At 37.5% G+C, this 72,089-nt stretch overlaps 2 protein-coding genes and 1 non-coding gene across 3 annotated transcripts; 1 reads left to right on the forward strand and 2 right to left on the reverse strand.

Moving 5' to 3' along the window:
* Positions 1 to 2,416: 2,416 nt before the first annotated feature.
* Positions 2,417 to 16,951, forward strand: LOC115919301 (transmembrane protein 161B-like). The gene is made up of 11 exons (XM_030972753.1): positions 2,417 to 2,523; positions 4,119 to 4,166; positions 5,225 to 5,328; positions 7,159 to 7,248; positions 8,122 to 8,394; positions 8,908 to 9,059; positions 10,603 to 10,807; positions 11,895 to 12,020; positions 12,633 to 12,807; positions 13,301 to 13,397; positions 14,063 to 16,951. Exons 2-11 carry the CDS (start codon positions 4,164 to 4,166, stop codon positions 14,389 to 14,391), a joined length of 1,554 nt encoding a protein of 517 aa, XP_030828613.1. The 5' UTR covers positions 2,417 to 2,523; positions 4,119 to 4,163; the 3' UTR covers positions 14,392 to 16,951.
* A 2,696-nt stretch (positions 16,952 to 19,647) lies between these two features.
* On the reverse strand, positions 19,648 to 45,514 carry LOC115929904 (serine-aspartate repeat-containing protein F-like). The gene is made up of 9 exons (XM_031000024.1): positions 45,484 to 45,514; positions 44,240 to 44,569; positions 43,569 to 43,822; positions 42,487 to 42,564; positions 41,506 to 41,740; positions 24,371 to 24,414; positions 22,939 to 23,373; positions 21,679 to 22,450; positions 19,648 to 21,237 (listed from the first exon to the last, which is right to left on the reverse strand). The coding sequence occupies exons 1-9, from the start codon at positions 45,512 to 45,514 to the stop codon at positions 21,119 to 21,121; spliced, it is 2,298 nt and encodes a 765-aa protein (XP_030855884.1). The 3' UTR covers positions 19,648 to 21,118.
* A 6,063-nt stretch (positions 45,515 to 51,577) lies between these two features.
* TRNAG-GCC lies at positions 51,578 to 51,648 on the reverse strand. The gene has a single exon. It is a non-coding gene; the product is annotated as a tRNA-Gly (tRNA).
* Positions 51,649 to 72,089: the final 20,441 nt, after the last annotated feature.

Here is a 72,089-nt window from a genome sequence, read left to right on the forward strand (position 1 = left end):
CGGGCTGAGCATGCACAGATTTGCGAAAGAGCGTTCCATACTTACATCATGTAACACTGCACATATACCGTTAAGTGGCCCAGTGGGGGAAAATTAAATTCAGACAAGATTAAGAGTAGAGAACGGTACAACGAATCATCTTCTTTCTCTAATAATTTAATGTAACGGCAAAGCTTCAGCGCTTTGCGCGGGAGGGGGGGGGGGGAAACTAATTTCAGACTATAGGATTAAGAGTCGAGAAAGTACGACGAATCGTCTTAATCTTTCTCTAATTATAATGAAACGCGAAAATGATTTCAGACAAGGATTAAGAGTAATAATTAAATGAAACGACAAAGCTTCCGCGCTTCGCGTGGAAGGGGAGAAACTGAATTCAGACAAGAACACGATACAACGAATCGTCTTCTTTCTCTAATAATTCAATGAAACTTGAAAGCTTCCTCGTTTCGCGCGGGATGGGCAAAAATGAATTCAGACAAGGATTAATAGTAATAATTTATTGAAACGTCAAAGCTTCCGCGCTTTGCGCGAAAGGGGGGGGGGGACGGAATTCAGACAAGGATTAAGAGTCGAGAACGGTTCAACGGTTCAATGAATCGTCTTCTTTCTCTATAAATTTAATGAAATGTGACAGCTTCCGCGCTTCGCGCATGGTGGGCGAAAGTGAAATCAAACAAGGATTAAGAGTAATAATGTGTTGGAACGTCAAAGCTTCCGCGCTTAGCGCGGGAGGGGGGGGGGGGGAAACTGAATTCAGACAAGGATTAAGAGTCGGGACCGGTACAATGAATCGTCTTCTTTCTCTAATAATTAAATGAAACGTCATATAGCTTCCGCGCTTTGCGCGGGAGGGGCGAAACAAGCTTTAAGAGTCGAGAACAGTACAACGGATCGTTTTCTTTCTCTAATAATTTAATGAAGTGTCAAAGCTTCCGGACCGGACCACCGTCTTTGTGCATTGTGCGGCATCAAAGCATAATTTATACAACGTCTCACGACGTGACAGATCACTTTTCTCTAACTTCTAACCAATCAGAAGGCCTCTTTTTTCCATGAAGTGCCGGTGAATGCGCCAAATGTGGTTCTCAAATCACAAAAGATACCTACTCTTGGAAGGGGTAGGAGAAAGCAATATTTTACGTCATATTACTCCAGGAAGTGCCTGAAAATGCGTCTTATTTGGTTCTAAAATTGCAAATGCTTCTTACTCTGGGAGGGGGCCAGAACCCCCTCCTAGACCCACCCCCTGCTTGGTCGTTCCGGTCCCTCGCCGTTAAAGCCTCGTTCTGTCGCTTCATCGTTTTACATATATTTCACCCCATGCCATTTTGTGCCCCCCCCCCCCCCGGTAAGAAATTCCTGGATCCGCCACTGATGCCCATACCCCTTGAGCTTCGGGGGCTCCGCCCCTTGAACCCCGCCGGGGCTTTGCACCTAGACCCCAGTTTGAGAAACGTTCAGCGGGGCCTGCATGTTAGAGTAGGGTGATTCGGATTTTTTTTTTGTCAGCCCCCCCCCCCAAACGTTTTTGCTCATTACGCCACTGTTGGGACGTATAGGTTCTTTTTCTAACACCCATTTCTTCGAAAAAGGTGCGATGCGCCATCAGGGTCCAGTTTCAGAGGTTGATGGACACGGGTGAGTAGCACTTGTGTAAATGAGTGACCCCCCCCCCCGGAACTCCCCCTTCCCCCGGTAGTTCCCTTCCCCATTTATTACCCCACCTTGTTCAATCGCATTTCGATTTCACCCACTTCAGCTCCAACTTTAATGGATGAGGACCGGAGGGGTCCGCTCATTTCATATTTAGACCGCTCTCGACTGCCATGGACTGCTCACGTTTTGTTTGCTTTATTTGGGGGGGGGGGGGTTTTAATTAAAAAAAAAAAAATTGTTATATAATTTAATATAATTTAAATAATATCCGTTTGTGTTTTAATTTGGGAAAGAGGGTTATTATAAAGAAAAGACTTTTTTTTTCATTCAAACTAATTGAGTTGTGTATATCGTGTATATATGTTATGTAAAGTATTTTGAAATAATTTGTATTTTGTATGATGTACATGTACATGTATTTGGTTCCCCTGGGAACCAAATATTTTTGCAAGCATTGCTTCTTTTTGGTTCCCCAATATTTCACGTTATGTTAATTACAAACAAATTGTTGATTATGTAATATTTTATTGTAGTTTAGTCTTCAATTTATTCCTTTAATTGTATTTAGTTTTTTAATGTATTGTTTGTTAGACCCTACTTGTTCAAATTTATTCGTGAATTATGGAAATAAATTCAAATCAAATCAAATCAAATGTTTATGTAATGAATGACGACAATAAAAAATACTACAAAACAAAAAAAATTACGCTTTGTTCCGCTAAGACATAATAGAGGGCGCGCTCGCGCTACAGCATAAATTACGAAATAATTGAACGTTATTTCCGGTCATTTGTTGTGGCAAGTTTCAATCATTCGAGATATCCTACATTTTCAGGCCTCTTCCGGCTTCCCATGCTGATGCATGAGGTACGTTATCTTTCATTTCCTTAGAATAATAATTTTACTTGAAAATTGTAATTCGTAGATAGGTAGAACAAGGTGTATGATGCATGAAATAAGGATATTACAAAGTCTGAGTCTGAGTGACTCTTCGCCGGGTTCGCCGGCTGCTTGGCTTGCTTGGCTGTTTGTCGGAGGTGCCCGGTGGGGTCACTCCCCCGCAGAGGGTGACGCGTGTATGACCGTTACCACAAATGCAAATAACCCCTTTTGCGGTCAATTTCCACTCCAGCAAATCATAGAGAGTCAACACTAATGCTAGCAATCCACTACGTGTTAATTATATAGTCTAGGCAGCATTTGAATACAATAATAGTCAATACCAGAGTCAGAGACTGAGACTGAGAGATGCCAAGTTCAAGATGCAACCTCTTGCCCCTCTGCCTCCCTTGCATATAATGAGAATTATTATTAAAGAGTATGAGTAAAAGAAGATAGACCAAGAAGATAGACCTGGAAGCTCGACTGCTGTCTCAGCATTCTTCCAGTATTTGCGGTAAAGGTAAAGGTAAACTGCAATGCGTGACATTTGCATCATGAATCAGCGCGCGAGCGTGCAGGCGAGGGTATAACACACGTATAAGGTATAGACCTAGCGTTTTTTCAAAATCTAGCGCAAAAAAAATTGTATTTTACTGCTATTTAGGTGTCATCAATCGTCACTAAAGTAGGGTAGCAATTTTCTGCCTAGAATTCGGTCACACGATTTGTGAGTGGTATCTCCGTTGACAAGGAGCAAAGCGTATTTGCGCACTATTTTCACACAATTGCGCAACAAAGCACTGGATGTCAATTCGTTGACCGAATACTGGGAGAGCGATACCGATACCGTATCGGATAAATACCTCTTGCACATAGGCAAGATGTAATCTCAGCGGAACAACTGTCGATATCAGGGACGAAAGCTTTTGAGTTTTGCGCAACGCCGGCTGCAACGACTCTTGACTATTTGACTTTTGTGAAAAGTGAAATTTTCAGGCTCAGTGTTTTGCTGGTGTTTTGCTGGCAATCTTGCTTCTAGACTACTACTAAGCTAAGCCAAGGTGTTTGAACGGTTTTCAATGTTCCCTTTTGGATTGTTTTTCACCATTATGGTTGGATAATTGAAAAAAATCCACTACTAAGAAAAACACATTTCAAATTTCAATCAAGGCATTTCCATCCAAAGATACAGGCCCCCAAAATCTAGGCAATATATTCATCCAAAAGTCCAAATTTTTTTCCATTCTGACAAAAATTGGTACACGCCGAGTTATAATTTTTGCTCAACAGCTGCATAGCACGATATGCAAAGCGTGGAGGGGAGGGTATTTTCAAACTGTAACTGCTGTTTCCTGTTTTTCTTTATTTAGATCTAATTGTCTGATTCATAAATCAGTCATAAGAAAGTATAGATAGTTCTTTCTTATATAAATTGTCATTACGTATTTCAAATGGCGAAATTTTAGTATGAAAGTATGATGCACACATGTTACACTTGCAATTACAATGAAGGATAACAGACCAATGATAGTTGGTTAAAAACGATTAATATCTGATATTCTTTCATTTTCTTGTTGCAGAGATCCACCAACTTCTTCATTGTCGTGATCTAACAAAATCCCACCATGGTAAGAATGTGAACTGTACACTTGACATTTTATTTACTACTTGTAGAGTGCATTCATCAATTCATTGTGTGTGTAATTGGGTTTTTACAGTCGTGTATCAATCAGATGATTATTTATGTCTGGGTACTGACTTTTAACATCACCATCCAAAAGATGTGACTCAGTTTCAAGCCTTCGTCCTTGGCTGAATCAGTTTGTAACTTCCATTATTAGCTGGATTACAGGCCCACGCAACAACGCCCTGTCATTTTAATGAGTCTCCATGTATGTGTCTTGAGACACAAGCTGATACCCTTGTTCTATTTCCATTATTACAGATAAAGCTTTATCTATGCAATCTTTATGCAATGATGTTGCATTAATAATATTCAGATTGATATTCTGGGGGGCATTTCACAAAACTTGTCATCAGTAACAAATGACATTTTTTGTTATAAGCTACTGAAATCCTTGCTTCTGATTGGTTATCAGCAGATTTGTCACTGATTTTTGTCATTCGTCATTGAAAAAAGGCTTTGTAAAAAGGCCCTCCAGATCATTCAAAGCTAAGTTGAAATATTTAAAAAGGGGTCCAGCTGTGTATATCTAAATTGGAGAGGGGGTGGGGGGCAGAGTTTAAATTGGAGAGCTCATGTGTACAAAATAATAATTGTTTCTTGGTAACGCTCATGCCTGTCAGACTTCTACCTCCTGTTACTGCAGTTGTGAGAAGGGACAGGTACTAGTACTACTATAAAAATATACAGTCAAACCTGTTTATAACGACCGTGCAAGGGAAACACAAAAAATAGCATTTGTAGACAGGTGGTCTTTGTAGACAGGTTCCTTTGGTACATGATTCAAAGAGAAACCTTTTTCAAGGGAACAACAAATGTGGCCTCTGTAGACAGGTGGGCTTTGTAGACAGGTGGTCACTAAAGCAGGTTTGACTGTATTTAAGTTCAATATTGAATTGGATACTACCGGTAATCATGCAGTTCTTGAGGAAAATCAGGAAAATTGTATTCATGTGTATAATTTTGTTTGTTTGTTTTGTTTTGCTTTGTTTATTTTTTCAGCCTCTGCTAGGTCCTCAGCTGGTGTTTACCCTGGTCATGTCCAGTATCATGCAGAAGGTCATTGTACCCTATCACTCCTTTGCTCAATGGCTCCTTGCTAGAGGGTAAGTACTTAGCTAAGCTCCCCCCCCCCCCCCCCCCCCCCTCTTTCAAGAAAATAGGATAATTTGCATGATAATATAGAGATATCGACTGCTTTGAGAAACTGTCTGTTTATCTTCGCTTTTAAAAATGATTTAGGAATCGCAGACAAAAAGCACCGTATGGTGTCCGCGCTCGCACAAAGAAAATTTTAACACATAAACTAATGGGGATGTGTGCACAATTGATTTATGTGGCCTGTTACCCGGGGCAATGGATATCACTCATGAACTATTGGCCATTTGCTTGTCTCTTTAAGGGAATATCCAAAATCCCGACTGCAATTTCGACTAATCAGATGGCTAGATTTCTAAAGAGAGGGATATATAATCATCTGTATAGTGCCTTTTCCACTGGATTCTAGGTGCTTTTGGATCTCATCCCACAGTCCATACCATTATTAGAATAAATTGAGTGATAAATTCAGTGCACCTAATAAGTGGTGACTGCAGTGTAACCTGCATTTAGATATCCATGAAGTTACAATGAGCAGTTGTGGGAGGGGGAGGGATATGTTGATGGAGAGCCATTATCTATTAAAACTCTCAAGTGCAGCAGTTACAGATTTGTATGACTAATATAGAATATCTGATTGTCAATCAAACAGTATAAGCATTGAAAAGAATTCATGATGTTGATTAAAGATCCAAATAAATCAATTCAATTCAATTCAATTCAATGTAATCTTATTTTAGATTCAAGTACTAACCCAGTGATTGGTTCTTATTGGCAAGCTTTGCAAGAATTTGTTATCTTGACCTCCCTTAATTTGACTGTTAGGCCTTTAAAAAAAAAGATGTTGTATTGCCCTTTGCGACCGACCCAAATATCTTGAAATCTACGGTCAGCTTTTTAAAAAAGGTTGTTGTTTTTTTTGACAGTTTTTTAGAAGAATTTTTTTCAAGCATTCAAAACTGAAAGAGGGAGTAAACAACAACAACAAAATTTTTAAAAGAAAAGATTTCCGACCGACCAACCCATGTTTTGACACCTAAAGGGCAATACAACACCTTTTTTTAAAGGCCTTAAAGGCCCACTGCACTACTGGTAGCTACTTGCGCCCTCTATATAACAAACAATGCCTAATCGGTGACCATTGGTCCCCCATGATCCTCTTTTTTTTATGTTGAGTGAGAGCTGAGTTGATGAGATAACCACCTGTCCAGTGACCTTGTAGAGCGGTTTAATCCCTCCTGTAAACTACGGCAGATAAGCTTTAAAGGGACTGGGTAACATTGTTCAGATGAGAGATAGTGGTGCTAAGGTAGTGACTTCAATGCTAGATGTACAATTAAAGAGAATCTGAAAATTTGAGTGAAAACGGACCATTATTAATGGTACAATGGTACAAATTTGGAGCACTGATCTGATTGATTCCTTGATTCTCCCAACTATATTATTACAATTAATTACATTTTAGGCGAATGGAAATCGTCACAAAGCAATAAAATGGCTCTACATTCCATTTCAGACATTTAAGTGTTGACAGATTTTTTTTATAGCCTGTTTTATGTCTTTTTTTACATGGAAAAACGGTTGGGAAAATTCAAGAATGGTTGGGAGAATTTACTGTTAATCACTGTTAGAGGGTGTCGTACATCGACGCCTTCAAAGAAAACCATAGATATCTTCGTGGTTGGAGAATTTTTTCAGGATTTTTTTGCATGTTAGAGGGTTAGTACAGTAGAAGGAATATAGTAAGTAACATTTTATACAAAAGTTAAGCAATTTTTTTCATCAACCTTCAACAATGTTACCAAGTCACTTTAAGTTCATATGATCTTTCTACACAGAAATCTGAAGTACTTCAATTATCCATCCGACGATGACCTGAAGAAAGCTGCAGGGATTATCCAGAGTAGAGGAAGACATAAGAGAAACAGGTATTCCAAGAAATTTGGATAGATCATCCTCTAGCCATTTTGTGATAAAAATGCTTATTCCAATGTACGAATGTTTGATGTATCCATAGATATCCTACCTCTCCAATGTGATACAGTACAGGTTTGATCAAATATTCTGATCATCTGGGGGTTGTTTCACAAAGATCCTACGTTGCACTTACATGTACATTGTAACAATTATGGAAAGCTGTTAGCATCTTTGAAAATATTTTGTAAGATAGTTAAAAGGCATAAAATGTTGATTCAAATAATTCATATTTTCTATTTTCAAGGAGATTTCATGTTTTTGATGTGGAATTTATGAAAAGTCCAAAACTTGAATTTCTGCTTTTGAATATATTTCATTTTAAGGCTACAGATGGCTCTTCCTAATTTTTAAGTCCAACTTAGAGTTAAGTTCTACTTAGGATCTTTGTGAAACACCCCCAGGTTTGATCATGTTCTGACTGGGAAAAAAAAAAAGTTAAGTTGTTTGCAGATGACAGCCCACACATGTCAGATTTGCATGATTTCACTCTATGCATTTAAAAAAATACATATTGAAAGAATGCCTCAATATGATAATTTCTTTATAGAAACCCAAAAAATATTTTGTGATCACATCTAAGCAGTAAATGAAACAAGATATGTTAAAGGCCCACTGCACTACTGGTAGCTACTTGCGCCCTCTATATAACAAACAATGCATAATCGGTGACCATTGGTCCCCCATGATTCTCTTTTTCTTATATTAACTGAGAGCTGAGTTGATGAGATAACCACCTGTCCAGTGACCTTGCAGAGCAGTCTAATCCCTCCTGTAAAGTATGGCAGATTAGCTTTAAATATAATTCATCCTTTTAAAAACAACAGACCCGAAAACTTCAACAAGAGGAACGGTGCTGCCTTGGGCGACCAGACTTTCACCGTGCCCAAGAACATTGACATAGACCTCGGCAGTGAGACCCTCCAGCCGTCCCACCTACTCACCATCCGCTACTACGGAGAGTTCAAATGGCTTCTAGATTTCACTGTCATGGCGACGGTGGTGTACACGGTGACTGAAGCATATTATGCTCTGGTCGACACCAAGGGCGATCTTAATCTGAGTCTCATTTGGATGGTCATGGGTCTTCTCTTCACGTTGTATCCTTTTGAACATCTGTAGAAACTGGTTATTATTGTGACAGAATCAGTGGAACTAAAAAAATCAAGGATTGTCATATACATGTAAGCACTTTGGTTCTAGCATACATTTTGAAGCAAGAAGAACATTGGAATTAAAGTTGCTTTTCACAGAGATTCACGACTAACTTTGTGAGTCATGAATTCAATTGAGATTAAAATTTAAGTACATCTATGGCTATAGTTGGTTTATTATTATTTTGTAATACTTAAAGGTGACCTCATATTCATATCCTTCTAATTATTTCTGAAGGGAGGCAAGATTAATACCAGGACTAGCTTTCATTATTAGATATAAAACTTTTCACATCCTGAAAAAATATTGAAGTCCAATACGCCGTTTCAAATTTGTAAGCAAAAGTCTAAAGGGCGTACTTGTAAAGCAGTATTTCTACTGAATATACCTACCATGTATTTTAAATGAGACATTAATAATTGAATGTACATTACTTGTCCTTGACGAATGCCCATCAGACATGTGCTGTTCTCGCTGACTTCTCTCTACTTCAAGTCCGATGATGCCGGGGAGATGGTCCTGTGTGTTACCTTTGGTTTCTTATTCCTGATAGTAGCCATGGCGGTCATTGTGATTGATGAAAACTACCTGGAGTTTGGAGTGGACGATGGTAAGTATCGGTCAAGTCCAGGCGTTCTGTCCCATGCATGTAATAATAACAGCCAAAAAATACACGGGGGCGGAGGGCGGATTCGCCCCGAAAACACAATAAACAGCCCCCGAAATAGGCTCAAAATCCGATTTCGGGGGCGACATCAAAAAGTGAAATGATCTCAAATCGCCCCCGAAACGATTACGAGCGGCCGTGCGCTCTCTTCTAGCTTCGTATTCATTGAGTGCATTTCTTGGTCCGCGCGCTGAATCTCTGTGTAAAATTGTATACACAAAAATTAATCGTAAAAAAACTCGAACAATACTCCATACAGTTACCTGGCTTACCATGTCGCACAGAAGTATGCCAAAACACGTACATTTTCCCAGTTGCGAGATCAAGACGGAGCGTAGGGCTCGAGTTTTTGATGGTCGATTTTGTTGTGGTAGATCATATTAGCTAAATCTAGACCTACACATCGCGAAACTGCAATCAATTTCCGTCACGAATTCACGATAGCCGCAATTTTATAAAGTTTCCATAAATAGAGGTATGAAATTAAAGCCTATTTTGTGATTATTCTTGCCATGTTATGTAATTTTGATAATCATTTCTTCAAAGTAAAGAAAATCAGACAAAATCACTGTGACTGACACGCATACAATACAGTGCATTGCCGCTGTGCGGTGTGTGTGAGTTGAGCTGAGCTGAGCTAGCCAAACTCGAGTCAAAGAGATTTGACACTTTGAAATTGTTATCTGTTGGTTTGCATCATTATTGCCGCGATTTCAATATAGTTTTGTGAATAAATGTACGAAACTTGAGCTTAGAATTAGTAAAAGTATTACTAATGTCTACGTTTTTAAACAACTGTCTGATTTTCTTGTGAAAATTTTACTTTGAAAAAAGATTATCGAAATTCATGGCCAGAAATAATCACAATCTAGGGTCTATTATGTTACACTTCTTGCATCAAATCAATGCATGAAAACTTAGTTATTGAACTAGAAAAAGGGGTTTCTTTTTTAATAGGCAATTATGAAGCAGGAGGCCCGAAACCTTAGCCTACTCAACAAATCTCAACAAACTGTAGGCTTATCCTTTTATGAATTAATGAAAAAGTAGCCCCAGAAAAAAGAGCCCCCGAAATGGAAAAAAAGAGTCCCCGAAAGTTGAAAAAGTAGCCCCCGAAAATTTCCGACAAATTTGAAATGGAGCCCCCGAAATGAAAAACTTAATTTTTTGCCTGAATAATAATGATATTCCGCTTTTATATAGCGCATAGCACGTAAACCATCTACGATGACTCTAAGCGCTTTACAGATTACCCCGGCCATGCATCTTAGATTTGTAAAACTAGAAACATTGTTAAACGATGCCTTTAAGCCATTAAAGTTGTTAACTTGAGAACAGTTGCTGATTGTTTTTAATCATTTATAGATTATAGCATGCAGTGTAAGCTTTATTTGATTATTACTTTGCCATACAGTACTTTAAGATTAACTTAAAGCATTGTTAACTTGAGAACATTACCTGATGTTGAATCTCCTCTCCTCTCTAGCCTATGATGATTTCCTTCAAGGAGCCCATGAGCACCTAGCCTACAGTGAGCTTGAATCCCAGGGTCCCATGTCACGTACCACCTTTGAGTTCCTCCTGGCCTTCGTAGCAGCCCTGCTCGGAGCGTTCATGACATTCCCTGGTCTACGACTGGCGAAGATGCATATTGATGCTCTCAAGTATAATGCTCACCTACCACATATGCAGTGAGTATTCTGTTCTATTTTATACTGTTTTCACACTGGCAAAATTTTGCCTAACCCCTGACTATAGGTTTCACTATGAACATGACTGACAAAGCAAGCGGACAAAATATACAGCTCCTCAGGTAGACAAAAGAAGATCCCTTCACTGCTATTATGTAAAAATGTGTAGAACAGGTGTCACATGCATATTCACCTTTTTACATAATGGCAGTGAAGGGATGTTCCTTTGTCTACCTGACGAACTGTATATTTTGTCCGCTTTCTTTGTCTGTCATTTTCATAGTGTTTGGTTAAAGGGGGGTCTTAGCCCCACCTATAGTCCGGGTTTAGCTTATTCCACTTTCTGTTCAGACACAAATTTACCAAAGTGGGCTAGCCCCACCTATAGTACAGGGTTAGCTGGCCCTGCAAATAAGTAGGGTTAACGCGCAATTGCGGTGCCAAGCAATTGAATAAGAACAGAAACAACAAATAGTCTGGTACTGCGCAATGGAGCAAATTTATGAATATTCATGCTATACAGCTAGTATGGGGCTAACAAATTGCAGTGAGAACACCATGAATTTTCTTATTCCGGGATAGGTGCTTAGTACAGGACTAAAAAAGCATGTGTGAAAAGCCAATAAAGTTTGTCTGGGGTAAAGGATAGTATGGAGCTAACCAAAGTACAGGGTTAAGCAAAACAAGTGTAAAAAGAGTACGATAGAGTGTGAATAAATGTTGGTTTGGTCATCAGTCATTTGTATCTCTCATTGATTTGCAAGCATTACATTGTCAGAATTCTGAGACACCAAGCTCATGATTCCATGCATAAGCTTGAAAATCACCTGCGATAATGAATGAAAGGAGATTTGAAAAGTGTTTTATGTTTAATGAAAAGAATGTGTATGTATATAAGTATTAGTGTAAATTTGTTGACACCCCATGCATGTATTGCTATTAACATGCATTTCAATGGGATGTCGATGAACTTTTAGTCTACTTATGAAACGATGCCCAGGTGTGCAAATACTCTTATTCTGTATATAGAAGATTATAAGGAGAATCATAATCGATCTTTATTTTGTGTCCATCCTTTGTATTTCAGGATTCTTCTGCATACCAGTTTCCTGTTCCCTCTACTTATTGCCCTACTGTGGGTGAAGCCAATAGCAAGAGATTATGTTAGGAGTCCTACACTCGGCAAGAAAGTCAATATGACTGGGGATGCATTGTAAGTAAAACAACGAACTCAATTTATTTTCTCATTTTGACTGAATTGTTTAGGTCTCTGTATGGTGTGTCTCATTGATCAGGCTGCGTTTTTTTATGATCTACTATAATCCTTGTGTATTTCATTGCCCCCTGTTTAGTTGTTATTTTTGTTAAAACTGAAATATGATGCCTTTTCCCTCCCAATTCGACTCAAACAAGCATTTGTTGTGTATGACTTTCTGCTGTCCCCAAAATTTTGTCGCATTACACCTTTTCATCTGCAATATTATTCCACTAAGTCTGTAAAATTCAGTTAGAAAACGAATCAATGAAAAACATATTACTTACATATCAGTACTAATAAGTAGTTCTTCTTGCTCTATAATTAACTGATATTTATACTACCTGAATATGTATCTGGCTTATAATAGCTATTGTGCATCTCTTTCTCTCTCTCTCTCTCTCTCTCTCTCTTTTTGTTTTTGTCTTTGTCTTTTTCTTTTTCTCTCTCTCTCTATTTCTTTTTCTCTTTCTCTCTCTCTCTCTTTTTCTCTTTCTCTCTCTCTCTTTCTCTCTCTCTCTCTCTCTCTCTCTCTCTCTTTCTGTTTCTCCCTCTCTCCCTCTCATTCAGAATGAGTGATGACACGTTTGACATTGTTCGGATCAGCTTCATCCCCCTGTTTGCCCTGATCCGCCTAGCTCTGATGACGCAGTACCTACAAGCGTATCTCAATATGGCTCACGAGAGAATAGAACAAATGAGGAAAGAGGCTGGAAGGATCAACAGTCTTGATCTGCAGAAAAAGGTGAGAGGGAGAGGAAGAGGTTGGGAGAGATGTCTGTATGCGGTTGATTGTAGGGCTGGCAATCGTCTTGAATCAGAGCTAGAAAATATGTACATGCGAGAAGAGTTAGATAAAAGAAAAAAGAGGAAGACGCGAGTGTTTAGGGAAACAGAAATGTAAAAAATAGATATATTTTTGCTTTTGGAATGAGAGACGACTTGAAATTGCTTGGAAGATACAAATAAACAAGTTGATGGTAGAATGGAATAATATTTTATTTATTTATAGTTTTAAAAATTCCATTGTGCTATGATTTGATTTATATTTCATTTTGGATTTGACTATAGTTTCCAAGTATAACCTCTTTGTATTTCAGTATTCAGGTATACAAGCAATGGTATTTCATAGCAATGCTTTAAATATTCTTATTGCAAAAGTGTTGATATATTTTGCTTGTGTGCTTCTTTGTAATCTTAACTCAGTGAAATCAATCTTTATTATTCAATTTTTATAGGTAATCCGAGTCTTCTATTATCTGTGTGTTGTGGCACTCCAGTACATCGCACCAGTTATTCTTCTCTTCTGCTTCAGTTGCCTATTAAAAACATCAGGTAAGAATCTTAGAGCTTATCTTTTGCTCAGTATGTCTTTTGGGGGTTAGCCTACACCTCAATTAATGATATAGCCATTTCTAACCACTACATTATAAATAATGATTTTTGTGAATTTAGATAAGGTTTGTAAACCTGCATTAGTCGATCATCTTACAGAGAGAGAGAGAGAGGGGGGGGGGGGATTGGTCATACTCTTTTCACTTAAAGGTCAATCCAATGCTTGTAATAAGTTCATTTGTATGAATGCAGAAACAGAAGATAAACGAATGGCAAAAGTTTGAAATAAATCGGACCAATAATAAGAAAGTTATGAATGTTTGAAATATGAGATCAACACAGTTTTACAAATCTCAAATTAGCAGTTTGGTCAGTGGATTGTGACGTTGTCGCGGATAACTCTCCCATTTGTTGTGTGAAAAACTAAAAATAGGAAGAATTTATTGAATCCAGTTGTTGGGGAGTAATAGATTTCGAATTTTATATGTGATACTGAGAATTGACGGTTATAATAAGTCCAAGACACCATAGGGCCTGTATTGTAAGATTTAAAATGTAAGTGTAGTCCATGGATGGTGCCAAGTCTAAAATGAATAAAATTTCCAAGTGGTGTTCACTGTAATGCCTCATTCCTTTAAGAATTGAATGATTTCTTTCTCCTTCAGCTGGGTACTCGTATGGAGTCTTTGACCACTTCCAATCAAACGCTACAAATGCAAGTGCAACAGCAGTGCCACACCCTTCACCATCACCCTCATCATCCTCATCATCCTCATCATCGTCAACGATCGCAGACGACGTAGCAGCGTTCGTGAACCCTGTGCGTGAAGCCAAAGCCCAGCTCGCGTTCGCTTTATCAGTCCTTAAACACGTCTTCTCTCCCGTCTTCTTCAAAGGCATCTTTTCCTTCTTGATTTGGTGGGTTTGTGTGACCTGGTTCATCACCAGTTCCTTTGGTCTGGCCTTCCACTCCTATGTCTCTACTAACAGCTAGTTATCATAAACCTCAAGTCTAGTCCATTTATTTATTCATGTTTTTTGTGCCAAGCCAAATTTTCAGGCGGGTTTCAGATCGTTGATATGTTATGATTCATCATTCATGTATTGTTATGTTATGTCTTCTACTGTTATTATGATCAGTAACAAAACATTAAATGATAGCTCATCAACCTGTAAACCACTTAAAAAAATAAAACAAGGCTGTGGCAAAATAAAACATTCATTGTGTTAAAAAATGGCAAGTAAGGGTAACTGAATGTAGATTCAGGTAAGATCAGGATTATGATGTAGTAAAAAGTAAACTTCTTTTCTAGACTTAACCCAATAAGTCTGTGTTATGGAAGGCAGTGGAGATTATACATTTGATTAAGTGTATACATACAAACTATACTGAAATATATTTTGCTTGCCCAAGGCATATAAGATATTTAAAAGTCATTGTAAGATGTATTTTTTTCATTGGAGCTGAGCCTTTCTTTCTTTGACGGTTCTGGGGGGTGTTTCACAAAGACTAAGACTGACTTTAAGTTTGACTTAAATATGGCAGGCCATTCATGCCACTGGTTGCTCTCATCATTGGTCTCTCAACTATGATCTTTAGATATTATTTTTTTCCTTCAATCATGAGCTAACAAATCAGGTACATTCTGTAGATTCGTGACCACGATTTGTATGTCCCTTGAGAAACCAATGCCAGGAATAGTTAGAGGAACTAGTGGCATGAAAGGCCTGCCATAGTTAAGTTCAACTTAAAGTTGATCTTAGTATTTGTGAAACACTCCCCTGGTTTTTCTGAGTGGGACAGTTTGAATAGTTGGAGGAAAAGACTGCCATCCCCTCTACATGGTATGGTGTTGTGACAATGATGTGTTCTGTGCACTGTCCCTAGAAGGTATATGGTATCTGTCAAACAGTTAAACGGATTCCAGACCGACCGATTCTTTTTCATTTAGGGTAATGTCATTTCTTTTTGGGTCTGTTGTCAAGCTGGTCTCCGTCTTGTTTGTGTGACATGGGTATTAACTCAATCACTGTTCTCGTGTTTTGGGAATGTACGAATCCGATAAACCGGTTTACTAACATATTCAAATTCTATGCATACTTTTTAAACAAAGGTTGTTCTTGACAACCTGAAAGCTTGCCCAAGGCTTTCTGACATAGCAACATATATTGTATGCAGAATGGATTTTCAGTGATGTAGTTCATTCATTAATAACGGTTTAATGGAATAGCTCGTCACTAGGTCCCCAGGAAAGATATATCCGTATATTTGAATATGTTAGTAGAAAAGTAAACCTTTCTATTGAAATTTATATCAGAGATGAGTGTACTTTTTCTAAACCTGATTTATTATTCTTGTACCTCATTTTACTTTGTGAGATCATGTATTCACAGTTGTGCAAGAAATTGTTTTTTTGTACAACTTTGTAATTATCGGTGAAGGTTAGATGACATAACTTCTTGTGGTATTTTCTTGATACTTGTTGAAGCTAGATTGAAGTGTATAGCAAACAGTTAGTTAAATGATCTGCAGTGAATTTAGCAGTGTAGATTTTGTCGGTGTGCAATATATATTTAGCTCAAAAACAGTAAATTGGTCACTTCTTTACCACATAGCATTATACTTGCCCAGTTGCAGGTGGGTTTTTTTGCCAAAATATTATTTGGATATACACTGACTGGACATATTGATTTTCTAAGCCCTTTTGCTACGAACTTTGTGAATCATCACTACGAACGCATTTAGAGGTTGGAATGTAATTTTGACAATCGTATCCAAAGTATTTGAAATCAATTTGAAGATATTTGCATGGTGCTTTTTTTTCTGTTGATATAGACTGCTAATATCATGCAATGAATTTGCACATATTATAGCTTTCTGTTGAAAGTAGACTACCTCCATGTTCTACTGTCTTTATGACTTACATTTTGACTGGTCAAAGCCAAACGAAATGGCCGAAGAATGTAAGTGAGGTCTAGAAAAAGTTTTGAAATTATGTATAAAAGCATAACAAGTTCAACAAATGATAAAAACAATAAAAAAGAAATCTTGGTGCACAGAGACACTTGCTACGGTACAGGATACCAGTATGTACCTTTTGTATTTAAAATTATAGGAATGAAAATTGTTACTCATCATTATAGACCAGGGATCCGTTTCACAAAGCCTTTTTTCGATGACAAATGACAAAAATCAGTGACAAATCTGCTGATAACCAATCAGGAGCAAGGATTTCACTAGCTTATAACAAAAATTGTCATTTGTCACTTATGACAAGTTTTGTGAAATTGGGGCCCAGGACTGTGTGCACTTTTGAACAGCAGGGTATTTTCATCATAGATCAAATACCATAGCTTCAATGTATAGATATGAATTAGAATATTCAAAGCTATGCAAAATTCTCAAATGGAAACTTTCACTTGTAATGTGAAAGGAAAGCTATCAGTCTTAGTATTTAACATCATGAAATTCCTTGTCAGGGAATGTGAGATGTACTTAATTGGAACGATTGGTTTGTTATCTGTTTTCAATAAATCTTGAGTGAAAAACTTGATTCTAGTACTGTGTGGTGCATTTATGTGAATAATTTAAGAGTCTTGCATACAATTTTGTATTTACACTATGAACATGACCGACAAAGAAAGCGGACAAAATATACAGTTCCTCAGGTAGACAAAGGAACATCCCTTCACTGCTATTATGTAAAAATGTTTAGAACAGGTGTCACATGCATATTCACCTGTTCTACACATTTGTACATAATAGCAGTGAAGGGATGTTCCTTTGTCTACCTGAGGAACTGTATATTTTGTCCGCTTTCTTTGTCGGTCATGTATGTGAGGTACAGTATTGCTTGGAATAAAGTTGACAGTCTCAACCTGTGTCACACGTGACCGCATGCATTTTCCCATAGACCTTGGTGTGACTTGGTGGTAATGTGTCTACTTTATTTCAAGCACTACTGTATAGTAAGTTTAGAGGACTCTTTGACAATATTGAGCAAATGAGAATTGTTGGATTGTATATGTATTTGTTGTGCTATAAAATCAATGGGGTGGTGCTAAAAGTAGGTCTCCGGTCTGTTTTAGGGCAAATCACAGGCTTAATCACGTACCCGGAAAAATCCCCCCCCCCCAGGACTATTACCGCCGGGAACATTACCCCCTAAGGACCATAACCCCTACAAATTATCCCCCCCCCCCCCCGTTCATTAAAGGGGAAGTAATAATTTGGTTTTAATAAAAGCATATTTTTTCCGGGTGGGGGGGGGGGGGGGGGGGGTGGGGTGATTCTCTAAGGGTGTAGTTTTCAGGGGGGGGGGGGGGTTAATTGTCATGGGGTAATTGTCCTGCTGGTAATTGGTTGGGGGTGATTGCCCAGGGGGTAATTGTCCTAGAATCGCTTAATCACAATGAATGTACACTTTTCACTTCAGATTCATGGAACGAAAATGCATGGTTACCTTCAATCTTGAATTTTCAGTAACAATCTCAATTGTTCACTTTGACTGTGCTGTCGAATGATGATATTACCCCTAATGTATAGACATAGAATTGGCCAACTCAAACACACCATGGAAGTAAACCCGACACTGGGTCTGATAAGTTTAACAAGGATAATTTAGATCCTTGACGATCTTCAGTTCTTAAGCCCGTCTGCACTAGTTTGGCCAGGAGGGATTAGAGCACCCAGCGAGGTCACTGACAGGTGGCTATCTCATCAACTCAGCTCTCAAATAACATAAGAAATAGAGGGTCATGGGGGACCAACGGGTACCGCTTAGGCATTGTGTGCTATATAGAGGGCGCAAGTAGCTACAAGTAGTGCAGTCCCGCTTTCAACAAAAGGCAAAACCCACAATCTGGTTTAAATTTTGATAGAATATGGACTCGTTTATTTTTAGGGCACATCATCCCTGGTAGCAAGCTGCTTCGAATAGAAGCAGGAAAATATGGAAACTGGTGAAAATTTAAACGAAGTCGGACAACTGAAAAAAGTTATGAATGTTTGAAACTTTAAGATACGTTCATATATTTGAATCTCAGGTATTAAATGGTAATGTCATTGTGATGTAATGACTGGCAACTCTCCTATTTGTTTATGTAAGAGGACATAATATAACAGCACAATATAATACAGCCTTGAAAGATAAGGACAGCCTCGAATGAAAAGTTTTGATGTCTTGTACAGCTTAATAACACTCGAGTAATCGTATTACCAATGTCCTAATTTTAATTATTACCAATGTCCTAATGTCCTAATAAGATTTTCATGTTTTCAGGATCTCTAATTTCAAACATTCATAAACTTAGCAATCTGTTTTACGATTTTGCTTTCATAACGAGCAAGTTATTCAAAGTTATATTGCCCTTGTCAACTTTAAGACAAACTACACGTCAACTCGTTCAATTGTACAATTCCAGTCATTTAATTTCTTATATTTTTTTTCAAACACATCAAACAAATTTGATAATTGATAGAGAATAATAATGAATATATTGCACTGCCACTTAATTGAAATAAGATACAAAGCAATGTTTTCTTTTTACATGTTTAAATTCCAATTTCGATGGATTAATCTTTCATTTTATCCTTAGCGAATCCAAATGAGGAATTTGTGACTTATTACGATTTATAATGCAAATAATTAAACCTCTTCGTTATCTTTCAATTTAGAGAAAGGATTTAGGGGAAAACAGATGCAAAGGAGATGGAAATTAAGCAGTAGGATACAACCCGCCAAGATAATTTAATAAATAAATATTCATGACACAGCCTCTTAATGACTGAAAAATGGATATCAAAGTTTTCAAAACCTCATCTATTTCATGTACAAATGTATCAAAACCTTCACTACAAAAATCCATTGTAAAAACCATGCTCTTCAAACTCACATAAAAAATAACGTTCTTTCCTCACTTCTAGATTCGCTATTGTCAATCTCTCTTCATTTTCTTATAAACTATTTTATTTAGATGCAATAGATGATGCTACTAGTTGAAATTCACAGGTATTAACTTAAGCTCTACAAATATGTTGTCCTTAAGATGTTCAGACTAATGACCCGTGAGATGGCGAGAAGACTGTAAAGCTTTCGGTATTTTTCCAGACGATAATAATTTGTAAAAGACTGAATTGATCTCTACTCTTCTTCCGCCTTATACGTGAAACTTCCATCAGTTATGACAAATGACAATAAATGTGTGTAGATAATGGGAAAACTAAATTTTAAGGTTTTATAAAATTGTATTTCAAGTCTTGAAGGAGATTAAACCGAATCTCTTGTAACAATGGGTGCATCATAAACAATTATTTGATAATTGATATTGATTTGGAGTAGGCACAGTACATTATTATACAATTCATTTAGCGTCATTCAATCAAATTCCGATAACCTGCCCATCAACAAATAAATGCAAACTACTCTATTTCTAAAATATCTACTTTCAAGTTGAAATTTCGTTCCTTTTTAGAGGAAATTCAGAAAAGCAACAACTCGATCAAGATGGAATTTTCGAACGGGAAATACCGTTGAATCCGAAGCAAATAGCTGAATCAAAATGTATACTACTTTAAAATAGTGGTGGACAAAAGAAAGTTATATCATTACTAATTACAAAGATACAAATATACAAAAACAACGTGAAAATAGATTGTAGTAATATTTACAACATTTCACAATTGTTTCAATGACTTCGTAAGTCCTTCAAATCAGTTGAATATGATATGAGTCTTGCTAGAGAACACACTATATGGTATAACATATCCAATCAATTTTACTTGGCGAGCAGATTCATATATTATTAAAAATACAATAGTGTAACATATAAACTATATGTACTATATGTGTAATTTTCTGTTTCATCACTCGGCACTTCAAACTGAAATAATGATTAATGGATCAGAAGGAAAATGTATGTCTAAATGTGGAAAGTTCGAGCATTTATACTTTTATCAAGTTGGCCTATTTTGCATCTTTAACAATGCTACGGTGTAAATGCAAAATTGCATAAGACGGTCATGATCAAAGATACAAAACTTGGCAAGTCTAATTCCATGAAATGCTATACGAATTACCTACTCCGTCATACTGATGCGATCATCAGATTGTCATTTTTCTGTGTGTGCAAATGGTCTTTATCGAAGTTCATCAGTAAAAACTCATTATCGATATGTACGTTTATAGACAGACCTTGCCATCTGAAAGACACTACTCGGGTTCGAACTGTAGTCCGTCACAGTCGGTTTGTAAGCGAAGCCAGATAGCTGACCACTCGACCAACTTTGGTCTTCATTTTTGCTTATAGATCCACATACATTTGCATGGGCCATTTTCATCCATGTTTTGTTATGTTCTACTTTTTAATCTGATTTTAAGGAATTTTACATCTTTGGGACCGATCCAGGTTTATTTTCCAAGGCAGGTATGTGCCCGGAATCCTTGACAATGTCTTACAAACTATGAACAGCCCAAAAGAGAAGAAAAATATTCCAAGATATAAACGGGGGCAGGAGAGAAGGGGTGGGGAGGGGGTGAGGCGGGGAGGTGGGCATGTGGCAAATTCTGTTAGAGACACGACCCCTACCCCGTTGTGCTCCTCTTACTCTGACCGCCTTTCTCTCTTAAGGAAAACTTTATAAAACTGGACAATTGTTTAACTTTTGACGGAGTAGGTAACTAAAGCGAAACGCTGAAATATCTAACAGTTTTACGCCTTCCTCATTTGCGTTTTAATTTCTTGAGTTGCTTGGCGATCCTTGCTAGTTCTTGCGTAACGTCATCTGTATCTCCTCGTTGTGTGGATCCCGATTGCTTGGTCTTTTTACTTGAAGATTTGCCTGGTGGGAAAAGGAAAAGAGTCATTAAAGGGATATCGAATATTTTTAAGAAGTTGAACATGGACTGTGCTAAAACAGGAAATCTAAGAAACACGTCGATGAAAGTGTGGAGGGAATCAAAACGAATTGTTTAAAAGATATAATTGCTTGAATGGTTAAATAACTAAATGTACCGTTTAAAACGTATGGAAGTTTCTTTTAGAGAAAAAGACTATTAGGCATCGTTTTCACGGAGATATCATTCTATGCTTCCAAATGCCTCTTACAATATTCATCCTTTAAAAGTATAACATCTCAAATATAAAATGTCAAAAGAATTCTTCCAAACGGAATGAGCATCATATTAACTACATGAAAATGTATGTGTGCCGATAAACTTTAAACAAGAGAATGATAAATCTTCATAAACAATGCACTCGCATTAAAAGTTAACGGCCTTACCGGATTTTTGCTTGTACTTTTTAAGTTGTGACATGAGTTCGTTGACTATGCTTTCCACCGTGTCGTCATCGTCATCAGAATCGCTGTCGCTATCACTATCATCAGTATCTTTGTCATCGTCGCTATCAGAATCGCTATCTTCATCTGTGTCGTCAGTGTCTGTGTCGCTCTCGGTATCACTGTCGGTGTCACTGTCGGTATCAGTGTCATCGTCGGAATCATCGTCATCCTCCTCATCAGATGTATCATCACTGTCTGTGTCACTGTCATCGTCGTCGTCATCGGATGTATCATCGCTATCACTATCGCTCTCGGACTCTGCTGTCTTGGAGGACGATTTCTTCTTCATTTTACTGACCTTCGATTTCGCTTTAACCTTATCATCATCGCTATCAGAATCACTATCATCATCCGTATCATCAGAGTCTGTATCACTCTCGGTATCACTGTCGGTATCACTGTCCGAATCGCTGCCGGAGTCCGAATCATCATCGTCGTCGTCGTCGCTATCATCGCTATCGCTATCCGAATCGCTATCAGAGTCGGTGTCATCTTCAACTACTTTCTTGCCAGAAGATTTTTCTGTTTTCAATTTGGGCTTTTTCGATTGTTTCAGATCACTTTTTACTTTGCTCGGAGGCTCGTCATCGCTATCGCTATCACTGTCACTGTCGGTGTCACTGTCTTCATCGTCGTCATCATCATGATTTTGGTCTTTCGTGTAGTAGGTCCTAGATTTGAACTTGGAAGGTTTGGGTATAATAGACTGAACCTGTGTCAAGCAAATCAAAGAGAAAAATTAAACTTATAAACGTGGATAATCGCACATGACTTGAACGAGAACAGGTAAGAAAAAATATTTTTTTAAATATTACAAGTTCCCTTTAAACACAGCACTTTAAAGATTTACATAGTTAATGTGAATTGACGTAGGTTTCTTTGAATAAAATGAAACCTACATTTCGGTGAATATACATGTACATGGAACATAAGAGCAAGATAATTTTCCAATCAATATACAATATCCCTTAAATCAACCTGTAATTGAAAATACTTTTCCTTTTTGTCCTAATCTACCCCCCGCTACGGGTAATGCAGTGAAACAAAAGCCGCCTATTTCCTGAAAGGGATCCATTTAGAAATTCATTCTCTTCTCTGAATAAAATGACATTTTTCATTTTAAGCTTGCATAAATTGTTATTTAAATGTATGATCCATTGCAATCAGAGATATTATTATAGGCCTATGTGTAAATCCTACCATGTTAAAAAGCTTATTAATGAGCGTCTCTTGGTCATCATCGCCGTCTTCATCGTCGGAAGAATCATCGGAATCGGAATCAGAATCAGAATCAGAATCAGAATCTGTATCCTTTTTACCGTCGCCATCAGAATCTGAATCACTATCAGTATCATCGCTGTCGTCATCAGAATCGCTATCCTCTTCGATCTGCTTCTTCTTTTCCTCTTCCTCCGCCTTCTGTTTCTTCAATGCCGCTTTCGACTTTGTCTTTTTCTTGCTCTTCGTGACTACGCTGTCGTCGTCATCGTCGTCGTCGACGGGCGCCTTGTACTTGGACGATGCTTTTTGAAGCTTCTTTGCTGCTTCATCTTTAACGCCTTTTTTCGTTGATTTGCTTTTAAGGGAAGCGAGATCGTTGAGATCCTGAACAAGTGGGTCTTCATCGATTGCATCCTGAGAAAATGGAGAAAGCAAAGAAATAATTGTTAGCATTGGTTCTAATGTCAGCGTATACGAGAACAAACAAAAAGTGAGGATTGTATAAAGCAATCTTGTCAATCTTATTTTAAACTTCGCTCAGTTTATTATCTATAGAAACTATATTAGAGAATGTTTTGGAAGTAAAAAGCACAGGATACATGCTGTATTATTTGATAAAAGAATTAAAGAAGGACATTCGCACCTATCTCAATATGAAATGTAATCAAAAGAAATTCGATACAAACGAAGTTACAAAAGTTACAAAAATGTTTTCATTATTTTAGTTAGTGATTATGTCACATTAGTTTCATGTTCTGTACTATGTATGATATGTTACAACTGCATGAATTTTGTATTTAAACACTGTTGTAAATAGCTGTTATTTTATGATATGAACAAATAAAGTCCCTCGAAAGAGGATAAATAGAAAAAAAATAAAGCACATCGTTTTTAAGTTTGTTTTTAATGTCATGTACATAAGTTCTAAAATCATGCGTAATGATATTCTTTCTTATGTAATGTTATAAAAGATTATGCATTTTTAGCAGTTTTATTGATTTAGTTCTTTAATTGTAAACAATTCATAAATTGAAGCCATTCAGTCTGTTGAACCTCTGCTGCACTTTACATATTAGAATAGAGAAAATACCATGCTTAGAAATGATTAGAATTGATTCTATACCGTCTGCGTATATAGGTAAAAATAGACATGTTTTTATAGTATTCTCTCATCTGTAATGTTATAAATAATAATATATTCTGAGCAGTTTTATCTATTTGTTTGGTGTTTTTTGTAGACAACTTATAGATCAAAACCAGTAATTTTGTTAAACCAATGCTTACAGGTTACTTATTAGAATACAAGGAACACCATAGGCAATCTATGATATATTTTTTTTAAAGTCAATCCCTGAATTTTTCAGTAATTTTGAAATCAGACATGCCTAATTAAAAAAAATAAGCATCTCACCTTCTTGACTGCCTTGGTTTTGCCAGCCTTGCCAAGGACGACATCTGTAAAATACAAAGATTGATAAAAGAATGATCAGTCAAGACGAAATTAGTTTTAAATTACGTCATTATAAAACGTTGTATCTTCAACAAGAATGGAATACATGTATACATTAGTAATACACCAATTGCATGATATTGTGCACATTACTTTCCTAAGTATGTTCCTAAATGGCATGATGTGGATTACGATGCGATGTGGACATTGGTAATCATGTCTGATAAGGAGTGTGAAAAAATGATGGTGATGTGTGTTCGTTTTTAAAGCTTCACTCAAAGTTCATAACATATTTGAATAAATATTAAAAATCTGGAAGTATTGGTGGGGGGTCTTTCGAGACTGTATGTGCTGAAATCGGCCCTTCCTTTTCTCTCTATCTCTCTCTCTGTCTCTCTCTCTGTCTCTCTGTCTCTCTCTCTCTCGCATTCCCCCAATGTCACCTCTTTTCTTCTTTTTCTTCTTCCTCCTCTCCTCTTTCCTTTTTTCTTTTTCTTCTTCTCCTTCTGCTCCCCCTCTTTCCACCCCTTTCTATCTCTTCTTCTTCTATCTATTTTTCTTTAAAATGAATTATTGCAATGTCCGTCTATTACTTATTCCCATATAATTAAAAACGGTCTCATTTTTGTCACCATAAAAACAAACGGCAATCTTTAGGATGTTATCTTTAGATGGTATGAAAAAGTGCTTCATGCAGAGGATATCATTCTCGGAAAAATGCAGGCGATGGAAAGGGAAAAGTAAAGAATTCATGCAAACGTCATGCCCATTGTCTTGAGTGATTGTCCTGAACTGAACTAACATGCAATGGAGATGGGAAGAAAGTAAGATGATAAGTTGAAAGATACTGGAATTGATCAACAATATAAACCCTGGGGACTGTACGTGAGGGGAGAATAACTTCTATAGGTGAACGAAATCTAGGTGACTGGGAAATACAGAAGTGATTTTCTTTTTGTTTGTTATCGCAGTTCTTATAATTTACAAATCTATAGCAATAAATCGCAATCAAACTCATTCGCAACACAACAATGTAAGCGGGTCAAGATTAATTGCAATTATCACACGAAGATCTTACAGCGATATCATTTAGTTATCTACATCCACTGTAATGTTAGAGTGTGTTCTGTATTTCGCATTGATTTGAACATTGAAGCCACGTTTAACAAATTCATTTTATTCTCCGAACGAACTATTTGCCCAATAGCTTTGTTGAAAGGTTGACATTTATAATGAAGACAAACCTTCATCATTCGCTGAATTTACCCCTGATAGTATAAATGTTTTGTTGTCTCAAATAAGTTGAAGTGTAATTGTTATTCATCCCAGCTCTCTCGACTGTCAGGGAGTAATTCAAATGAATATATTCATGAAATGTCAGACCGATATCGTATTGTAACTCTATTTCGTGGAAAACATAAATATTCCACATCGGTTAGGTGACCACTTAGCGTTTAATTCAGGTCTCATACTTGTTATAATTTTCCGGTTACAGATTCATGAATAACGTGCTCCTGCGATGTTTTCTTTGTATAATCTATATTTGGTGTTCAGCTTGATAATCAAATTGTCAATCATAATTATCATGTATATTATGCCTTAGTCGAGACGTGAAGGAATTATAAAAAATGGGCATTGGATTATACGGGTGAAAAAAAGAGATACGAGTTTCTTTTACCAAACACACTCATGGTAAATACCTTAAAATAAGCACATTGCACACTATATCGATCGTTTTAAATGTAGCATCCGTTGACAGACAGTATACCGATTACAATTGTTAAGTTCGTTTTGTGGTACTGATTCTTTAAAAAAGCAACTTCTAAGAGTATTGAATAAAGATATAAATCAGGAATCGGATTGAACAGAAAATGAGATATTTCTGCCAGTGAGAACATGATTGCACGCCTAACACTATGTCCTTCATTCCGAGGTACTAGTATTAAATTCAAATGGATATTCTGATTGACTGAAACTACACTTTCACTGGTCTATTATCAGCACCACTAGCAGAAATCGTGCTCCGCTATTTTATTGATCTAAGACGAATGTTATTGTTTCTACAGTATGTTGATTCTATCTACGACTGTCGAATTGTAAATTAAATTTCGCCGAAAATACCAATAGGGTATTCATCTCTCTCGTGTGCTAGATCTAACAGTTTCCGATTCCTATGGGGAAAGTCCACACTAAGATACCATGGATAATATTTTGAAAAAGGATATATTGTGACAATCAATCAGTTTTATATAATAGTGCTGGAATATAGAGAAATTACGTGAGCTACCTTCAAAATGCACTGTATTAAAAAATGCCAGGAAATGGTAAAGCAAAAGTGGGTCACAAACTGACTATATCTATCAAAATGCAAAACAGGCACTCGAAAAATCAGTTCAACATTTCGATTTACCTCGAATATCATTCAGCTCTATCCCACTCCATTTGGAAAAGTTAGCTGCATGAATGAAATAGAGGAGTTATTGAAAATCCGTTTTTTGTAAATATAAATTGGTATATTTCAGGGGATAATTTGCTATTACCTAACTAAACAATAATGAATTACTTGGGGCGTTTCATATAGCAATATTTAAAAATTGAATCATTTGATGAATATCATATATGATTTTATTTCGTTCTCTGAGGGAAACGCTCGTACTTAAGACCATTAATCTAATTTTTAACATGTAAAAGAAAAGTGCAAACTAACCCAATTAAAGCAGTAGGATTCGCAACCTTACTGTCTGTTATTTTTGTTTAAATCAAGCTTTAATGCTATAGTAACAGTTATATGATCGTGATCTTCAAACCATTATTCGGCACACCTAGTATATATTCATAGAAATGTTATACAGGTCTGACTCACTGGGTAGTCAACTGATCTTAATATGAAGTGGCAATTTGACAGCTTCTTCACCAGAGGCTTAGGTACATGGAGAACAAGGGAGCCCCTTCCCACCCCTCCCCCTTGAATGGTGACAAATATATATTTTTTAGAAAAATAGGGAGGAGAGAAGACATCGGATCACATCCTGCACCTTCCCCTCTAATCAGTAGTCCATTTTGCTTTTCACTTTTCAAACAAGACCCCCCCCCCCCCCATTGTTGCAGTACCCCATCGTAGGGAGGGGGCTCATTCTACAGCACCGGTCTATGCTCTGTAATAAAATCACCAATACATTAAACCAAAATGTTTCATTTTATTTCAAAGCCCATTTATACAATTTATATAATTAATTTTATTAATCCATTTAATGTTGACGCTTTGTACTCCATAATACAAGTTAATAAATTGTTGAAATTAATTTAGTACGCTGTTATGATTAAGAAACCATACCAATTATCATCAATACAAGGGTGGCGTGAGAGAAAATGAAGGGTTTGTGTCACGTCAGTCTCAAGGAAGAAAAACACTGATATAAGATGAAAGGGAGAGCAAAATGCATAGACATAATAGCATTACAAGGAATAAATTGAATTACCCTTGTTGATTATATCGAAGAATTAGTTCGGATTAGATAGAATAGCAGTATTGGTATAGGCTTCCAGAAGAAATTATCTTTCTTTAGAAGCAAACTAGTAGTAGTACCAATTATTATTAGCATTATAGCCAGTGTCGGATCTACGGGGACATGGGGGGTGCCCCTTTCCAAGTGCCGTTGTCACAAGTTTAGACTGTAATAGGCCTTTGAATTTGTTTTTGTTGCTGCTGTTGTTGTTGGATTATGTTTTTGTTTTGTTTTATTTTGTTTCTTCCTTTGATGCGTGTCAGAGATTGTTCGTAATATTGTGACACCGCCCCCCCCCCCCCTCCGCCCTGCAAGAGAATCCAATATCTTCCACAGACTGTCGATTGTATGTTTTTATGCAAGAGAACACTGAAATCTCGCCAGTTACCTAGTATCTCAACAAATGATATCTCGATCAAGCACGTGACAGAGATCGAGGCCCTCATTTATCTTCCACATCATTGATCACCTTCCCCACACCTCATCAAGTGCATTGCCCATCACCCATCTCGTTGTCGTATCCTTGCATAAGCCGCAGCCATATCTCTTTGGCCGCAGACGACATTTGCGTAATCGGTATTCATATCTTCTCATCTCGTGTCACCGCAATTACTGCAGTGGCGGGTCGAGAAGGAGGGGGTGGACACCATGTGGTGTACGTGCTCCAGCTACACTAAATTTGGTATACTTTGAATACACGAATGGTTTCGTGTGCCCCTCCCCCCTCCCCCCCCCCCCCCTCCCGCTGCCCAGGAAACAAAGTTGGACCATAAAGGCACCCAAATGTCGGCCGACTTGCTTGTCTTTTAGAGATTTTCGATCTCGTGCCCCTCATGCACGAGAATTCTGAAACCATCACTGTACCGTACAAAATAATAAATTTTTTTTGGAAGGGGGGGGGGGGGGTGCGGGGGTGCGGGGGGGGGGGGGGAGTAGGCGAATCAGTATTCACCATGGACGTCCTGCCCTCATTGTCCGTTTAACCATGTTTCTGCTACCTCCCATTGCATTTCTTTCTGATATTTTTCAGTCAATGAGGATAATGATTTCTTCCCACGAAGTAAATCGTAAATTATATTTTATTTCGTAATGGCGTTGTCTTTCCTTCATAGGCCTGGCAGTTTTATATAGAAATATATATCCCTTACTCCCTGTGATTGGACGTAGTACCAAGCGATTGGTTAGATTGTATTAGATAAATAAGCTTTAGAATGACTCCACATCTTGTATCTAAGGATCTTTGTCGCCGTGTATTTTAAATATTTATCCAACCCAATAAACACACATGCAGCGAAGACATGAGCGGCAAAGAGCCTACGTGACATTCACGAGCAATCCATTAATCAATGTTGAATCCACCACCAATTAAGACAAAGCCAATGATATTAACAGATGCGAGGAATCTGGTATAAAAATTAAACAATTTGCATTAATTGAATCAACGAGCCACACATTTAGAATCGGTCCAGCGAACCGCATTCAAAGAATGACTGTAATTTGTTTCAAATGGAAAGTTACATGCAATGTTGTGTACTCATTTTTAGCCAGTTATGTTCAAGGATTTTGCCTCTTACAAACATCAATGACAGATGTTTGGTTTTTAGGCTTTTGTCTTAATTTTGAAAACGAAATAGAGCATTAATTCGTTGAAAGATGCGCTGGCAAAAAACTGCCATCCCAAATCGTGCATTAATGTCACCAATTCAAAACGTTAGAAGTGATTCATAACAAGACACCAAACCCATTACATCGACAATGCGTATACAGAACTGAACAGAACTATAAATCTGGAGAAAAACAAAGCTCAAAATGATAAGAGGCGTCCTTTAATCGGATTAATGAATTGTTGAGTCACTCTGAAAAATAAAACCTCATCATTTTGTTTGCAAACTGTATACGAGAAATCGTTTTCTTTTTCTTTTCTTGAAACAGGAGAATAATTCTAACTAATCCCATCGAGTCGATTTTCCTTTAGTAACGGCGTAAAGCCTAAGCCTACGCCGCAAAAAATGAGTCTGAAACTTTGAAGGCCCATCTAAGTTTGATGGATAATCTAAGTCATAACTTTAATGTGTATCTAGCGGATACACTTCAGGAAAGGATAGTTTAATATAAACAATGGAATTTAACATCATAAGAATAGATCGTTCCACGCATTCAATTACTGTACAGTTTTACTTCTTATCTGTATTTCTCAGAAATCACTACTTTACTCAAGAAAGAAAATCTCGACAAAGATAATGCGACAAGGAAAAGGAAAACCGTTTGAAGTTATCACGACGGGTACTTTCGAAATGGAATATTGTTTTACAGGAAAGGTTGATTCAATTTATAGATACGACAGAAGTAATGCTTATTTCTTCACTACATGACCAGACATAGGGAAATAGAGAGGGAGAGAGAAAGAGAGAGAGAGAGAGGGGGAGAGATAGAGAAAGAGAGAGGGAGATAAAGGAGGAGGATGAGGGGTGTGGTTATCTCATCCGAAATAGATTACCAAGAGCTAAGTTTTCGTTCCATTTACAGAATTGACTTTCTATAGATCAATTCGTCCTTAGATAGTAAGTTTGTATACATCCTACAGAAGCCAAATTTCTTTGACTAAACAGATTATTTTTTTTACACAAAGAGGAAAGTGAAATCTAGCACTCTGATCTGAATGACACAGCGCATCTATTTTTGTCCCTTAAACATTTTCCTCCATGGTTTCAAAAAGTCAGAAACGTTCTCTCGCTTTGAGGTGCCGCATACGATTTACAGTTACGCCGATCGGCGCCAAATTGCCCTTTTTCACGTGATTAATTTAAACACTAACCCAGTTGGTCGATCGTAGTGCAAGCAGGCTCCCGTGACACAATTCGGTTATAATTCACTCCTATGACCTTTTATTCAGGTGTTGGGTTTGATGCTAACAACATGACGTAGATACTGACTGGTATTGTGATTTTGAATAGAGGACAGTAGCCAGTGGCGTATCTAGGGGAGGGGGGGGGGGGGGGGGTTAGAGGGGGAGCGTGCCTCGGGCGTCACTTGGAGGGGGCGAAATTAAAAACTTAAAGAAAAAAGATAAACAGATGGCAGAGAAAAGGGAGGGGAAAATAGGGCTTTTATATGGATTTCGCCCCTATCCAAAGCAAAGTAATATGGCTTCAAAATGCTCTCTCGCACAATCATATTTCTATGGATCTCGTAATTTTGCGCCCGGAACATACAATCAACATTGAAAATCAGACTCCAGAAACTGAGTTTGCTCCCTGTAAGCTTAATCTTGATATTGTTTAAATCTGCGCTTCCAAAATAATATTTCACTTGCATTGCTACCAGGCTACGATCCTCTGATATTTCTTCAGGGCTTTTCATCACGTTTGCACTCGAAATTTAGGGAGAATTGTACCGAGTAACATTTTCAAAATGTATGAGAAACTTTAACTTTACTAAACAGGTTAATGTGCTCCATTTTAAATTTATCTAAAGATTATTATGCATTAGAAACGGCATTTCATGAGGGGTTAAAAAACAAACATCTTCTTTGCTCCATCCCATGTATTTATCAAAATTGACTACCAATCTCTGTATACGAGCATAGAAAATCACATTACACAAGGGAATTAATTTCTATTTTTGGACAGAGGGACACAATTCCATTGTTTGCCCCGGGCACAATAATTCATGGGAATACGGTATTGATGGTTGCATTATGACTATCAGCATAGGTAGATTGGTTTATTAGAAGTATGGCATTATACGAGTAAAAGTAGTTCAAGTGATGCACTTGTTGTCGTATTAGTATATTCCATTGGCATGAAGTGGGTAAAATGAGTAGAATAAGCAAATGAATAAATAGGGAGGGAGTTAGGGAATCAAGAAAAGAGTGATGGAAAAACAAAACAACGGAAATCATTGCTCATACTGGTTAGGCATTAGAGAAATGAAAGTCATCAGTATGTAATGAGCAAAGGAACTGATATAAGGAATAACTGCAATACAAGGCAGGTGAGAATGAGAGGGGAAAAAAGAAGATACGTGTAATACATAAATAGATGGAGAGAGAGAGGGGGAGACAGAGAGGGGGAGGAAAGAGAAATAGGGAGAGACAAAGAGAGGTAGAGAGAGAGAGAGAGAGGAGAAGGAAGGAGACAGGTCATAACGAGAATGAAAGAGATACAGATAGAGATCGATGAAAGCTTAAGACGGGGCTTTGAAATGGTTTCGAATGTCACACGACTACGGCGTTCCCTTTTCAACCTCAAATATGACACTTCAAACATTATACTGATTAGCGAATTGGGTATTGAGCTTGGGAGCAAAAAAAATACTGGTTTCAAAATGCAGAAAGAGCAGGAGAGTGGTTAACAAAAGGAGCTTGTGATTTTTAACGAGACAGAGAAAAGAGATGGAAAGTGGAGATGCTGGAAATCGGAGAAGATGGAAGCGAATGCGGGTTCGATGGATGCTCCTTGGAAACAATTTCAGTGTCATCGACATCAAATCTGATGCGCAAACATTATCCGGGTGGCATGGAGGACAGCTATGGAGATTCATCATCAATGGCGGCAATCAATGAGGAAATTTGTAAAGAAGAAAATGTCAGAGGTCTGCTTCATCGATGATGGTTGGTCACGTTACGTCGAGTGTTCGTGCTCAACTTGACCAGAGAAGCTGACTCAAATTGTCACTATTCTACTAGCACCAATAGTCTACTCTGGTCAAACCCGCTTTAGTGGAAATTCATCAATCTTTGTAACTATACCTTAATAACAACTATAGATTAATGAAATAAGTGTAGGCAGATTTTCATGGATTCTTCACAGATCATCTGGATCTTTATAGATGCAATCCTTTAGTGAAACAGCTTCATTTTGCATGATAGCGCTAGAAAATGATTTATTTGTTTATAAAGTAATTTAGAAGAAAAAAAAATTCAAAAGAAAAAATGGATTAAAAGACGTTACAAATATGACTGGCCAAGTTTGAAAAGGATTAGGGTAGCTGGGATTACTTAAATTGATATCCAGGAACTTTTGGGGAATGCACGGACTGCATATTATTTAACAATCTGTCGTTAAATGTGAGCCTTCCATTCTTATTCACATATCTGATGCTGTTGTTTGAGCTGCCCCCTCCCCCCCCCCCACATAAAAAGCCGAGCTGGGTAATGTAAGAAACATGTTGACTGGCATTATCCATGCAAGTATGCTCCATGCGGGTTCATGAGAGTGTGGTATGTAACGTATGCTTAAAGGTAAATGTGACTTGGAAATACGTAAAATGGCGAAAGGATTGCGATGAGGATTATACAATGTATAATTCATAACGTCATCATATTATCTTCGGAAAGAGTCATTTATATCACTGGTATAAATAAATGCTATAAAGTACCCGTCTTCAGCAATATATCAAATTAGTAAACTACACGATAGATGTATTTCAATATTACTATCAAATTTCTTCCATGTGATGTGTCTATGTTTTAATACATTATTTGTGAATTTCATGAAATTATACTCGTTGCAACGTTGCCTATATTTTGAAGTATTTTTTATTTCCACATAATCTGATATGTGGCTCCCAATCCTCCCATTATAGGTAACAATTTCATGATAATCCAGAATATTAACTAGTTGATTGCTGATATAGTATGTAGATAGTAGGTTCGGGTAAAATATGAATAAAGTAGTAATTGCATCTCCAGTTAAAAAAAAACATCAGCCAATAACCATTCTGATAGTCATGTGTGAATAGTTGATTGAGAAATTCTTAGTAATTATAACAATTTACATCCTCAGGGCAATACAGCATAAACGTTTAGTGCTGGAAAGTCTGGAAGGATGTATTCATCTCAGACACTTGGATAATATTAGACTCCATGAGAGTTACATTAGATGTTAGCAAGTATGAGTACATGAATCAGGTACGTCTTTCGATATGGGGGCCTGAGCGAGGGTGTAGGTGATAACCGAAAAATTATATCCTGAAATATTCATAAACGAAGGAAGCTCTGCAATTATATCATTTTTATCGTCTAAATTGTAGGTGAAAACGAGCCTTTAATGGTTTCTCAAACCTGATTTTTGTTGGTATAATCCCGCAGCATATAACTATACAATGGTGCATCTGTTACGATACCTTTCGTCTCCCCTATCCTAAATGACATCAACATAACATCTGTTAACGATCATTGTGGATTGTCCTATTGCAAATTGGCAGACAACACCACACCAAGGTAGAAATATTGCAGAGGCCATTTCACGGAAGCGATAGACAGGGAGTGATGTACGAAGTTTAGTTTGATTACCCTCGATTGTGTGTGTGGGTGTGTGCGAGCGCAAGAGTGTGTGTATGTCCGTGGGGATAGCGTTGGGTGTGGTAGATGGGTCATTTTTTTACATTCTTGACTGTAAATTAGAAAACTGATATGTATATTATTATTAAAGCGATCCATATACAAACAATATATTTTTATTTTATTTACGACGATAGAATAGGGGAAAGGAATAGTAATTGTATAAGTTTTCTCTTGTTCTTTGATACAGACATAGTAGTCAGCAGCCCACAAAAATAGTTTTGCCACTTGGACAACATTAATATTGGATCTCAGAGTAGAGTATGATGAATGTATAAGCGTAAAAGGAGCCAGTTTTAAAGTGTGAATTGTTTTCCTTTATATTCTTTCTCAAAACAAATATGATGAACAGCCTTTCATAACAGTGTTTTTTTTAAATACATGTTGGCCCTTATTAATGTTGATTCCCGATACTATGATATGAGTATAGCCTACCTTACATCAACGATTACCCACATTAAATCCATTAAATTGCTTCATACAAGACAAACAACACAAACTATTTTCTTAATACTTAAAATGCTCTACTTGGATATATTTTCTTAAAGAAGCAAATAAAATACGAATCAAAGTATTAGAGGAAAATGTGTTATGCAACTTTGTTTATGCACTGTATTCAGAACCAACAGTCTTGCCTCGGGGGTAATGTTTCGCACTCAATTTGGGAAATGAATTGGGTTAACTTTTGAATGAACTGAAATTAGAGACGAAAAGAACTGGAGGACTGAAAATCAAACTGCACAGCAAACATTGTATAGGCTCCATCGTGCAGGCAAGAATAAAGAGGTATACCTGAAAAGACGAGGAGAGAAGCACCTATAAAAAGCAACAACATCCAGTTTGGAATTCCCACTGACTTTGGTGCCTGGTTCTTTGAATCCTTCTCCGCCATCTTGAACTATGACGTCACACCCTAACCGAAATGCAGAAAATCTTGTATTGTATTACAATATCAGTTCATCAGTTGAGGAACGACGTTTTCGCAAAAGACGAGAGGCGAATATCGATTTAAATCGAGAAATCTGTTCAGCGGACGGTGATAATTGCCTAATAAAGCAACAATTTTGACTAAAATTTGTCGTTGATAAGTTGATTGGTAATTTACACCACTAATGACAAATAATTGACGTCGTTTAAAGACAAATAATTGAATCGCAAACTGTTAAACGTTGTCTCTTGACGATTATATTTGCTGCTTAAAATTTGTTTTTCGCGATAGCAATTTCAAATTCAGTAACAAGAATGTCCTTGTTGAAAAGTATCCAGATTTGTGTCCAGCTTCTCCTTTCTTCTAATAATCTAGAAAATTTTTCAACATCTGGACGTTTTCCTTGGTAATCCTATATTCCAATAACTTGCAAACGATGACGTTTCGATGATATCACAGTTAAGGTGGAGTCAAAGTTTCTAGGAGAGAAATAATATTCCAGTACAAGACCGTATGAGTTAGCTTCGGTGGAGCGGTGATACCTGAATATGGAATCGGTATGGGGCTGAGCGCATTGGTACCACTCTCCTCTCCAACGCTCTCTCGCATTCCAAGAAGAGATGAATGTACTTCCACCCGTCTTCTTCTCTTTCTATACCACCAGGGTGTAGTAGTCCCCCCAAGGCATCCGGGAATGCAAAAAGAGGATGATAATTTGTTTCTTTCTCCTACCAGAGCAATCGGTCAGTCTTCACTGTAACACACTCTCGGAGAGGCTCGTGCTCTTGTTGTAATTATCACAGTCCTGCTGCAGATTATAGCCCGAATGCTTGTGTGAACACGTTTAAATTTGAAGCCAGGGACACGCATACATACAGGCAGACATAGGCGTGGAGTCGAGCACGTTAATGACATTAAAATAAACCAACAACAGGCGCTGCTGGTGCAGCAGGCAAGCATTCGGTATTGGGGATGCCCTCCCACTCCAAGAGATCATGTGCACATTGCTGAGATGTGTAAAGCATGTCATGCTCTTGAAGCCCCCCCCCCCCCCCCTCCAACCCCCTATTGATGGATAACTCCTGGATATGCCATTGTCATGGGAGAAGAAGCCATCGACTGCTCATGTGATGAATATTACCGTTGGTATTTCCCGAGAATACTGGGCCCTGACAAGACAGAGATGGAAGACAAACGATAAAACGGAGAGCAGACAGAGAGGGACAGGGTTACTTACAGTCTAATAAACCTTTAAAGGTACTATGTCCCTTTTGCAGCCAGCCTCAAATGCTGTAGAACTTTGCAGGAATTATGAATATGTCATGTATGTCCTATCTGTGAAATTTAAACGTTAGCTGTGTCCTCATATTCAAATTATGCAAGGAAACCCGTTTACTTGCTAGACCTCACTGTCAGACACTATTGAGTGACTGACTGGCTTATTTCTTCTTTGGTAATAACATACATGAAAAGAGTTGTAAAGGGTACATGAGCATTTGTCTACATCAATAACCCACTTCTTGTGATGGCCAAGATTAAACTGATTGAATCTTTGCGCAGCATAAAACGTATGACCATTCGGTACAATTGTCTGAAAATCAAGACTATTACTTTTGGGCTCTATAGCCCTAAAGTCGATTTGACAACTAATAGTCGTTATTTTCCCACTTGAAGACATTTTCAAGCCCCACATTTTTTAGGGAAGTTCTAAATTAGTATTATTTTTCAAATGCAGTCGGAATTTAACTATTTCATTTTTTGACCTGCAAATGGGACATAGTACCTTTAAGAGGCTGTCAGTGGGTTATGCAGCATTATTTGTATAAATAGATAATAGTGATAGTTGGATGTTGGTCCAATATTAAAAGATAAGTACATAAGTCTATCAAATGATATGATATGATATGATATCTAAAAAAACAGGTTTTAATTGAAGGTTGAATACAGATAAAGATAAAGAGATTCTTAAAAGACAGAGATGAAAAGGGAAAGGTACATACAGTACAAGCACCTAACATAGGGAGAGAGAGAGAGAGAGAGAGAGAGAGAGAGAGAGAGAGAGAGAGATGGGAGAGAGGGGGAGAGAGGAAGGGGATGAGATTGTGGGGGAGGGAGAGAGTGTGTGGAGAGGGGGCAAGAATAGGATAGACAAAGAAAGGAACAGAACTTATGAGCCCAATATTATAGAATGAGAATGTGAGTGAGAGAGAAAGAGAGAGAGAGAGAGTTTCACAGCTGGAGGAGACAGACAGCTAGAGAGCATGAGATGGGGTGAGATGTTGTGACCGAATGCTTGGGATGTTTGCTGGGTCAGATACAGGATGAGGACGCCGAGTACATCCACACACCACGCCGTGCTAGCTACACTGTAGCTTACGTATGATGACGAAACCCCGACCAATCCCTATTAAGCCTCCAGGGTCTCAGGGCTGTAATGATACTGTCCCGTCAAAAAAAAAATCCTCAGTTTGTGCTCATTTCAAAGTCGCGGAGACCAGAGGTGGATTCATGAGTTTGTGAGGTGGAGGAGGAGGGGGGGGGGGATTACAAAATGCGGACCTTGTGGCACAATAATTATATGCCACACAAGTTATCCAATAAAGCCTGCAATACTGAATTATTAGGGCAAATGTTGTGAATTGTGTACTTGAGGTATGCCAGTTTGGTTTCAAAAGGGAAAAACAGTGCGAGGGTGCTCCCCCCCCCCTCCACCAAGCCATCCGTAATTATTTTATCCTCCCATCTTATATGTAGACCTATGGATTTATTAATGGCAAAGAACGGCAATCATTCTAATCTGAAAGGAATTTTGTATAATAAATAAATTCCTTTCAAAATGTATACTTTTTAGAGATTGTATTCCATCTATAATCAATATAAAGTAGATTTTGATGTATTACTGTGATACGCATTATATTCCAAAGTAGTTAAAAGCATCAAGTTACATATCAGTGATGCATTATTGTTTATAAACTGAAATGATATATTCTATCCGTCTTAGGCCCTGACAAAGATCCCAATAATTCACTTTAGATCACAGTACTTTGAGATGATTACAAAACTGAATATAACAAAAAGAAATTGTCCAGGTTATATTTCTCGAGTATCGTACTCAAGTGGGTCGTTGCTTTGTGAAGCGCTTTGCATTCAATTATATCCACTGACGAGCTAGAAGAAGCATGCAGCTCTTCAACACAGGCGGTCGACCATTAGTCTACCCCTTTGCCAGACCCATTCGAAATAAGAATTTATGGCAGTGGCGGATTTGGGGGTTACAACCGGCCAATGCCCCTTGAAAAGCCATGCGGCATACCCGTAGTAAACAAAGCAAAATGTCCCATTAACATTTTCGACCAAAAAGACATCTGAAAAATAATATTTGTTGTTGTTGCGTATTTATCATAATTTTCCAGTCCCCCCCTAAAAAAATCAGAGGTTCGCCCCTAATTTAAGGAAATAGATCATGGAAGAAAAGTGTGCAGTCTCGTGTTTGCAAAAACCTTGACGATTATTCTCCAAAGTCTTAATGATTATATTGGTTTTTGGTTAGGTCACCAATGTTTTTAAATGTTTGGCAAAACCTAACAGTCTTCGTACTGCATGATGCAATTTTTCTTTTCTTCATCCCTGCATACTTTATCTCCTTCCATGTTCACTGCAGGCAGACAGGCACGTAGATGTGTTATTAAAGTCTATAAATATACCAGCCCTGATATGTCGGGGGAGGGTTGAGTGGTGTTAATGATGTCAATATCCGACCATCTTGGCACCGTCAATAAAGCATCGGCTTTTCATCTAACATCGATGTCACCCCCTGTCAGAAATAGAAGTGCACTACACTTTCAATACCCCAAACCCACCTACTATACAGCTGTTGCAAGGTGAAAATGAGATTTTAACGGATTACTCTGGTCAAAACCATTCATAGGACGATTTGTGGTAGTAAAGCTTCGATCAAAATTCTTGGATAAATTTATAACAATGTGTCCTCCACTTTTGTTGTTGTCGTTGTTGTTGATGTTGTAGTTGTCGTTTTTTTATGGGTAAATTGAGAACAATGAGCTTTAAATACCTATTCTATTTTGCCTGACTCACTAACCACGAAGGAATTTATTAATTTCCATTAATTTCTAATGAACATGATTGATGATCACAGATACAAAACAAGTGATAATGAGTATTGAATAGGAAACAAAATAATGTTAACACTGCCTATTGATCATAGACCATAACTTGTTTAAAACATTTACTAAAACCACGTTTGCGAAGATAAGACCTATTTCAAACTTCAACTTATCACATCAGAGGGTGCCTCAGATGGCAGAGTATGTTTAAATATATTTTAAAAATCCGGAGTAAAATATTCAAAGTCTCAAACGCTGCCTCCCTCCCATTTTTCTTAAAGTCTGGATACACCATTGGAAAAATATATCTGATCTGACTACGGTCTGATTTTTGAAGAATTTGCAGTAGAATTTTATGCGAGCATTAAAACTTGTAAAATCTTAATGATCGAGGACCTTAATAGTCACACGATTGATAAAATCTAATTTTCAAGTAATTTCAAGCTTCATTGGGGGAGGAAAACCTAAATCAGCTCAGAAATAGAGTGACGTCATACCGGTAATACGATCATCTACGATTTCATCGGCTTTTATTCTGACGAGAGGGCTTAAATGCACTACAATTTTGGTTATTGGTATTTTATATCATTGTTTAAGAACCTAAATCAGAAATATTATGTTTGCTTAGTTTTTAATATCTAATATAATTACAATTTCTACGAAAATCGGACCGCAGGAGAGTCGTATAGTGTGCGCTGTGCATTACGCATTTCCAGTAACTTCATATCTACTGATGACGAACAAGTACAATAGGTGCGTCGTTTCATTTCAGGATTGGAAGTCGAAAGGTACACTACAGGGTATGCATATATTAATTAGTGGCGAAGCTATGGGAGCATTGGGGCGGGTGTTCTTCCCTATCGTATGGTGAAGGGGGGCAGAGAGAAAGAGAGTGATGGGAGCAACGTAAAGTTAATATGATGTCACCCCTTCCACTCCTTCCCTTCACTCGGTATCCTTGTTATCTTGTATTTCATCCATCTAGTACAGCATGTGCCCTAAGAACTACAATGTCCCCCTCCCACTCCCTGTGAAAGAAATTTCACCATGGTCCCGAACTTCTTATATTATAGCAGATAGTCATACCGGTAGTGCTGAATACTGTTTCTTCCAATCTGACCATAGCATATCGAAATGATATTATAGGGCTATTATAAAAGGCAATTTCGACCGCGTGAATTGTCCACTTAAGAATCTTGACTGCTGTAACTAAAGCCTGGGAACTTAAATGATAGGCAAAGGTGAGAGTGAGGAGGGAGGGTATTATACAAGAGCCAACTAAATTCTAAACACGAAGTCATCAAGCCCATTTTCCAGCCGCGTGCATGCCTTGTCTTTGCACAGGCAACACATTATCATTAGATTATATCAGTCAACATTCACAGCCAAGCACCATGACAACGAACCCTAACAACTAACTACTTGGTCCGACGTAGACCCCATCAATCACATTTGCTCATTTTGCATTGACGCCATTTACTCGTGATCCAACCAGTATATTGCTTCGTTTAATATTCTCTCGAATTTGATATTCATAAGCGTTTAGTTTCTTTGTACACCGCGAGGGAAAAAGAAGAATGAAGAGCGGAGAAATAGTATTTAACATTTATACCTCGACAATAATCAGGCATGCAATTTCTCTGTGTTAATCAGGTTATGTATGCAATATTCAATTTTGAATAGTCAAAGTAAATGTGCTAACAAATTAAACAGAAAAAATTAAAGTTCCCACTTGCCGCCAGAAGGTCAAATGTGCCGACATTACCGGCGTTCGTCATTTTGATATTAATTCATTAATACATTCTGAATGTACATTCGTCACTTTGATACTTTGATACTCACTCTCTCTCTCTCTTTCTCTGGCGAGATCTCGAGGAAGCTACTTGGTTAAGTTTTTTCAGGCCTCAAGTAGGAAAATGATTTCTGGTAAATGCTAAACATTCACAGACTATTACATGCCTTATGAATACTAATTGCAAGACAACATGCAAATGAATTGGGCAATCGGTATGACTTAAGTTACAATTAAAGGTAATGTATCAATTTGCGACATTATGGAATTTAAGAGAGCTGAGTCAAGAGCTGCTGTAGATCATGTAGGATTTAATGTTGAACTGAAGCTCGGGGGGGGGGGTGGGGTAATTTGGTTGAGGTTCTAGCTATCCATCTAAGATGATGCTGAACTATTCACTAACCTAGACTGTCACCATCATCATCATCATCGTCGTCGTCCTCGTCGTCGTCATCGTCGAATTTCTCACTCGCTTGATCTAGATCTTCATCGAGGACCTCTTCAATCAATTCCATCTCGGTCTTGACTTCTTCTTCATTCATAAGCTCTGCTTCTTTGTTGATGAAGGTGCTTTCTGCCCGCTGAAGGTCATTCCTCAGCCCAGCCATGACCGTCTGAGATTTCTTACCAGGAAATAACTGGAGGCAAAGGGAAAAGAAAGAGAGATTAAAAACAAAAATTATATAACCCATGTAACATCCTCTCTCTCTCTTCTTTAAGGGGATTTGTCAGATAAGTACTCAAGATATGTTTTCAAAAGAGATGATAGGTACTACAAACTCGAAAGATAATAATGAAGAAATGATTCGGCCTTAGGACTATCCAGATGCTTGTACCGTAAATCTTCGCTCTAAGTTATCTTCTTTCGATGCAAACCTGTTCTTTAAAAAAAAAACAGGATTCGGATTTCTATTCATTCCTCTGGCTTACTTTGGTGAGTGCTTTTCTGCATTGCTAATGTATTCTTCTATTTATATTTTTGTTTTTTATTCAACGTGGCATTCGTTTTTTTAAGTCCTTTCCTTCTTCACAATTTACAAAGTAACCATAGTAACGAAATGATATGTACATATAATGGGTATATATGTCAAAGCATGGTGATATACTCCAGGGGAGACAGTAGACAATTATATTTGTCTATTAGCTATGCCGTAAAGGAAGGAGCTCGTTTTTACTACGCATGCATGACTTTCATACCAAAGGCACATGTTGTGTTTTTTAAAGAGAAGAGACGAGAAGTACAAAGGTAGATATTGTTGGGGCAAATCTGAAAGAAATACCTAAATTTATCGTATTTTGTCACAAATATTTGGGAATATAATTATAGTTCAAAATAGAGTTTCTTCACAAACATAAGAAAGTTTTCTATCATAGTTTTACTCACATTCGTGGCACACTTGGGCATAGAAAACGGAAACTTGACGACGCGAGCGAGACACTGTATCTTGATTTTCATGTATGTCTGTGGAGAGAATAGAAGCACAAAATCAATATCATTATCCTGATAAACATGAATATAGAGAACTGAAAAGATGAGTGATGAGTAGGTGCCTCACATCGATGAAGAATGTTTATATTCTGTGTTTACCAGGAGGCATCAGATTATAGAAAGAAGAAGACAATCAATATTAAAACCATTATACGAATCATTACATCCATCATTCCAAATTTTACCCTGTCGTATACATCAATATTGAAAGAATATCTTTAATAAGATTACGGCGATGCTCCAAATGAACTACTTTTTGTTAGGGGGATAGACTTGCTAATATGACTCTTTAAAAAAAAAGTTAAAATAATAGCTCAATAGCGCCAAGGCAAGAGGTAACTCAAGAACATTGGTTGCCGCAACATTATTGATTCAACTTGAATTTGTCTGCAAGTGTCTGAATGAATTTGTTAACATACTGACATTGCAATAACTGAAACGTGTTGGTTGCCTATCATTGCTTTCATGATGTTTTCGATTACCATGAATAAGTCGAATTGCAGATTTATGTACTGAGACCGAACCCCTTGATTTACTATGCATTCCTCCCTAGGCTTCTAAAGTGAGTTGATGAGTGGCTACTAGAACATTATTTAAAATAAAACTAACCGTAGCTATACTGGATGACAGACTAGTGAATTGGGAAGGCTGACGTATGATTCTGATTATGTCGGCAACACAAAGTTTATCGGTAGTTGAAAATGGATGAACTATGAATATGTATGGCATCCCGGGAGTGTGTTTAAAAAATTGAAGAAGTTCAGTGATTTTTTTCCCTCTCCTTAACCAATATTTTATTCCTGAGACAGTTTTCAATATCAAGGGATTTACAAAATGTGAATGTACCCCAGAGCGAAAGACAAAACGATTTTTTGACGATTATCATGAGACACGTGATGGGGATGATTGCAATGGTTTTTTAGGAGATTGATGATGGAGGAAACTATTATTGAGCCATTATTTTATTATTTTATCACCTCAGCTGTTAATCGAGCTATTTGATCATCGTTGAGGCCGGGCTTCGTTTCATCATCTTCTGTTGAGTCGTCGTCGTCATCTTCTTTAGATGCCTCTCCATCGACGTTCTCACCATTGACGCCATCTTCTTCGCCATCATCATCCTCGTCATCATCGTCGTTGTCATCATCGTCGTTGTCATCATCGTCGTCACCGTTATCTTTCCCTTCCAGAATAGAAATATCTTCTAGATCATCTTCATTCTCGTTATAACCTGAAATTATATAAAAATGCATCGGCATGAATGTAATGGTGCTCGTTGTTATAAAACTAGGCTCGTTTATCCTCCCTCGATCTAGCACATGCAGATAGCATGACATAAACAAAAACTTAGATTTAAGGCAAAATATAAATTATTATGTTGCTCCCTCATCATTATTTGTACATGTAGATAGGTGACACATCACCATTAATTTTGAATCTTCATCTTTTTTTTCACATTACTTTATTTTACTTTATTTTCCTAATACCTTTTAAATCTTGAGTTAGAAAGACAAACATCAGAATGGAGGTTGTAAAATAAAACTCACAATCACCATGATCGCATGACAAGTTTTAAATTTGTTTCTAATTTGATGAAAATTGACGCTATAAAGACCTTCATGGTAAAAGAATTTTGTCTGTCACTTACCATCGTTTCCAGAGTCCTGTGGAAGAAATGACTCGCCATCGACATCATCCACGGCCTCATCATTGTATACCACGCTTTCATACACGCCATCATTCGCCTCGTCGTCGTTGAGTTGGACGTCGTCCGTGTTATAGTACGACGACTCACTCTCCTTCCCGGTGTTGTCATCGTCGTCGTAATCGAGCGGACGTTCGATGTGGACATCGTCGGCGCTATCTTGCGGTGTTTCCTTTGCACTTGATCCGGGGACATCGAGTCCTGACGTCGGTGATTCCTGTTCCAGATCGGTCAGCGTATGTGCGCTGTCTCGGTCACGTTTTGGTACTGTTCCTGAAAACCATCAGAGAGAGAGAGAGAGAGAGAGAGATTGTTAAATTTCACAAAAGTTCACAAAAGTTCATACAGCTCTTAAGGTTCGTAGTGATCGCCTATACAAAGCAAATAAGTCTTCTTTTTTTACTAGCATGATATAGCTTCATAAACGCAAACAAATATGTTTTCCGAAAGTTTAGTCACAAAAATGGAACATTGAATAAACAAGAGACGAAAATACCAGGCAATGTGGTAGCTATTTTAGTTGTTATCTTGGCATTTTGCTTCTGCGATATTGCAAGAGCAAACAAGCGAATCTTGTTCGGGAGGAAATAAATTATTCATAGCTACATGTGTAACTTTGAACTGTTCAGGTGTTTGTTCATCATTGTTTCCTTTTGCGGTAACAATGTGTTTTCTGGGGTGTTATTTTTAAACTACTCATCAAAATACGGTTTACACGATTTTCTCCCCGAAATGAAATATGCATTTGTTGAAACACATAACTTATTTATAACGGAAGAATCGACACGTGATACACAAGTAATGGATGTCCCAAGATTATATTCACTCGTTGGACAAAAGACAAGCCCATAGGCAATGTTTGGTTGACATTACTTCTCGGTAAATGACATCAGCAAGGTTTTACCCCAAAAGCAATATAATACTTTGAAGCTCCTACAAAGACGTTCCCATTGCGGCCGTCATCCCTCTTCAAAACTCGTTGATGGCGGTTTTACCCTCAGATGACCATTGCGCGAATATATACCCCACTGTCATGTTGTGAGAAGGGCTATACGCGCTTGAGACGGAATATCCGTCACTTTGGTCAGAAGGCGAGAGTGGGGACACATCTCTTCATGGTTCATCAGAAGGATATTGTTGAGTGGTCCATTGTGACGAGCTTGGCCGGCGACCACTACACAAATTACCTGCGGACTTGTGACATCTACAGGAGGACATCATGAAACTCTCTCCATTATTACTCTCGAGGGTGATGATATATGGTATGTCAAGCCAAATCGCATTCGGTCAGTAACCTCTCTTCTTAACAATGGCTTCTTTTTACTCTTCTTCTGGTCACGTGACAAGCTATACATCATCTTCAAGCAGGAGCATCTCCAGAAGGGACGGGGGGGGGGGGGGGTGATACCCATCAAAGTTTCGATTAGAAAACTCATAATTGATGTCATAAAAATGATTCAATTTGAAGACCAAATTTCATAATAATTAATTTCTCTTACTTTAGCTTACTCTATAGAACTTCTATTACCCATGCCGTCACAGTGGAGTATATTTGTTTGTAAATTTGTCAAATTCGGTCCCGACACCTTCCCCCAAATTACTGATATTTCATTCGAAGCCTAGAGAAACTGTCTACTGTTGTTCACTACTTCATAATATTGATAGCTGAAAATCCTCCTTGCAGTCAAGCAACTGCACTTTAGGAAAGAAAATTATCATTTACTTTGACCCAAATAGAGGCAATCCAAACAACATATTTCGAACATTCAAAATCACCTTTGAAAAACGAAGGGGAAGGATGCGTGGATGCACAACGGAAAACAAGAATATACTCGGCAGTCAACAAAGCTTACGTCAGTTAATCAATGGGATGTGCTCCCCAAGTTCACCAATTATTTTCCCCAGGAGCAGCTGCCAACCCAAGACTTAAAACGCGAGTATGTCTTGCCGCCAGATTCACCTTGTAATAATAATAAAAACAGATCCTTTCTATCTCTTAGGATGATGTCTGCTCATTTCCTGACTAGAGACAATAACAAAGGAGGTAAACCTCAGGTAGCCGATGACCTTTTATCACTAGGCGGAAGAACACATTAGATGATTATTGAATGGGGATCCGTAACTTAAGGGCTGGAGGATTGTCTTTCGTATCATGAGGCAACCCGTTCCTGTCTTCCCCCATGCCACTTAATAACGAGACACTTCATTGTATTCAGCACGATGTTGTATTATCAACCCGTTAGGGTGAAACGGGGTCGTACGTATCTTCCCCACTGGCAATCCAACTTCTGCGTACTTCCTCTGTGTTCCAGTTCCTTGCCCTCTTCAGTTTCTTTATTACTCAACGTAATTTTTAACCTCCACCATCGCCTAGCGGTGTTTTATTTTCTTATATGCAGAGGTCTTGTTTCATGACTTGTTTACAATTTAGATTATTACATAGCTTTTTCTTAGCTTCCCCCTAGAACCATGACTGTCCCCCTCTTCTCTCTCTCTCTCTCTCTCTCTCTCTCTCGACGTCAAACATCATTCACCTTCCCCCATCATCAGTGCGTGCATGATGTAGGGGTAGCCGTCAATTTTGCTGGGAATGTTATGTCTGTAAAGTGGGGTAGGGGTTGCGTATTGGAAAGATAATTGTCTGACATAAAGAACTTGTGTAACAAAAATCCGATTCAAATTGTTTCTAATTACTCAAACTCACCCTCGAACTTCTTTTTTTCTCACTTTTCAATTTTGTTTCCTTTGAATGTGATTATCAAGCAAGCTCTTATAGCTCTCTCTCTTTTTTCTCTCGATTCCCACCTCTTTTCCCCTTTATCTTCTATTTCATCTATTATCTACCTCCTCTTTCTCTCTTGAGACATCTTATGCGTCTTCTTGACATGAAGATCGTGTTTCAAGTATAATTTTTCGGGGGATTCCCTTATTTTTTATGGAGACATCAGGTAATGATCAGTATAATATAGAATTAATTCTTTTGTTTGGGATACTGCGGCAATATTAAACCTCAACTTCTTTGTGTTCGTCAGTAGTATTACTAATAAAAGAATAATTCGATGGATAGCAGCTATGAATAAGGGGACACAAAGTGTTTACTATTTCTTTCTTCAGCTCTATAACTATATGTCTGAAGAAAATCATAATCAGACCATCATCTTACTCAATTTCATGTGGGTAAAAGGATTTGATGACATTAATTGTTGTATCATAACTACAGACAGCCTTATTTTCGAATAGCCTATACTCAATGAAACGTTATGACATATTTTGGTTAGATTTTAAAAGGAATGGCCATGCTTTATGGATGACGCAGGCTGGTTACCACGTTGCCATGCAAACGCTTATAACGATTAGATGACGAGATGAGACCGTACTCTAGGTCGAGGCGAGACGTCCCACGGCAATTTGCAGATAAATCAACCTTGACAATTCCTAAGAACCATGTACCCCAAGGCGACGCTCTCGGACCAGTCGTGGTTATACCGCTTCTTGAATATCCACCTACGCCCACAGTTAGTGTAAAAGATTTGGTCAAAGGGAACTGGAGTAGGGATGCAATTTGCTTCCAAGGTGATTAAACTTTGATATTTGTCTTCCAAGATTAAATTACAGAGCGCACCTGAGTTTTTTTTTCTGGCTTGAAAGTCAACTTTAAACGTGTGATTTGATATCTGCTGCATGTAATCAAGTTTTATCATCCAAATCTATATTATGCATCTGTAGACAGAGAACGCCTACATCATCACACTTGCATCAAATAAGATGCAAATGCGGGATGCAGAGAGAGAGAGAGAGAGAGAGAGAGAAATAGAGAGAATAGAAAATGAGGACGAGGAAGAAGGGGAGGGAGATTGTGATTGAGTTAGAATACATAATGAGGAAGATGGGGAAAAGGAAAAGAGTGAGAGGGGAATATTTGAGGACATGGAAGACGAGGAGGCAGATATGTATTATATATATTTATATATATATATATATTATATATATATATATATATATATATATATATATATATATATATAAAACATTGGGGAGAGAGAGAGAGAGAGAGAGAGAGAGAGAATAATTAGGATGTGAATGGGGTTTCACAGGCATAACAAGTAACAGGCCTATGGTGTAATAGGGCTGCCTATCAGACCAAATTAACTGATAGAAGTAAAGATTGAAAACCTAAAGAAAAAGACCATCCAACTTGGCATTTTAACCAGGATTCTATCCTTAAAATCGTGCATGCATTGGTACATTAATCACCGTAGCATACTAGGGTTGGTTAATTCACACAACCAATAATGCTATGACACCGCCTCTTGTCAAGTTGTCAATGATACCAAGCTAATGCATCGACTTGATGACGTCACGCTGTTAAGCCGAGCCCAGGTGCTTCCATAGACATACTTATAAGAGATAACGCGGTGCCTCGGTACATTAGTCCCTGGGCAATGGTTTTATTCTTTACAACGTCAACGGAGAGTGATACACACAGCGTCGATTTCTATCAGTCACACCCGGTTAAAGTTCTCCAGATCTGAAAATGACGAAACGTTAAACCACTAACAGCATACAATCCAAGCCAAACAAACAGAATAAAAACGACAAGAACAAAGAACAAACAAAATCAAACGAAAGAGCAAATAAAAAGAAAATTGCATTAAAAAATAAGGAAATCAAAATTATGCATGAGCCTGATCAAAACATGAAATCCCTAATTACTAGGCATACGCCGTTTATTTTATTTTACTTTTGTCTCTTCAGCAGCAGCCTGTACACAAGTCTGATTTTAAAAAAAAAGTTGATCAATAATTGAAGATTAATTATAAGAAGGATTTCTTTAAACCGAAATTCGAAATTATCTTGATAATAGAAATGATTTCAAAGTAAATCATTTTTATTATTAAAAAGAAATATCACATGAGCCATAACTTGCTTTAATCACTAAAAGCCCACATTGACCTATTTTACAAAGCTTAAAGAAAATTCATTTCCTTTGTGATAACTGACTACTCGCTGAAGTAGCACGATATAGAGGCATTTATTTGCTTGCCTTACCAAAACTCTAAATAATCTTAATCAGAATTTGTTCACTTAATCTAAAGAAAAGCAATTTCAAAAGTTCTAGATTTGGGAATGTGATGCATAAAAAATGACCTAAAAAGGTATTTTACTCATATAAGAGCAGAAAAATGTCTCAATTAATATTGAGTCGTTTAGATCTTCGCCCTTACTTACAATGCATTCAATGTTTTGTATTTCCTTTAAAGAAATGTTACCGTTCTTTTGAACATTCTAGATGCATGATACAGCAACATCTATTCATAATTCACGAATGCACACGCCTCTCGTGCCAGGGAAAATAGCTCTTTAGAATGCGTGCCTGTGAAATGAAATTAACTCGTCGAATAAAAGAGCCCGTGTTCGACCGAAGGACGGGAGAGAATGAAATCTTTGTGATCTTTTTCAACAAGCTTGAGTGATGCTTAGATAGAAACCTCGAAATCAGAGCTAGGTCGAGATTGATTAAAGCGGTTTGCTGGAATGAAACTGCATGAGATAGATGTAATTTGGAATGTGACAGGTTCATTGGTGTAACACAGAAACTGTGAACGTATTTATTCGAATGCCTTAAAGATACTATGTCCCTTTTGCAGCCAACTCACATTCTGTAGAACGTTGCAGGAATTATGAATATGTCATGTATGTCCTATCTGTGAAATTTAAACATTAGTAGTATCCTACTATTCAAATTATGCAAGGAAACCAGGTACATGAGCATTATTGTCTACATCAATAACCCACTACTTATAATGGCCAAAATAAAACTGAATGAATCTTGTGCAGGCCAAAACGTATGACCATTCGGTACAAGGGTCCACAAATCAGACCATCAGTTAGGTGATTGCAATCCCTTATGTCGATTCGACAATTAACGGTCGTTATTTTCGTTTTGAGGGAAGTTCTTAATAAGTATTGTCTTCAAATGCCATTGGAATTTAACCTCTTAATTTTTGACCTTCAAATGGGACATAGTATACATTTAAAGGTATTGTGTCCATTTTGTAACACTTTTGCACACATCGTGAGTTCCGACATGGGTATGAAATCTCAGCCTCCGAATATGTTACTAATCGATCGATGTCCTCTGGTAGACGACACTTTGACGGCATGCCAGTGCCACTGCATTAAAAAGGTCCATTTGGTCGATAAAATTTGCAGTTCATGTTCATTCTGAGGAGACTATTATAAGGTTATATTCCCATATACATCGTTATATGTTGTGATTTTGGGCCTGCCCAAGGTATACCCCACATATAATGAGATTGAAAGTACCTATATATAGGCAAATCTAAGGAAGATATGAAATAATTTCTTTTTTGTTCACCTGTGCTTGCCATTACCCTCAGTTATGTAGATATAGAATATACACAATATCAACCATAATCGACCAACGAAAGTTTTCCTTACAAAGTTATCAGAGGTACATGTATAACTATGCATTTCTTCTATTCGTAGTCTCTGAATATTTCCAGTCATACGAATAGAATTCAGTTATCCTATTATCCACCAACATGGATATTTGCTTCTAAACTATACTTTTTCATGAAACTGAATATGACAACTTATGAATGTATGAATTTATTAATCAATTAATTGATGTAGAAATCGTTTAAGACCTGAAATTAAATCCCAGTACACGATACACCCAGTAATATGTAAGTTAAAGGAGTGCAGATAAAAGTTTACATACATGAACACGCCTATGATATATATAGATATTTAAGTCCAACAAGAATATTTCAATGGTGATACCTAGGGAGCAATCTCTTTCATAGAACAAACCATGTGTAAACCGAATTAAAGTATCTCGACTTATGTAAAGTAAACATGATACTCTCCCGTGGGTTTAATTCTTCATTTCCGACATCAATGCGATATGAGATACTTCCGTAACGCGATACCTCATCGAGTACTGCCTTGCTCATGAATCCGGTTATTATAAAACCAAACCAACCGTGTTCCGGACCATTAATTTGCGGAAAAGGAAATGACCAACCTCTTGAATTTCTCTTAAATCATTTGTGCTAAGTATCAAAATGTTGAAATATGATGAGAGATAATGTTTCACGGTTTCCGGTGTAAAGAGGTCATTACGGTCTTGGATGGACATACACAAAATGGAGTGGCATAGCCCCAGGGTTGGGAGGGGGGCACATGCCCCCATCACATCGTGAAAAAGTGTAAAGAAGAAGGAAAGAAAGAAAGAACATTAAAACAAAAAGCACTTGCATCGGCCGGGAATCGAACCCGGGTCACCCGCGTGGCAGGCGAGAATTCTACCACTGAACCACCGATGCGCACACATTAAAGTGACTCGGTAACATTAATGAAGATTGATGAAAAAGTGCGTAATTTTTGTATGAAATGTTACTTATTATAGTCATTCTACTAAACTAACCCTCTAACATGCAAAAAAATCCTGAATAAAATCTTCGAACCACAAAGATATTTATGGTTTCTCTTGAGGCGTCACTGTGCGACTCACTCTATCAATACATTTTACCAACCAATTTTTTGAATTTTCCCAACCATTTTCTCCATGAAAATAAGAAATAAAACAGGCTTTTAAAAATCTTTCAACACCTATATGTTTGAAATGCTATATAGAGCCAATTCATTGCTTTGTGACGATTTACATTCACCTAAAATTTAATTAAATTATAATAATGTAGTTGGGAGGAATCGGTCAGTCTCAGTTTCTCCCAATTATTATCATTAACAATGGTTTGTTTTCACTCAAATTTTCGGATTATCTTTAATTTTACATCTTGCAATGAAGTCACTAACTTAGCACCATTTTCTCTCATCTGCACAATGTTACCAAGTCCCTTTAAAAGAAGACGATGATATCCTGTCTACACATCGCCCTAAAACCACGAAGGGGCCTTAATAATTTTCAGTCAATCTATTGCAATACCAGACAGTGCCCTCAGTGATGTTAAGGCCTCCTCAATACTTGGTCCCACTGTATGATTTCTGTAAGGAATGATTTTATTGGCTTTGAAAGAATTTAATCAGATTGATTACACAGAATCAATCCGTTACTTTTCGTTTTTAAGTTTAAGGGCTAAGCAATTTTTATAGAAAATGTAGTTACTTTCAGCAATAATATTGCTGAATGACAGTGGTGCTGGGATTATTTTGTTCACATACCGCTAATACCACAACACTCTTAAAAATATTAACAAAGCTTACTATTCAACCAGTATTACAAGATTCTAATTCAGCGCGTTTCCAAATGATACACTGAAAGTAAATCAAATTTTCTACCTGGACTAACAATTCCCGGCCTTATTCTACTGAATTGCAATAAATTATTTAGATACGTATCCAACGATAACGTATTATTATACATATACCAGGTCGATTGGAAGAGATGGAGACAATTAAGGCAGTAATCTGTATTTGCCATTCGTAACCCAGGTGAAGTAAATGAGCACTCTGGCATGAATTCGTTCCCTAAATGTCAGATCGCGCTTAAAATAGCAGCCGCACTTCTAAAAGCAGGCATAATGGTACTGCCCGTGATACTGAAGCACCAGTTGTCATGTATGACAGACAGACATTCAAAAGCGCTCTAATATCTTGTTGTTGCGTTCTGTTGCAGATCACATGGCATAAGGAGTGCATTGTTGATGTTTAAGTCACCAACACGCCCGAGTTATAAAATATGCAAGCCATCTTACACCTTACACTCGTTATTTTGTTATCCCTAGAGACTACGTTACAATCTCATCACGGAGCGTGTGTGTCAATGGCGTTGATTATGCTTGACATCACGCTAATTCAGTCAAACCGCTTGAATTATTGAAAGATATTCGACAGGGAGTGACTTATGCGGAGCTCGAAACATTAATAAAAGAAATCTCTACATCATGTTTGAAGCGTGGTTGTTATCCTTTGACATACTCTAAGTTCATTATATTAACTCGTTTGTGTGATATTTGAAAAGAAAGAGGATAAGGTACTAATTGTTAGAGTTAGAACGTGTGGCTTATTCAGATATGCCGCGATAAACCACCCCCCCCCCCCCAACAAAAAAATATACAGCTGTTTCTCTGCGGAACAATGATCCTACGCATTTTTCACTTAGGTGTGTTTTACAAGATACAGAAATGTGGAGCGTATTGCACTTTTGTCAATTATTGAAGAAGAAAAAAAAAATGAAACGTGTCATATCAGAATGAGGCTGCATGTAGGCGTCTGTATCTGCCACATATTTATCTAGGCCTAGAGGTGTATGTGGAGGGGCTGTTACACCCCCATTCGAAATGCCCCTGTGTAGGCAAACTGATGCGCACGTTTCATTTCTACGGTATATTTTGTTGATAAACAGAATGATGCTCACGTTCGAATTACATGCATTCAAACGCGCTTTTTCCCCTTCTTCCTGCCACTGTCTGTATACTGTATAGATCCATCTTCTAGTTTCGCCTACTGTTATCACTGAAAATGCACATTAGAAACAGTGTCGATATTACCAATGATATAGACAACGCAAGAAAGGTCATAAAAACATTGTTTTTAGTTCAGGCAGTCTGAAATCCGACCATCTCAAAAACATTCATCCAAAATGACATCAAGTGAAATACCAGATTTTAATGTCATTTTGTTAACCCGTCTGTTTGGAGGTAAATGCACTATTAAATCTCTCTCTCTCTCTCTCTCTCTCTCTCTCTTCTGTGTGAGTAATATGTTGTTTTCCTGCGAAATAACGCAGACGGTGTAAACTAAAATGAAATGCGAGGGAGAAGAGCCCGATTTCATCTATATAAAAAGTGACATCACTTCCATTCTATTCAATTTGTCCTCATATTCAGCGTGAGATATTAAACAAAAACAAAAAAAACAAGCGCAAAACTGCTCCCATCCTCACTCTTTTTAGGCCCAATTTGACAAATTGAAAGCGAAAAGAGAACCAAATTTAATGATGATAAAGGCCCGAGGCAAATTGATGACGTGACGTTGAATCTACCTGCTAATCAGTGTCTCGTGTTTTCCCAAGAACAAGGCATAATTTGGTTGGGATAATGGGAAGATGAACGTCAGAGATACTCGTGTCAGGCTGACCGGGTTTTTCTGTCTGATTACATTGAGATCAGAATATGCCGGGGGATATTCCATCATTTTTGTTCTGGGTCAAAAAATTCGTATCAAATTCGAGTATCGGGATATACTAATTGTTTTTTCCTGCCGTACAAACAAACTTCCATAAATAAAGTCAAATATTTTTACCGGGTATGTTTTTGTTTCTCCAATTTCAGAACTTAGGTAACGGATAGAAATGAAACGCAATAATAGTAATTGAAAAATACCTTTGTATAATTTTCCAGACCAATTATCACCAGACACATTTTAAATTTGAACACAGCCTTGATGCAGGAGATCCACGTCAGTGCGAGCACTTTGGACAATTGAGGTTGACGTGCAGTGTCGGGTGTCTCATTGTGTCGATGCTGAATGACAATAAGGTACAAGAATTTAGGCCGGCGAAATTGCCTTGTTGTGACGAGGTTCCAATGTATTATATCACTTACCGGTACGTGTAATTCTTTGTTCGTTATGCTAATCTGAAACAGTCATGAAACAGAATTTTGAAAAACATTTTGAGATTAAATGAATAAATACAACGAATGTATATACTGATCGATGTGCTTTTACATGTGCGTGTGGGAGGGTGGGGGGGGGTGGGGGTGTGCCCTTCACACAAAAAAAAGTCTGGATCTACCACTGATCTGGATTGAATCAGTAGAGGCGAATAGCAGATATGTCTTGGTTTCCATTGCGTTGGCGTAAGTAAAGGACTACCGGATGATATTGCTTTACATCCAGGTTCATTGACAGAAAGTAAACTTAAGTGGCGTAGGGATGGACGCTTTATCTATCTCTTTCTCTCTCCGTCTGTCTCTTTGTCTCTGTTTCTGTCTCTATCTGTCTCTGTCTCTCTCTCTGTGTCTCTCCATCTTTCTCTCTCTCCTTCTCTATACTCATTCTCTCGCTGTTCTCCATCTTCCTCTTTCTCTCTCTCCTTCTCTTTCTCTCTTTCTCTCTCTTTCTCTTTCAAGAGATTGTCCCTGCAATCTTTTGAAAGATTATCCTCATCCTAAGATTTTATTTCTAACAAGTTTTACAAAAATTATCTGCTGCTCCTGATATGAAATCAAGACCAGAGCTAGATGGAGTGGGCTTTTTCTGCTCTCGTTAGAGCCATGTTGTACCATGGACCTATTAAGAATGTACATTCGACGAAGCATTCCCCTTTGAATAATGGTCCATGGTTGTACCACGTCCGGGGATACGAATCCACATTTCATGTTAAGCACAACTCAGAAAGTCATTGACACAAATATAAAAAAAGAACATAATCAAGCTTAAACTTTTTGTGTGTAACCATCAATTAAACGTCCTTCATCGAGATGAGGCTTCAAAAATGATATCGGAAAATGGCGCGGCTAGGGGGAGCATCTACTGTGTGTAATTATCACATGCCATTTAGGTCAATGTAATACGCTCTAGAGATGACGGTTTTTGGAACACGAACGTGTTTTCTTAAGCGATGAGGCGGTGAAATTAATGGACATAAAGAGCGCCGTGATGTATGGTAATGCACTACCCACCTTTTTTTTTGTTGGTTGGAAATACGAGTGTTGTATTTGATGGCATTTTGGAGAAATTAGCTTAAAGCTAGGCTTTTAAACGCGCAAATGACCCCTCCCCCTCACAGAGCCGAATCAATCAAACATGATTAGTCATTGTAAGGATAAGAGCTTTGTAAAGTTTAAATCGCCGCAGCGCAATCTGGTAGCTGTATCAGATTTCCACGTAAATTATACAATACATTTTAACTTACTTCCAAATGACTTTAAATACATTAAAATAAATTTGCACTGTGGTTCGTTTTGCCCTCCAGAATCGGCTTTATTAGTAAATGGGTGTAATAAAGCTGGAAATCTTACATTACCATGAAATAGTAATGATTATAAGAAGAAAGAAAGAAGGATTTAAATTGGTATTATTCAGACTTAGATTCAAGGTATTATCACACGAAGCAAATGTATGCACTTATTTCTGAACAATTCTTGGTAGTGTGTTTTCAGTTGCATTTTGTTTCAATATCAACATTTCTATTAGGGCCTATTATTATATTGTGTACACGTCATATTGTATATGTTGTATCGCTAAAATGTACTTAGATTTGTATGTTGCAGAAGAAATTAATTCAATTTAATTAAAAAATAATGGTTATATAACTACCAGATCACAATTCTACATTCGATCTGTCACCAATAAAAATTTCTTCAATATAACAAAATAAAAAAACTTGAATATCACTATGTACTTTGTTCTGCAAGCATAAGGCAGAAAGAAAATTGACAGTTTTTGTTTCATCGCCCGGTCTCAATCAAGGTTTCTCAATCCACATCTGACATATTTTAAGCAATATATAATTGACGGTGAAACTGTGTTGGCAACAATAATAATAATAATAATACACAATATTTATTAAGCGCTTAATACTGGTGTCTCTAAGCGCACCATATTCTGACTAAAAAAATTATTTACCCAAACTTATAATAAACACACAACTTATACATCCGTTCTTTATTCAATAAATCATGCATATATAATAATAAAAATAAGAGTGAGATCAAACACATGAGGTCAAACATAAAAATACCTAAATAGACCTCAACAGCTTCCTATAAATGTAAGAGAAAAATCAAAAGATGATTTATCTTAGACGTCTCGAAGCAAGATTTGTTTCATCATATACTGGTTACGAGGTCAGAATGATGATCGAAGAATGGGACTTTTTGTCTCTAGTTTATTTCTTTCCTAATTACGTTCATAATAAAACAAAACTACGTTCATTTCGTCCCTAATTACATTCATCGAAAATCTAAATTACATTTATCTTCATTTCTTTCTAACAAAGGGAGTAACTAATTGTAACATAAAGTAGACATACAAGGTTATCGTTTTGTGAAGCGAAAACTGGGTTAACAGACGAAATGACTATCGCAATCAAGTTTTTCAATCTGAATAGGGTACGAATACAGCATATCTTGTAATATTTTACAGTTGCAATATAATACACTACACCTTCTTACCTTTATGGATGGTTATATGGAAAATAAAATGGCTTTGTAATTTATTATCATACGATCTGTAAACAGTGGGACCACGATATTAATTTTGACGTGAACTACTTTGGTTCTTAAAAAGTAATAACTATCGTCTTCATTTGGAGAAAGAACATTGATCATATTGAATTTGAAGTAAATAAAAACGATTTCGAATGAAACTGCAAACCACGTTACAAGAAATTAACTATGAATCTAAAGGTTCAGTCCAAAGCTAGATGTCTACTAAAATGTATTTTATATGAGGCATTGATCTTGCTAAATGATAGTGTATTTCTAGTCATAATTTTAGCACTGGATAGCACTGGATAGCATTACATCCGAATCGTTATTGTCGTTGTTCCATTTCTCATACAAACCTACCCATTTCCCTGGGCAGTGACACTCCCCATGTACCCGCAAGGACTTCATCACCCGTGTTTTACCCGACTTGATTGACAGGGGCAATTACCATGGAAACCAATGGAGCTTGCATAAGAAAACATCCCATAAAAGACGATTACTGGTAATAACCATAATGAGATGATCATAATGCTGTGGGGAGACAGGATGGATGGCAGATGAAGGAAAAAGCTAAGGCTTTTCAAGAACGACATTTCTGGTCGTTATTTTTCGTAAAATAATCGTCAGATAAAAATAAACTTGTTATTATAGGAGATGTTTTCATCCTAATTGGCAGATATAACTTGTCATTAAGAAATATATACCATTAATGGTCATAGACAATCGCACTTGGCGATTTTCAAAGAACTCGGTAGGTACAGTGTCGATGTATAAAATGACTTTTTTCTTCTCCTTTATTACGATAATGGATCAAATAAATGTCTGTTTATATAAGATGATATTTATATCGACTATCTTGCACATTTTTGTTATGCTGAGAGATATTATTCAACAATCTAAAATTATATTTTAATCAATAACAAGTCCTTGAAGTATATAAATACATGTAATTCAAAACATTTAAAAAATATTATTCCGCGCTTCCCTCTCTTTCAGAGGCTTGTAGACCATTAAAGTGGACACTCGAAGTTGAAGTGGTAAAGTCAAGTCAGACTTGATATTAAATACTAATGACTACAAAATCGTGATTAAATGAAACAATAACGTTGTATAACTCTTAAAGAACATTGAAATGTACATCTTAATGGAATTTGTAACAACATAAATTTGTTATGATAAGTAAAGTTATATAAGACAGATTCATTGTTTTTGCATAACTGTAAAACAAAAAGAAGGAGAGCATATTATGTAACTCGGTAGTCAAAGAGATAATTCGTTCTTGCTTAGACCGCAAATGCCTTCAAAGTGAATGGTTATTGCTCTTATTCTTATTTATGACATTTTTAGTACTCTTTTAGAACCTAAAATTGCTATAAAGGTAATTCTAGACCCGAAAATGTGTGAAATTTAGCCAATACGACCATACCGATTCAGCTCCACATTAAAAAAAATACGGTGATCGTTAATTAATTAATTAATTGATTAATGATAATAATAATAATAATAATAATAATAATAATATTGGATTCTTATAAAGCGCACGTATCGACCTTGCAAGGTCCTCAAGGCGCTCCAACATTACCCGGCTATGCTAGGCTGCCGATTTCGACGCTCACAGCATTTCAAGAAATACACGGGCCGACTGGTTGTGCGTATTATAACCAAAAATAAAAATCCAACATCGGCATTGGCTGAAATACAACGTAAAAGGCGCTATCTCGTTTTTTCAACGGCTGGTTCAAATTATCAAATATTATTTTGTGGGGCACCACACATATTAGAAGTCGTTATATTATGGATATTAATTTTTAAGCCGTCTTTGAACAGATTTTGATCAAACGAAGATGATTTCGTCATTTAAATCGTATGTTCTTTCAAATTTGACACTCAGTTTTTCATTATCTCCCTTTTTTGTGTAGCGCCCTCTGCAACAAAACTCAACTATCCATTTAACCTACAGTAATGACCACATTCCACCAAATGACTCTGTCTTGCAACTTAAATCTCGGGTAAATCTCGGTCAACCCATAAAGGGAGAACAAAATACATATAATTGGTTTTCAAATGGTACATTATTTATGGTTATACAATCGATACAATGATGATGTCAAAAGCATGCCTGCTCTCTCCCCTGTCTCGTTCAGCCTAATCAATCCCGCCTCACCAATTAGCTAATTATATAATCATCATGCAAATGATTGTCATAATTCATCAGATTGTTACTCCAATCAAACCTAATGGATAAAAGTGACCCTATCAGACTGTGTAATAATTTGTTCATGGTCAGGTAAATGATTATTTCAAAAATAAAAATATTTCATCGTCTTTATTTTTTATTCAGTCACCTCATGTATTCGTCACTATGTCTGCCTTTATCTCTCCCCCCCCCCCCCCCCATCCTCTCTCTCTCTCTCTCTCTGTCTCTCTCTCTGTCTATCTTTCTCTCCCCGCCCTTCTCTTTCTCTCTTTCTCTCTCTCTCTTTCTCTCTCTCTCTCTCTCATTCCCTCTCTCTTTCTCTCTCTCTCTCTCTCTCTCTCTCTCTCTCAACCCCTGTCTCTTTCTTTGGTCTCTACCTTTGGTCTCTCTACTTCTTTGAATAAAAAACAAAATAATCACAACAGTGCACAAAACCGTTTCCGGTCTATTTTACATCTGAACATCAGATACACTTGGTTAAACAACAATTCAGGTAAAATGCTTGCTACTGCAGACTGCGTCGATCACACCTGCGGACATCGGAGAGGTTTCAAGCCACACCGTTCCCATTACCGTCTCCTCTATTTTTTTGTGGCGTAATAAAAGAAAAACACGCGATGATGCCGTGTGTCATTAACCATCTCAATATCTCAATAGCTAGTCCCCTTGGTCACGTGATATGTTTATTCCCTCTCGTCACGTGTTGCCATGGCAATGACATTTTGCGTGAAAAGGGGTTTTGATTCTTTCTTCCAGGAAAGAGAAACAGGCCTGGAGCGTCTCGGGGGAATCGACTTCATCCAATCCATCGTCACATAATTATTCATGAGTTTTATCAGTATTGATCATTATTTTTCGAAGAAAGAATGAGTATTTGGATGGGAATGATGAGATTTCAAACAGTTTGAAAAACCGATCGATATAAGTCATCATATTCTAAATAGACATGGTAACTTGCTCTGAAAAGCCTTTCCACATCCAAGTATCATCTCTTCTATGAAGATATTTTTCTAAACATTATCCATATCATCATGAAATCTGACAATCTGTACTAAAAATACTTTTAAATACTGAGAAAAAGCTTTGGTAAAACAAGAAATTGAGCACTATGACAAAAAAAAATAATTCTGATTTGGATTTGTGTTTAGCCAAACAGCTTACAAGAATAAAAAAACATCTCAAAACTGCCTCGAATAGTTGGCCTTGATCATTTATATTCCATCTAACCAGTCAGACCTGTGATCGTATGCCCCCCCCCCCCCCCCCCCCCCATTGTGAAATCCTAGATACGCCACTGCACTCGTGGTAAAACTAGGACGTTTCTTTGTTTCCAAAGAGACGTGCTACCGCTAAAATCACAAACCTCTTCGGGGCAGAGATACATCAGACACGAACTCATGTGAAAGGTGGGACACACCGGAAACAGGATTGATTTGAATAGCGGGTATTCCTGCCTTTTCACCTGCTCTCGCTTGCATCGCGTGTTACCGTCTCCCAGCTCACTACCATCGCCATTAACATGAAGCTCTCCGATCGGAATACCATGGTAATTGGATTCCTCTCCTCGGACAACAATTAGGAGATCAAACTTGTAGCCTGTAGCCTGTACACCTAACGACCGATTGACATTATCTACACGTCTTTGCCCATCCTTTCACGTGATTTTCCCTATCGCTCAAATCAACTTAAGGTTGATTGAAGCCTAGCTCGGTGGTCCCAAGATGAAGGGGGAACCGTCAATCAAACCGGAAATGTACGCAAATTACAAACGCTACCCACTACGTGCTATCAAAGACTAAAATCGCATTACAAAATATGGATATCAAATCCACAAGCTGACATTCGCAGATGTCTCGCAAATTACGTGCGCAGATTAACGGAACAAAAGAGATATATAATATAACCCCATACTCATAAGTTATTGAAATTAATGAGTTACTAACGCAACTTAATTATTCCAATGTTTATGAATACTAAAACATTAGACCTCTTTGTGCCCTAATTTGGCAAAATGGCATCTTACGTTTCTCAAAAATAGTCAGGAACTTCATAAAAGCAGAAGAAGAAAAAAATCAGGGACAATTAGATTTCCTTTTGTACATTTAGATAGAGGGGATTTTTTTGATGCTCGTGGGATTTTGTTTCCGTGTTAGAAGTATATTATTGCAAATCTTAAAATCTTTGTGTCTGTTTAACTTGAGATTTGATGTTCCCTGCAGCCTTCTGTTACAATAGGAAAGTATGAAATTTATGATAAATAAAATGATTTGCCATCTCCTGAAGATGTGAACGCATTAAAGTAAAAAATGATCATTGATTTAGGACATCATAAACATTTAATTGTTTAATCTAAATTTATCTCAAGACATTTCTTTTTCTTTCCTCTGTTTTTTTTGAGGGGGGACCGATTAAACAACAAAATGTGTTAGGAATTTACTTTGATTATTTCATTGAAGACAGCAGACGGTTTCATGATTACAGGGGCGAGTAGGTGGTTTCAAAATTAATTTCATTTTTTGAAATTATATCCAAACACTTCAGAAGAAGAGTTTGTACTGTTGTTCTGAGCAATGTAATTCACTATACTGATATGTCATTCTTCTGATTATTTAATTGTAAGTGTGTTTCTTTTTTCGTAACGTTTTACTGTGATTACAACACGGTACAATACAGTTTTTTTAATAAAAAGTAATAAGACATTATTTCTTTTTCGATAAAACTCTTTAGTAGGCCTACTTTTTATAGATTCTGTTGTATTTAAAGATAATCCTGAGTGTTAAGAGTGTATCTGCCATGCAATCTATGTCATGATGATGTCAGTTGAGTAATTTATGTGCATGAAATGTTGTCTGTCAATAGTTTCTAAATTTCCCTGTTAACGGGTTAAAATGTAAAGCTATAAATCGCATGATACTCAGAAGTGTGATATCATTTTTTAATTAAACATGTCAATTAATAATTAAGCAATATATCTACGTGAAAATCATAAAATTAAGCATTCTTTTACTAAATCTATAATCTATCGTGAATTAGATTATCTATAGTTTGAAGAAGAAAGTAGTAAAATCAATTCGCTGATCAAATGTAATGAATACAATCATATAAGTCTTTTCAAATTTAATTTCTGTTCTTTATCCTTTTTCGATCGGAACTGAACACAGCTATATGCTCGAAAACTAAATACTGCTTTCCCGCAATACAAATTCAATGCGTGGGCCCACAGCCACGCTGATTATTGTCTGCCAGCTCGTATATAGTACGACTGAAAGGGAGAGAAAAAAGGCCAGACTTCGAACTGGCTTCCATGAATGAACCTTCTGCTGAACTTGTGAATGAAAAAAGTGAAAGTGGGTTGTAAAACGCCAACGCCTAGTAGTAGTCAAAACTTGTCTCTGCGTAAAAGTCTTGAATAATTGAAGACTGGAAGAGAATTCTATGGAGGATTGATGTGGGGAAAAGGGTAATGGAAAGCTTTAAATGCTTCCATTCACTGTCAGCATCCCTGCTCGATCATGATATAAACCATGAAAAAAAGATGCCATTTATATTTCTATAGAGTCCGGATGCGACGCTGGTTTTCCATCATTAATTCCATTGAAGCTCATTTTTTCTTTCATGACCATTGGAATATCGATATTGCTTTACTGTCATTATGTGCATCACTTCAATACAAGCATTTTATGAGCTATACAAATGAATTGAATATTTCATCCAATCTCATTATGTATCTCTCGATATTCTATCATGTCTAACTCTGCGTACAGTTAACAACTAAATTATTCATATCCTTTCCAATTTTTGTAATTTTTTGAGAATGTGAAAAATTGTCCCGATCAATGTTTTTGTTTTGTTGTGGAGAATGTGACATCTACAAGGACTCAGTAAAGGCCCTAGATTCAACGAGTCCACTTTTTACTCTTGAGTTACAAAGCAAACAAAAAAATTGCAAGGGGTGTAAATAATTCAGTTGTAAACTGGATATATATATATATATATATATATATATATATATAGGTAATCCATTAATCAATGCCAAATCAATGAAATGTTAAATGATCATCTTCCTGAAAAAATATCAGGTATTCGTAAAAAATAATAAAAAAGGTACTAATTGTTTACTTACTCGCTTGTACATCACTTGCGTATACAGTGAACATCAGCCACATCAGCAACATCATTGGTAAAGATCTAGGTGTCATGTTGGGATTCAAGTAAAGGCAATCTAGGATGTAGTAGTGTTTAACAACTCGTCCTCACAGGTAGAAACAAATACAGCCTCGCCAGCAAACATGAAATCTGTGACGTTTTTCAAGTGAAAATGACACAAGCCAGCACCGTAATTCGATGTGAGGGATCAACAGATTCACCAACCGGTTTTTCAGCTTTATCGGTTGATTTTCTGACTGTATTTCGGATCAGTCTGCAATCCAAGCTGATATAATTTATAGCTCAGTCGCCACTGTCCGACCAGTAGAAACACCGAAAATGAAGCTACGAGAGTAGGAGAGTCACATCCACACTGTCCACTGCTCTCTACCCGGTCGTCTGCTCAACTATAGCTACCTGTAAGATTTTTGGCGTTTTTTTTCCCCCGCGCTTCTGCAGACTGTCGTTCTCGATCTGCGCGCCACGAGCAGGTCGTTTGTCCACAACGCATTAATTGCTGAGTCGAGTGCGTGCGTCATTTTGACACTCATGCTTCTGACCGGATTCATGTATCACTAGTATGTTCTTTTTTTCCCTGGTTCTTTATTCCTTTTATTTATTTCATCATTTTAAGGACATCTTGCGGATATTTCTTCCGACTGAAATAAATAATGGATTTCGGCACATCTAATTTTCTGGAATCATGATAATAGGGAGGTAGGCAGAGCAAGCTGATACAAAAGTCACTAGTTGCTTTATTAGTGACGAAGTAAAGAAAGGCTCATTAAAGGGAACGATTGAAGAAAAATATGAAAAGAAAGGGAAAAAAAGAACGGAAATTGAGATAGACAGACTCATATGCCAGGGGGGGGGGGGAGGAAGGGGTATCGACAATGTGAACAAAATAATGAAAAATACAATAGACTCAGTTTTACATATTTAAATCAATTTTTATTCTAATCTATTTTCGGTCGATAAACTATTTTTGGGTGTTTTATAATGTAAGTCATTGTTCGAAATCTTTGATAACTGTAGCTGATACGAAAATTCATAACTGGTGGACTTTTCATATGAATCTGCAATCTGCATAGTGGGTCCCATTAAGATTATATGACTCCGAAACTTAAGAAATAATAGAAATATAAAGTTTTTATATTATGTAAGTCTACGTGCTGTTTGTGAGGAAATCGACTCAGGTATATTAAGTTATCAATGAAAATAGGAAATCTTTGATTTCTTTTTGTCCTTTTTTTTTAAGGAAAATACTACATAAAACTCGTTAAAGGTATTACAAAGTTTTGGAAAATTGTGAAAAATGGGTGGATAGTGAATCTGTACAGTCTTCATATATTTGGATGCCCCTGTGGATGTATTAAAAGCACTAGAAATTTTAGCCCCTACAACACTTCTGCTTTCGAGAAAAATTGAATATAAAGATTTACCGGTGCTCCCGGTAAATTTTATTAAATTTCAAATAGCTCCTACGGCCGTACGATGGTAGCTGCGACCATGGAAATCTCAAATATGTAGTTGTGGTATATAATTTCCGACCGGGAATAGCTAATCGGTCGATTTTAGTCAAGACACATTGTTTTATAGCTTAATTGATATCTTGACCTTAAGAAGGAGCTATCCAACATAATGTGTTTATTATTATTATTTATGATTTCATAACTTTAGAGTCGATTTCGACCGCGACAACGATCAGTGAATATTGTAGGATCGCAAATGCTTCCAATAAGTTCTTTTGAACCAAATTCACGACCCCATACCAAAACTTTGTATTACCTTTAACAGAAGGAAAATAAAATAATCGATCGCCCTGTTAAAGATTTAAGCACTGCAATTTGTAGACAATTTTTCATCATTATAAAACGTGCTTAATGCAAGTCTATCTCTTTGATATTGTAGTTAAACAAAGTTATAAATAAAAGCGAAAGTGCATCCCATCGAATTATTTAGTAGACAATAGATCTACGTATACGTTGCTGGCTGTGAAAGTGATAGTAGTTGCTAGGCAACGCTTTGCCAATGGGCTCTTCGCGCCAGAATAACATATCATAAACTCGCGCGCTCTCACCGTCATATGGTATGACAAGCTATTATAGTCACCATGTCAGCCGGGTTCATTACGATAATGAGATGATTTCAACGCTTGCTTTATCCATTATTCATCCAACTTCGTATTCGCATTCAATTTCTTTGCCATTGTATCATATTCCCTCTTCAAGAATGAATCATTAAATGGAGAGTGTCGGTGCATCAGGATGATGAAAGTGAATAAAATCGCACTCATAGTCGTAGCCTGCCTTACAATGGTAGGATGGGGACTGCTCTTGCGAAACATTACGGCAATAAAGAGAGAGATAGATAGAGAGAGAGAGAGAGAGAGAGAGAGAGAGAGGGAGAGATGTAAATAAACCCATTGCTTACTGGAACAGAGTAGCCTCTGTATTAAGCTTATGATAGTGAACAAAGTCAGTAGTCAACTGGTTAATGTACAAAATAATGAACATGACAAAAGTTGATGATTATAACAGTGAACAAGATCTATACATGTAAGCATCCATTATATCCCTGCAAATTGCATTTCAAAATGCACTGCGTCCTCATAATATTGTAAGAGTTCTCACAACAAGAATATTTTGCTCTAAATAATCTCTTTAACAAAATATCATACAAAATACTTATACAATATCCTTAACTTCACTGTTGCGAGTTTCAATGGTTAATATAATCGTTTTTTGCCTTTTCATCTCGGCATTTCATTTCATTTCGTTTATTTCCATTTCCAACACAATAAAATAAAGTACATGGGATTGCATGGTAATTGGTACATAGTTTTTAAAAAAAATGAAACTGTTCCACAGTGTACACAAGGCTGCATTTCATAATATGCATTGCCTATGCAAATTCTATTTCAGTCTTTGGTGCTTTTTATGTAGATCTATTGTGAAGTATGATAGCTCCGAGCGCCTAGATTAGTTTAAAAATATTCAGTAAACTTATTGCATTACTTTTTTTTGAAAAGCATATTTTTACCTGAAATATGTGGATGCTCGTTGGATTGAACTTCAGAAGGAGCAGTTTTTGTTTATGTGTGTGTGTGGTTGGGGAGGGGTTGTAGGGGCGTTGAGTTCTTGCATTTATTATCGACATGTAACCCGAGCCCCCCCCCCCCCCCACCCCTCAAAAAACCCTCTATAGCCGCTAATGATTAAACGAGTCCAATTAATTGTGAAGTAATATTGATGAAAAGTGCTAACTTGGAAACTTCATTGTTTAAAATCATGAATGCACGGAGATTACAATAAACGTGCGGCTTTTCACAGATAGGTCAGTACCCTGCGCTATAACAATGCAACTCTTAAGGCCCGGTCACACAGCCTTTCGCGTCTGTATCGCGGGTAAAATTTCGCGATTTTTTTTTGCCCGCGGTTGCCCGTGGTGGAAAAATGTGCAAAATTGGCTTACCCGCGGTTTACCCGTGGTATGCCCGCGGAACAGACGCCGGCGACTGTTCCGCGTCCTTATCGCGGGTGAAGCGCGGCGGTACCGCGGCCTACCACGCTTACACGCGGTACACACGCTAATGCACGTGATAACAACGCGGTACAGACGCGGAACAAACGTGCTATGACCGTGCTCCACCCGCGATTACCCGCTAAAATTTCGCGTCCAATTCCGCGTGTAACCACGTCTTAACCGCGGCCGTAGCACGTCCTAGCACGTTCGTTCCGCGTCTGTACCGCGTCTTTACCGCGTGTGTACCACGTGTACCGCCCGCGATTACCCGCGGTCTAAATTTTTGGGCAGCCCAAAACTTTTTCGCGCGGCCAACCGCGTGTGAATTTCTTACCGCGTGTAACGACGGGTAAAGTACGGCTGTATCGCGTCTTTATCGCGACCTCAAAGCGTCCAACAGCGTCTGCTTCACGGGCAGAAATTTTTGGCCGTGATTCGGCCGCGATACGCCCGCCGGAGGGCTGTGTGACCGGGCCTTTATCAAGATCATGCATTTTCATGATGAGGAGAACAAAATTGGTTCTGTTGATGGCAAGGAGACTAATACATTTACAAAACATGCGAAAATGCCGACCGTAATGTCTTTGCAGTAACGGTTAAAATAAATAATTGTGTTTAAAATCAAGGCGTCTACCCTGTACCTATACCATTACACCTTTACCTTTACATAATACATTTTTTTTGATATCATCAAGAGAAACAGTAAAGCGCTTAGAGATATCGTAGAGGTATTAAGCGATATATAAAAGCGGAATATTATTACCATTATTATTAATGGATCATCTAGGCACTAGTACGTTTTAAACTTTTAGATCCGTTCCTCTACAAGGACATCATATCGTTGGGTTATGATTGGAATAAAGGAATAGTGTTAGGTTTATCATTAACTAGTTTGGATTAACAGGACGTATGGTTGTTGAAGAAGGTAAACTGTTGGGTATTTGCTGGCATTATGCATCATTATGTCTTGCAATAAGGCGCATTTCCAGCAGAGTAAATTAAGCACTTTACAGATCCAGGTCGGAAAACGGCTCTTTACATAATTATCATTTTATATAAGCCAATATCGAGCACTTTGGAAGATCTTTCTCCAGCTTTGGTACGAACAATAGAGCACTTATAGCAAGACGGGGCTGGGCTAACAACCATGTTCAAGGATGTAGTCACCCCACTCTCCATCATAGGTTCGTTGAATATTCCTTCATGGCTTCACACAGGTAGAAGAACCAACCAGACTAAGAACTATTATTGAACCTTATACAGCAGAATACAAGATGGAATGGAATGAAATGAAAATGGTGGTGGTTATTTTACCTGACTGCTAAGAAAGAATGAATGTTTGTAAGTAAGCAACCAGACGACCGACGGCTTTAGGTCCTCTTCGAGGGACCTGGTAATGAGGATTAATGCCTTACCAAAGGGCACTAGCACATCGCCTTGGTTTCGAACCCGGGTCACAGGATTACAAGACCACTGCTCTACCGACTGAGCTATCGCGCCTCCTCGTATTATGTTAGATGGAAATGTATGCAAAAGTAATGTGGGTTATGGGTCAAAGCTAATTACTTAATTCTGTCCGAATGCCAATTTCCATGATTACTCATCTTCCTCTCATCTCAATAATAAATTCATTCACTAAATAAATTGCCATCTATTGCTTTCTGACGACAAACGACCGACATATTGATAACCTAAAGTGCAAACAAAACATAGCAATTTCCGCTCACCTTACTTAAATCGAAATGAAATAAATCTTCTGTCACTATTCGACGGGTTAATGTGAAAACTATTTATACACTTGCTCTTTAATATGAATGATTAATGGTCCAGTTTAATTTGTAGTGGGCTTTTGTGTCAGAAATTATTTATTCACGACTCGGAGTGATCAGCGCGAATTTATCCACACTTTAAAATGAGGAAGAAAAAGTATTAGGAAATTGGAAATTCAGTTCAGAGTGACACCACTAGCCTTGAATCGAAGACTCGAATTTCATCCCAATAAAAAACCGTTCTCATCAGCAAAAAAGTGCATTAACATCCCAAGCGTATTTTAGATATTTAATTTCATTATAAATTACTTGTGTTCATACTGTCAGACGATATAGAATGGAGCCATTTTATGAAATTTTCATGTTTTAACTTTTGCATATTCCCCAATATAGATCAAGTATGCGCTGAGAGAGAGAGAGAGAGAGAGAGAGAGAGAGAGAGAGAGGGGGGGGGGGGGGGGGGGGGGAGAGGGAGAGAGAGAGAGAGAGAGAGGGGGGGGGGGGGAGAGTTGGTTGCGTGTGAGATTGAAGGAGAAAGATTAGCAAAGAGAGGTGTATTAATGACACCAATACCAGAGAGATGGGAAAGAAAGAGGAAAAGAGAAAGGGAGAATACAAAGAAGAGATGAGCAGAGAGAAAGAGAAAGGGAGAATACAAAGAAGAGATGAGAAGAGAGAAAGAGAAAGGGAGAATACAAAGAAGAGATGTGAAGAGAGAAAGAGAAAGGGAGAATACAAAGAAGAGATGAGAAGAGAGAAAGAGAAAGGGAGAATACAAAGAAGAGATGAGAAGAGAGAAAGAGAAAGGGAGAATACAAATAAGAGATGAGAAGAGAGAAAGAGAAAGGGAGAATACAAAGAAGAGATGAGAAGAGAGAAAGAGAAAGGGAGAATACAAAGAAGAGATAAGAAGAGAGAAAGAGAAAGGGAGAATACAAAGAAGAGATGAGAAGAGAGAAAGAGAAAGGGAGAATACAAAGAAGAGATGTGAAGAGAGAAAGAGAAAGGGAGAATACAAAGAAGAGATGAGAAGAGAGAAAGAGAAAGGGAGAATACAAAGAAGAGATGAGAAGAGAGAAAGAGAAAGGGAGAATACAAAGAAGAGATGTGAAGAGAGAAAGAGAAAGGGAGAATACAAAGAAGAGATGAGAAGAGAGAAAGAGAAAGGGAGAATACAAAGGAGAGATGAGAAGAGAGAAAGAGAAAGGGAGAATACAAAGAAGAGATGAGAAGAGAGAAAGAGAAAGGGAGAATACAAAGAAGAGATGTGAAGAGAGAAAGAGAAAGGGAGAATACAAAGAAGAGATGAGAAGAGAGAAAGAGAAAGGGAGAATACAAAGAAGAGATGTGAAGAGAGAAAGAGAAAGGGAGAATACAAAGAAGAGATGAGAAGAGAGAAAGAGAAAGGGAGAATACAAAGAAGAGATGTGAAGAGAGAAAGAGAAAGGGAGAATACAAAGAAGAGATGAGAAGAGAGAAAGAGAAAGGGAGAATACAAAGAAAAGATGAGAAGAGAAAGAGAGAAAGGGAGAATACAAAGAAGAGATGAGAAGAGAGAAAGAGAAAGGGAGAATACAAAGAAGAGATAAGAAGAGAGAAAGAGAAAGGGAGAATACAAAGAAGAGATGAGAAGAGAGAAAGAGAAAGGGAGAATACAAAGAAGAGATGAGAAGAGGAAAAGAGAAAGGGAGAATACAAAGAAGAGATGAGAAGAGAGTAAGAGAAGGGGAGAATACAAAGAAGAGATGTGAAGAGAGAAAGAGAAAGGGAGAATACAAAGAAGAGATGTGAAGAGAGAAAGAGAAAGGGAGAATACAAAGAAGAGATGTGAAGAGAGAAAGAGAAAAGGAGAATACAAAGAAGAGATGAGAAGAGAGAAAGAGAAAGGGAGAATACAAAGAAGAGATGAGAAGAGAGAAAGAGAAAGGGAGAATACAAAGAAGAGATGAGAAGAGAGAAAGAGAAAGGGAGAATACAAAAAAGAGATGAGAAGAGGGAAAGAGAAAGGGAGAATACAAAGAAGAGATGTGAAGAGAGAAAGAGAAAGGGAGAATACAAAGAAGAGATGAGAAGAGAGAAAGAGAAAGGGAGAATACAAAGAAAAGATGAGAAGAGAAAAGAGAAAGGGAGAATACAAAGCAGAGATGAGAAGAGAGAAAGAGAAAGGGAGAATATAAATAAGAGATGTGAAGAGAGAAAGAGAAAGGGAGAGAGAGAGAGAGAGAGAGAGAAAGGGAGAATACAAAGAAGAGATGAGAAGAGAGAAAGAGAAAGGGAGAATACAAAAAAGAGATGAGAAGAGAGAAAGAGAAAGGGAGAATACAAAGAAGAGATGAGAAGAGAGAAAGAGAAAGGGAGAATACAAAGAAGAGATGAGAAGAGAGAAAGAGAAAGGGAGAATACAAAGAAGAGATGAGAAGAGAGAAAGAGAAAGGGAGAATACAAAGAAGCGATGTGAAGAGAGAAAGAGAAAGGGAGAATAAAAAGAAGAGATGAGAAGAGAGAAAGAGAAGAGAGAAAGAGAAAGGGAGAATACAAAAAAGAGATGAGAAGAGAGAAAGAGAAAGAGAAAGGGAGAATACAAAGAAGAGATGAGAAGAGAGAAAGAGAAAGGGAGAATACAAAAAAGAGATGAGAAGAGGGAAAGAGAAAGGGAGAATACAAAATAGAGATGAGAAGAGGGAAAGAGAAAGGAAGAATACAAAGAAGCGATGTGAAGAGAGAAAGAGAAAGGGAGAATACAAAGAAGAGATGAGAAGAGAGAAAGAGAAAGGGAGAATACAAAAAAGAGATGAGAAGAGGGAAAGAGAAAGGGAGAATACAAAAAAGAGATGAGAAGAGGGAAAGAGAAAGGGAGAATACAAAGAAGCGATGTGAAGAGAGAAAGAGAAAGGGAGAATACAAAGAAGAGATGAGAAGAGAGAAAGAGAAAGGGAGAATACAAAGAAGAGATG

This window comes from Strongylocentrotus purpuratus, unplaced genomic scaffold (genome assembly GCF_000002235.5).
Source record: "Strongylocentrotus purpuratus isolate Spur 01 unplaced genomic scaffold, Spur_5.0 spur5_scaffold_6, whole genome shotgun sequence".
Taxonomy (NCBI): Eukaryota; Metazoa; Echinodermata; class Echinoidea; order Camarodonta; family Strongylocentrotidae; genus Strongylocentrotus; species Strongylocentrotus purpuratus.

Excerpts from the sequence above, each read along its gene's own strand:
- LOC115919301 (XM_030972753.1), top strand. Across the intron at positions 7,249-8,121 it reads GGAAGACATAAGAGAAACAG|ACCCGAAAACTTCAACAAGA; the intron begins GTATTCCAAGAA and ends TAAAAACAACAG. Across the intron at positions 10,808-11,894 it reads GCTCACCTACCACATATGCA|GATTCTTCTGCATACCAGTT; the intron begins GTGAGTATTCTG and ends TTTGTATTTCAG.
- LOC115929904 (XM_031000024.1), bottom strand. The coding sequence starts at position 45,514 with ATGTCCTCCTGTAGATGTCACAAGTCCGCAG. Across the intron at positions 43,823-44,239 it reads ACAGGACTCTGGAAACGATG|GTTATAACGAGAATGAAGAT; the intron begins GTAAGTGACAGA and ends ATATAATTTCAG. Across the intron at positions 22,451-22,938 it reads TTAATAAGCTTTTTAACATG|GTTCAGTCTATTATACCCAA; the intron begins GTAGGATTTACA and ends TGCTTGACACAG.